Here is a 67,603-nt window from a genome sequence, read left to right on the forward strand (position 1 = left end):
AATACATCTTTGCACTGCGTTGTCTCTTCTTATCAGGATGCACAAATGGCCTGTTAGCAGCCAATCATGTATGCTGTAGTCATTTTAACCACAGTAAAGCTCGTTTACAAACACTCTTGTCGTGCAGTGCATGAGTTTTTGGCCAAATGAGGCATGGCTTGATGGATTGATGGCGTGACGTCAACACACAGTTACCTTGCCGTGAGGGAGGAGGGGGGGGAGAGAACTAATCTGTGTGTGTGTGTGTGTGTCAGGAGAGAGAGAAGGAGAGAGACGCGTTAATCTCCAGGGAAATGGGCACGTTTGGAATAAGCGGTACCAGTCAGCAAGCTCACTCTAATATTCCAATGGCTGTGGGAGAAGTGTTTCCAGAGAGAGAGAGGGAGGGAGAGAGAGAAAGAGAGAGAGAGAGGGGGAATATGAGGGCAGTACTCAGGATGAGCCTACGCTTTGAGGCTGTAAAACACTAGACCCTGAGGGCATTCTCTGAGGTAAGCTCCGTCTCTCTCTTATTTTAACAAGGTTTGACGCCACAGTGTTAAACTACGGCTCGTCCATTCTTTATGTTTGTAAAGTAGCGCGCGGTAAATGTTCGAGTCTCTTCGCGCTCCTCCATATAGGCTACTTGCGCTCTGGTCTGTCAGATATGAAGATAGCGCTTAAATCGGACCAGCTTCGCCGTTAACTCTCCTAAGGTAAATATAGGCGGTAGAAGAGTGCCTACCTGAAGGCCCCAGGGTTATCGCCGGCAAATTGTATTAGTCAGGACCTGAGAATGGATAAACGAGTTCAAAGCCGTCTTCAGGAGTCCTTTCGGCGTTTTGACAGTCACTTCATATAAGTCAGAGAAGTTTATACATTCTGCTAAAGATGTGTTGAATGAAAGAAATATATAATCTATAACCTGCTCACTTATTTCCTCTAGTAGCCTAGCCTATACTATTTCTTGGCTTCCTTGTTTCAGCTGGCTGCAGCTATTTTGAGGTCATACACTGACCAAATTAAAGCAACTTCACGCAGCAAATTACACATTGAGAAACTGCTTTTAGTTCAGAGACTTGTGTGTGTGTGTGTGTGAGAGAGAGAGAGAGAGAGAGAGAGAGAGAGAGAGAGAGAGAGACCTACTTTATGAGGGGAGTTAAATAGGTTTGTTAAATGTCACACCACAGCCGCTTTTACGGTCACCTCCTAATAAAGCAACTATTGTATAATAACAGTTTTTAAATACGATCTCACCTACATGGAACTTGCGTTACATCCTGAAGTTTTGTATAGGCGACGGAAAAAACAGTTCATTTGCCGGATTATTGCTCAAATTTTAGTGAACGTGTGACTTTTACAGCTACCGGCTCGTTTTTGGTGAAATCGGTTGCCATTGTTAAAGTAAACCAGATCGTTTCCTGTGGTTATAATGCACGAAAATGTAGGCTATGTCTGTTCTTTAAGTTTCTGATAATGTGTCAAATAGATCTATCTATCTATCGAGGTTTTTTGAGCTACTGTATGGGGATGGTGTGTAAACTGCTCAGTTTAATTTAAATATGTTAGGCTAAACATCCTCATTTAAATAATAATTTAAATGTAGGCTATAGCAAGTCTCACCCTCTGTCTCCAGTGACTTTACTTCATTTCATTTAAAGACTGATCTTCATTGCAGCTCTCCCTCTTCAGGAAAGCTGACTGCAAGAGAAAAGAAAAGTGAGCTGGTATCTGCCGTCCAGCTGAGATGCCGCGACACTGACGGCCCTGCCCCGTCTGTCGAACCGGACCAATGATGATAATGAACACGATGATGTCCACACGGCGCGTGTAGCGCTAAATTCACCACTACCGGACTCTTACGAGACACTCCACTTTGATCCGCGCTCATTCAAACTTCAGATGGACTACATTCACCCTGCACTCACCAGTAAAATGAATTGGATCACACTACTGCTGGCCGGCTTGACTTTTTGGGGCAAATTGTCCGTGCACAGCTGTTTAGATTATGATGACAGTTATGATTATTATGAAGAGGAGAAAACAGAGACGATAGACTACAAGGATCCCTGCAAAGCCGGTAAGACGCTTTTTTATGCAATTTGTCCTATAGCTTTTGATGTGTTCACACTTTTTGTGAGGTGATAAAAGGATAAAGCACACCTATTTGCGCTTGACGCGATGCTGCATGGTGATACACGTATGAGTTGCTGTGCATGTTATTCCCAAACTTTAGATGTTTTTTTTTCTTTACGCGGAGACGCGCGTCTCGCAGAGTCCTCTGGTACAGTAGCATCAGCGAAGCCTCTTTTTATTTATTTATTTTTTCTTTTCTTTTGACGTAGAAATATCTCTCACGAGCCCTCCTCCTCCGCTGATATTATCTAGCCCGCTTTATTTCGGTTTCTCCCGGGATGATCCCGCGGCTCGCGAGGCCACGTGCGCTTCTCTGTCATAAACCCGTGCTATCCGTGCGCACGTTTGTCCGTGCAGGTATGAGCGCGGGTGCACGATTTACAATATATTTGATTTAATTATTGTATCATTCTAGCGAATGTGAAACTGAGTTCACTCAGTCCATCTGAACCTGTATTTGTCATGCTGACAGCTGGCAGGCAAAGCTTATTGACTGACCTCCTGTTATTGCAATAAATATTTGTGTTTAGTAAGAAAAAAGAACGAGTAGCCTACATACAAGTAATCCGTGGCTTTTATATGCGTTTAATAATGTTATTATTTATATAGTGTAATGATTATAGATTTAGTGGGATTGACATCTATAGATATTTTAATGGAGGATTAAACTGTAAAGATTACAGACGCACAAGATTACAGGGACAGTGTGTAGGCTATGTATGTATATAGAGTCAGGGGTGGCATGTTTATGTATTTGTATCTTTATGTTGACACAATCAGATTATCAGAAGGCCATTAATATGATTTGTTTTTCACCCTGTTCTCTTTTGGATGTGTAAGTAAACTCAGCCTAAGACAGAGCAGATGTTTAAATGCACTGTCTGCAGTCACATTTTGTAAAATTGCTCTGTTCTTCTCCCTCTCCAATGCAAACACACAGATTCACTCACAAATCTCCCTCTCCACATTCTCTTTCTCGTTTTCCTTTGTGTATATATCATGTTTACTCAGGAACTATAAATCTGAACATTTTTTTCTCTGTTGCAATGTGTTGGCATTGTTTCCAGGCCTTCATGAGACAGATGCATGTACACGCAGAGGGCATACATACTGTGCTGCACTGTACACACAAGTAATATGGATTACTTAGAATGACTAAAAGCTTGGGATTGCAAGAGTGTTTGTATGTGTGCAGTGTGTATGTTTGTTTGGATTAATGTGTCTATGTTTGGGTGTATGCATGTAGGAGTATGACTGTTTGGCAGTTTAGGGAGGACCTCGGTTTTTCCAAACTGTGAAATATTCAGCCCAGAAATTTGACAGGCTCGTTGATAGCAGTACTACAGGGAAAGGGTGGACAACATCATCACACAACCTTTAAGCACATGCATAAATAAATAGACTTAGAAAAACACTTTTAATCTCTATTACACAGAGATTCTGTCAGATTTATGTCACATATTCAGGCTTTCTTAATTCATATTGTTAGTACTAGTAAACGACAGCCTGTACAATATGTATGAACATGTACCCAGCTGGCTCCCTTATAAATACCAGTGTACACTCAAGATGACTGAATGTCCTACTCAGGATAATATTTCATATATGTGACCCTGCGGATCACAAAACCAGTCACAAGCACGGGTATATTTGTGGCAATAGTATGGGTCAAAATTATTGATTTTTCTGTTATGACAAAAATCATTTGGGTATTAAGTAAAGATCATGTTCCATGAAGATATTTTGTAAATTTCCTACCGTAAATATATCAAATATTTATTTTTGAGAGTGACGCTGAACAATCGCGAGCATAAATGGACAACTTTAAAGGCGATTTTCTCAATGTTTAGATTTTTTTGCACCCTCAGATTCTAGATTTTCAAATCGGCCACATATTGTCCTGTCCTAACAAATAATACATCAATGGAAAGCTTAGGCTATTTATTCAGCTTTATTCAAAAATGTACCCATGTGACTGGTTTTGTGGTCCAGGGTCACATATGGTTAATGTGCTATCACAAGCTACCATTAATATTTTGTCTACTTTTGACAATGGCCCCAAGATAAAACAGTGCTCTAAAACATCATGATGTTAATATTAAAATGAAAGTTTTAACAGTTGTAATTCATAAACCGCAACTTTATATGTAGTTACTACAGTCATTATATGTATTAGTGGAAAAGTTTGAGTCACAGTGCTTGAAGATCTTTGCATCATACCAGGTGAAATGCTGACCGTCCAGAAACTGTCCAGGTCATTGAGCGTGTTCGATCCAGCTCTCGCCACTCTCTTAGCTGATGGAGCATTTTACCTACGCGTTCGCAGTGTAGCCTTGCATTAGCATATCTGCGCTGTGTTGGTGTGTTAGCAGAAATAGCCATGCTAATTAAATATAAGGTGTCAATGGGGGGAGCTTCTGTGCCTTTCAGAAGAATGGACCCAAATTTAGCTTAATTGTGTACAGGCTTACAGGCACACACACACACACACACACACACACACACACACACACACACACACACTTTTGCTTAAATATCTTTTTCTCGTTTGTGTAGACTAGGCCTAACCATACCAATAAAATTCATGTTTTGGCACTTGTAGATATAAATTAAGACATAATTCACTCCCTAAATGACTATTTGGAAGGGTTTTGTGTTAGGTCTGGACAATATATCCGTTTAGCATCGATATCGTCGTTGATATGTGATCCATACGGACCAGGCCCCACAGTTCAAAATGCATGAATGCATAAATGTTTAACCATCATAGAGCAAAAGTTTATTATTTTTTATCACTTTTTTTTATCACGTGTTTTAGGTACTGGACTGATTTTAAATCATTTGAGTGCAAGAAGACGCAAATTCGAAACCCGCTCGCTGTTTTCTGTGTGCACATACAGAGCCGAGCACAAAGCATGCACACACTGAATTCTGTTCTCTTTCGCATCTGTTTGTGCTTGAGTGGACGCATGCATGCAAAATTATGTCAAGAAGCACAGTTGTTTATGGCTCACGTGAACGTAAACAATTGAGAAATAAAACGGATGCGTATCATTATATTGGTTCCGTCCTTTATCTCTTAAAGTGACAGCCGCATAAAATTAATGATAAAAAAATGATTAATTTTAATCATACAACAAAATACAAAAAGAAAATGACTTTTAAATAGCTTTAACAATGATTAAATATATTTTACTTAGGGCTTCCCCTTAATAGACGACTAACCGTTAGTTGACTAGAAGAGGCTTAGTCGACCAGTCTGCGAGGGACAGATTGTTAACGGTGGTTCCTTGGGGTAATCACAGTATGTGCAGGAAAACACAGATCCCAAATATGGTTTATCATTGGAAACATGTAAGTAGTAGCAACTTTACATGACTTCTGGCTTTAATGTTAACCTATATAAATGTGCGCTATTATTAGGCGCATTTTCAAGTGTTTGTGCGGAGTGTTGAAGCTATTATCGTGCTTACTGCATGACATGTATAGGCACCAACTCGATCACTTTTCATTTAACTTAAAATACTCTTTACTATAAAATACCTTACTTCAAGAGTAGCCTAATACGTCATTTGAAACTGATACATTTTATTTGTGTGAACTCACAATAACTAAACGTTGTGCTTTTGTAAAATACAAAAAATCAGGATGCGCTTTCTGTAGCCTCGGTCTCTGTGAACTTGAGCGCGTCAAGAAATAAACCGAAACTCAGCGTGAACTTTCCTCACAGACATGAGAAATACATCTATCGAAAGCTTGACATTTCTATTTTTAAATGAACCGATCCAAATGGAAGATTATGTTATGAAACGTGCAAATAGGTTGACGAGTCAGCATCTTCAACTTCATCACTGCAGCCGAAAACACAGAAAACACACGTTTATCTATAAATTATTAAAACGTTCAGACAATTTCCTTGCTGTTTTTTCACGACACATTCATAGTCATTATACTTGTGCCGGTGCGCTGTGGCAAGCTTTATGCGTGAGCTTGAGCGCTGATTAGGCTTTGTATAGGCAATTAAAGGCTCGTTATTATGATTTGGCTTATTAATATATGTGAGATTAGTCGACTAATCGCTTAAATGAACGACTAATTGTCGACTACAAAAATATTGAGTTGAGGGCAGCCCTAATTTTACTTGAAAGACTAAGCAATGTTATTTTTACATTTGATTATTCAATTTCTGTACCTGAATACTGCTAGACTTACCTGAAAAACATAAATCACTGTTTATTTCATTTGTATCTTTGTTCTATTGTATTTAGCAATGCTTGTAATGTGTTTATAATTTTTTATGCAGATTCACTTTCTCACATTCTTTCACATTTTAGAATGATTAATTCTTTCCAAAATAGAGCTATTTAGGTCATCTGTTGAAATTGTTCCAATATAATGCAGCCCTATTTGGTAAGACAAGTTTTGTTGGTTCAGTATTGCAGTTGTTCATTGTACATATTTAGAAATTTCAACCAAAGGGTTGCAAAACCTGAAACACGTCAAAATGTTCTTCTGTATGTTCAAGGTGTATCACCTTCATGAGTTTCTGGTAATGGTTTGTTTTGGTTGACATAACAGAAGGCTATTAGCTCCATTAATGAGGTAAGTGCATTGTTTTGGACTTTGGTTTGTGTTTACAGAAACCAGGGGCTCAATTGGTTTCAATAGGTCACTAAAGGGCTAGTTACATTATACAGTCATTAGGTGATGTTATCTGTTTCTGTTATCTTAAGACATTGTAAACCTAACGACACTGTTGCCACAGAATAACCAATCTTTTCTGATTATGCAAATTTAGCCCACGCCTCCTTGTTTAGGCAAGAGAAACATAAACAAACCCGAGGGAGTATACTGGGAGTGTATGCGGACAGGCTTAGCTTAAGGGGCAAACATGCAAAAAAAAAAAAAAAAGCTGATGTGCGTTTTCATATCGAGCCAACAAAGCTTTATTGGCATTATTGTCAGCATTTAGGATATTGCCAAAGTGTTTACACAATACTAGTAGTGAAATATACAATAAAGTCAGGTAAATAAAGTAATATAGTAAGTAAAGAGTAATACAAGTGCAAAATAGAATACGATAGGGGTACATTTACATACACGATGGATGGTATACAAAAAGCTGTAGTAATGGATCGCCCATCAAAGTACGCAACACCCACTAAAACTCTATACTATAATATTACCCTTTTTTTCTCCTTTATATTGTTCACTTGTAATGTTTGCAGCTCCTCTCAGATACTTTCTGCACCTCATTCCTCACTATATCTTCATTGGCTACACATTCATTTTTTCCATTAGTTTCACAGAGGGCAGTGCTTGATTTTGTGGAGTTGTAGTTTATAGTCCTCAAGTTTAGTAGTGAACAACAGAATTATGCTGTCTAATGGCTGAGAACTACTTCCAGCAATGATGTCTTCACACACACGGAAAAAAACTTTTACTACACCTGTCCTGACAATGGCGAGTAGTTTGAGAAAATGTAATGAATATAGCAAATTGTGCTGTTTAGCTGGTTTTATCTGTCACAAAAACATGAATAATAATAATAAAAAATCATTCTGAATATAATAGTGTTGCTAACTTAATGCAAAGAGTTTTGGTGAAAAAAGGCATCTGGTTCTAGACTTTTTAACTGAGGTAAAAGTTTTTAAAAGATGCACATCATGGCAGATGTTTTCTTTAGGAGACAGTTGCTTGTCTTTGACTCTTTCCCTGCCAGCGTTTTACAAATAAAAGTTGCCAGCCACCGCCAGCGTTTTTGATCATTTTCACAAAAATGTCATGACCCCTAGATAATTTTTTGTATGAATATCTTAACATATAATATATCAAAAGAAAGAACAGATCCTCTGCTTTAAAAAAAACAACACGTTTTATTCTAGCTTCATGCATTCTTTTTTAAGTTAAGTATAAGTTTCATTAAAAAACAGCAACATTTTGAGCAAAAAGCTGAGAAAGTTTTTGTCAAGATGGGATTCAGAAAGATGATCTAAACATAGATAGAGTAAATTAAGTCCATCAACACTCCTAATGCTTGCACAGTCCTGTAACTCATCCTGGGTCGACATTTCATTCAGTAACATTAGGCAGTTCTGAGTTATATGCTCTTTAATGTTGATGATTGCGTTATTTTACATATGCATGATTACATATGAGATTGCTTGTTTCTGCGTCTTCTTCGCATCTGTTTTGATCAGAAGATTCAGTACTCTTTTAGAAGATGCGTCATAGTAGGGATGGGACGATTACCGGTTTCACTATAAACCATGATAAAATGTACTGACGGTTAGTATTATCGTTTAAAATTTAATTATCATTAAAACCGTATTTGATTATCGCGATTTTAATAACTCACTGTAAATCCTGTACAGCCAGCAACAGTCTGACGCAGGCGCAGTGCGCAATGTTGGTTTTATTTTTTTTATTTTTCGAGAAGGAATGGCGGAAGGCAGTGACCGTGCTTCGGGAGATTTTTCAGCCTTTTTACGAGGACCAAATCTGAGATGTGGTCATATTTTGGCTTTTACAAAAGTCCTGAGTTAAACTTAATCGAGGATGGTCACTACAATAAACACTTCAAATCTGCCGAGTCGTCTTGTGTGACCATCACCCGCAAGTTAACTTTGACCTCAATACCAAAACTACGTCTGGGAAATAATTGGGCACAAAATGTTGTTTTGAGTTGAAATATTTTATCTCACTCACTTGAAATAAACGTGAAGCTTCCGCGAAGAAAAGTTTGCAGCAAGTGGCTTTCAGCCAAAGACAAACGATCAAGTTCAAACAAGACTATTAAGAGTGACATTTAAGGGATACTAATGTATATCATTGTATACTTATTACACCGATTTTTTTTTTTTTTTTTTTTTTTTTTTTTTTTACCACATACGGGGACATATTGAATTGAGATTAATGTTTTAAATCTTACCTGTTTATAAATCACAGTGTACAAAACAATCGTCCAAAAACGGAGACGCAAGACGGCAAGTTGTATTTGAATGAAACGAGAGAGCGCATCCGTTGCGATACATGGATGTGCGCTGTGTGCGTTGCTATTGACAACGGTCATTATAAGGAAGGAAATGCCACAGAATATAATCTTCCTTAAAAAAATTGCATAGAGCTGCTTGTTTTATTTGTTGTTTGTTGATTTTCAAATATTAAACAGTTTTTAGTGTGACCATCAGTTCTTTTTGAACACTTTCATCTCATTTTAACAAAACCGTGATAATATTGATAATCACGATAATTTTGGTCACTATAATCGTGATATGAAATTTTCATACCGTCCCATCCCTACGTCATAGCAATATATACTATACATACAGCCAGTGCCGGCCTGTGGGGTTGTGGGGCCCTAGGCAAGATCATGAAAATTGGCCCCACTGGAGTAAAAAAACTCTCATAACAATTTCATGAAGGAAGAGAAAGCACATGATACGACAATTTCAATATTTAAAGTCCGCGTGAACCGGAAGTTGCAAACGACTTTTCTCCAGTGCTGTGACGTATTTCCCAGTGAAAAGGAATATTGAACAGAGGGCAGGGTTTTACTCTAGCGCTCCTCCTCTCCATCTCTCGCTCATTACAGACTAACGGTTTGAGGGGAGTGGTTAAGCGTTTGCCCAAACCAAGCCGTCAAACATACGTCATCAGGGAAGGTCCTCCAATGCAGAGGGGAGGAGCATTTTCAGATTTTGATTAAAGATTACGAAGCCAAAAAATTTTTTTGTGTGGATTGACTTGGATGGATGAATTGTTCACCACAAAACGATCAATTTAGGCAAACAAAGTAAATATGGTCAATTTTGAATTCATGTGGACTTTAAGTTTGTAAATGTGTATTAAGTGTAGCATTCAAAAATGAAAAAAATATTTACATGAAACTCAAATAAATGAAATAAAATGTATGAATTGTACATAAATTATAATATATATATATATATATATATATATATATATATATTAAAAGAATTAGGCTATAGATTGCTCAATATATAAGTTTATAAAAGTGTAACATTCAACGTACATATGAAAAAACACTAAGAAACTAAGAGATTTTTAGCATAGCCCTAGCCTAGTACATAAAAGACAGAAAGCACACATAAAAAATAAAGCATATTAATAAAGCATAAATTAAAGGTATTTTTGTAAATGCAGTAGTAATTATGCATAATGACTAGAAATGCAGTAGGCTACTACATTTTAACTTTTTACTGATGATCACAATAATAAAAATGTTTTGTATTATTTAGAAATGTTTAAATATTAATTTGGAAAGAGGGAGAAACCTGTTTTTAGCGGGAAGGGAGAATGGATGGGGTGGGTTAGGACTGCATGATAATAATGGAACTGATAATCACAATTATTTTGCTCAAAATTATAATAGTGATTATTAATGACCATTATTCTCAGTTGAGAAATTGCAGAAAAAGAGACAGTTAATATAAATTAATTGCATAAATAGCCTATCAAAAGGGGTAAAACGGCCATTTTGAGGTCTGAGATGGTCCACCTTAATTAAAAAAAACTACGATAACTTCATCAGAGGATTAAAATCTATACAAAATGTATGGGTAGATAATTCTTAACACGCTGAATGTGGCCCAATTTTTCCATGTCTGTCTGTCTGTCTGCGATCATGGGCATTGTTACATTTATTAGTAAAACTAATAATACAGCAATAAATAACGCACTATTTATAGAAGTCAGAAGAACACACCTTTACTTTGAGCTTGTCTTTATTCCTCAACCATTCTCCTCTTCCTTTTTTCAGCTCCAGAAAGATGGTGTTTGGATGCCATTTCTACCACAGTTTAACATATTATTATTTCAATTAACTAAAAATAGCATTGCTGTATGACTACGACTCTGACGAGACTTCGTGACGTTATGACAGACAAGAGGCAATCCAAATATGTGAAGTCGATATTACCATAGAGATTATAATATTTGGTATTTTATTTTTGACAGCACATTTTCTGTCATGCAAAATGCCTCATATAGGCCTAAGAAATTAAGCATTACTAAAGGGCAAGAGCACCACAAAAAAAAAAAAAATAATCTCTTGTTTCTAAAACGTGAGCATTTTGGAGAGAAGTGTGGTGGAATCCGTGAGTGTGAATACTGTGATAATTACGGTACTCGAGGTCTCCCACTATATCTCGGGCGGTATTATGCAAATTAGCATGTGACGAGCTACTGTGTATATTTCTTATGTTTTCGTATTTTATTCGTTCTATTGTTATGTATTTATTATCTTTTTCGGAAATTTGTCATGTTTGAACTATACAGAGCTATCCTTTTTATGTATGTTGTAGGTCTGGGTAATTTATTAGATACTCACCGTCTCTGTGAACTTTATCATGATTAGTCAGGTCCATGCAATGCGTCGGCCTTCTCTGACTGCGAAAGTCGAGGTACACGCACCCGAGTGAATTCTCAATATTATACTTAATTAACGATTAATAAAATATAGTATTTGTTAGATACAGGGGCCCCCTCTGGCAAGGCGGGGCCCTAGGCGACCGCCTATGTCGCCTAATGGACGGGCCGGCTCTGCATACAGCATATCTCAACTGCTTGATTGCTTGTATTGTTGCAAAATGTAAACTATAGCATCGCCCAGTTCTAATCTGCTAAATGTGACTTTAAAGGGCTAGTTCACCCAAAAATGGAAATTCTGTCATCATTTACTCACCCTCAAGTTGTTCCAAACTTGTATGAATTGATTTCTTCTGCTGAACACAAAAGAAGATATTTTGAAGAATGTCAGTAACCAAACAGTTGATGGACCCCATTCACTTACCATACCCATATTCTTCAAAATACCTTCTTTTGTGTTCAGCAGAAGAAAGAAATTCATACAAGTTTGGATGGAACAACCAGAAAAGTATTATAATCATGATTGTTTGTAAAGCTGATTTGAAATTTTTTGTATTATGAAAAGCGCTAGGCTATACAAATATATTTGACTTGATTTGACATGAGCGAGTACCACCATTTTTACAAATCAGCTTTTTACAGTGTAACCCCTTATAAAGCCACTTTGAGTAACACTTTCATTTACTAACCAAAGCCACATTTTTATCCACATTTGGTACTTGGTATTCATTTTGGACTCTGCATACAGACACTGTAGTACTGGAACAGCTGGTCAGATGAATGTGCGGGAGGGACTCGTGTCAGTCTGACAGGAGTCTGCTCTCTCATTTAATCTTTGAGTCTGTGTAACTGTGATTATTTTATATTACAGTACATGGTGCAGCTGGGTGAAATTCCACATCTACATACATGTCAGATTCATGGCCATCTGTTTACATATTGCTTATGACCTTGTATGTGTGTGTATGTACAGTGGAAATGACTTTGTGTGGTTGATCATCTTGCTGCTGTTGTTCTTGGGAAAACAGAATGTGAATATTTGGCCGTGTGCTTATCTCATGCCATTAGAGTGCACTAAACACATTTCCATCTCTTTGTATGCTGATTTCCCTCACTGTGTGTGTATGCGCGTGTGTGTGGCGAATGTGGGAGCCCACTTCATTCAGGCACTTATCTCTTCCTGGTAGCCTGCATCCTGCCACTTAGCTTGAGACGAATCTCTCTCTCTCTCTGTCTCTCTCTCTCTCTCTCTCTCTCTCTCTCATACACACACGCACCTTCATTCATGCCCCTTACAAAAGAGGGTTTTTTTCATAAAACTGTGCACACAGCAAAGCAGCGATAGTGAGTGACAAGGGGAAAAAAACGTTCACTTGCTGTTGTATTGTAAGTGTCTGCAATGCAAAAGTTTATGTATAGAGTTTGATTGCACTGACAAATTGACTGAGTATTACTTGAATGTAAAGCACATCACACATGACATCAGCCTGCCTTCACATGTCTCGACACACTCACATTAAAATTCAAAGCATTCAAGACCTCATCTGACTGCTCTTGACTCTTTGACTGCATTTACTTTTACTTTTCTATGAAATCAGCTTGTCATAATCAGAGTAGATGAGTTGTTGTATATGTGTAAATGGAGATGGTCAGTGGAGTCGAGTTTAATAAAAGAGGATTTTCCAGGAGCAGTCTGACCGGACAGCCAGCTTCCGAAAATTCCCAAATATCCCAGCGTCAGCACTCTGTTTCGCCATGGACTGTTTGTTTTGGAGCAGGGAATAATGAGTCAGCAATCCACACACTTCCTCCTAGAATGTGTTTAGCTAATTAAACAATAACGGCTTTACACATACTGACGTGTGAAAAGGTTCTTTGATGCTCCGACAGTGGCACTGACTGAAGTTTGTCTGTCTGACAGTGTTTTTTTTCTGAGAGTGTGAGGACAGTGATTGCTGTTGTTTAAGTGGTCTCTCCCAGACCAGTATTAACGGACTATTTTTTGGACAATCACAAGTAGTCATTGATAAATACAGATATAAATTGGCTCCAGAATATGCAAATATTCAATCAAATCGTTGCACTTATAAGCCTTGTTGTTATTCGCCATTTCGACCATAAAACTTACTGAACCGACTATGACATACAGTACAAATCTTATTTTTTTTGGCAAATTTCCAACATTATGGTAAAAAGGTATTGTTATGGTACGTTCTGTTCCTAAAACCAGCCAGTAAGACTCTGTGGTAGACCATGAACATCTAAACCTGCACATTTTGAATTATAGCTCAAAAGCAACAATCTCTACGTTTGCAGAAAGAAAAATAATTGTAGAAAACATTATGGTGGATGTTTTCAGAAAAGTGAATAATTGATTTAAATAGTGTTTGTGGTTCTGTATGACATTGTTTTTTGTTTTCTCCATTATACAAAGACATGATACTTGGCAACTTTATTTTAAGAAAAACACATACACAAATACATTATTTACCCCTGTTTGCATTTGCAGAAAGTGTCCATTACACAAGGTAGTCAAAAGGATATATATATATTTTTTTTTTCAATTTTAATTTTAAAGGCGTTTCATGCTATGTTGGCTGAATCTGAAAACTTAGGCAACTGACTTTTTGCCTTGCTACCCCATCAGGCAATGACTTTGCAGGCAGCCCTTGCACATGAAGGTTTCTCATGAAAACTGATTTCGGACAGACTTCAGAGGCAGTGTAATGGTTTAATGATGTTTTATTAACAAGGTTCGGGAGGAGCACGTTCAGATAATTTACACAAGTGGAGAGCACTCAGCAATCAATGGTAAGAGGTGTATACTCCGCAGTCTCACCTCATTCCATTGACAGTTTTGCAGCATCCCTCCACCACCCCTTCTCCACGCTTCTAGTCCTAAACACTTACATACGGGGGGAGTACTCTGGGTTCGGGCCGAACTCCGAGCTCGGAGCCCTCCCTCCGGACAGCACGCCAAACACGCATTAAACTTTACCCCTTCAAATTATATGTAAGTGTGAACTCGTGAAATGATCTATAGCAAAATAGAGAGAGCTGAGGTGAAAACTAAGCACATTTTTAATTACTACAATAGTAATATCTCGCTTGAAATTACATCAACGGTGGAAAATGTTGGTCAAAGACGTACATTTATACACAAACTGACCACCAACCACACATTTTTACTTTTAGTCAACATCTCTATTTTTTAGCTCAACTGGCACAGATTAGAAAGCACGGGATATCAAAGACAGTGAAGGATACATCTTTGTAAAATCGCTTTAGAGATTGACAGCTTCAGTGATTATAAAAGGAGGGCTCTTCTCCTGCTTACTGTTTATTACCCAATCACAATCTGAATACAAGTTTAGTTTTTCATGCTGCTAAGTACACTGCAAAGTTTGTGAATTGACAACAGTATTATAATGCATGATTGAATTGGAAACTGCAATGTTTGACGGTGATAGTTAACGGACGAGACAAAAAATGGGACAAAATGATAAAGTATTACTTAATTCAACAGGTTTTGCTCTGGTACCGAAATTGGTACAGAGAACCGTGAAATTTTACCGGAATTGGTACTGACTACTGACATTTTGGTACCGTGACAACCCTACTACATGCATAAGACTTTAAGATCTTTAAATTAATACTCTTTAAAGCGCCACTGCCATACACATGCAGGCATCTTTGGCAACTTTGCATCACACACTGTTTTTGCATAAATATATATTTGGACACAAATGTGTGGACGTTTTGTGCTTTTATTTCTTTTTTGCACCTTATAAACATGCAGTAACACATTGACGTAGTGAGTGATTAATGTAGTCTCAAAATCTGTGACCCTTCCCTCCAATCACAAGAGACACATTTGAGATGCATGTCACTGCCAGGTGTTAACTGCAATGTGCCTCAGCTGACCACTTGTGATCTCATCACAGATTCACAGAGACCGATTTTAATACCAGGTGTCAACGGGCCCTTGATGATTATACCTCAGCTGGTTGAGTTTAGTCTCAGGACCAGTGAAAATCTTTTAAAATTTTGCTTTTTCAGTTAGTCAGGTTTCATGTATATCCACTGAAATGTCATTGTTCTGACAAAAGCAAGAGGTCTGTTTTTAACATTGTGAGGATGCAAGGTGAAATCAAGCAGTTATTGGAATTGTGTTTTTGTTTGAGTGTGTCTGTCTGTCCCTGATTCTTCCTGTGATCAAGCTCGCAGGAATGCTTTTTGGGCTGTCACCCAAAATGCTTTGCGTCATGTCTCTCTGACATGTGGCGCAGATTACGCGTGTCACTGACAAACAGAAACACCCCACTCGTCCTTCAGCTCCCATGATACTCATTCATCAGTCTCAGCTGTATTTCTATGGGTTTAATGAGGAAGGGATTCTTGGTATTAAACTTACATCACAGTAATGAAGCATCAACATATGGTCAGACTTTCTGAGCCCATAGTGTGTGTTCATCAGAGCCTCCCTCTAGGATTCTCCACAACATCTGCTGTCACTGTGTACATAAAAACAGTCTGTCAAAACTGAAGTGACTACAAGAGAAGGTGATCAGTGGCCATTATTCATTCAAGTATACAGTTGTCAGCTCTGTTCTAAAGCCTAATGAGCTGTCTTGATATCATAGACAGTTGCCTTCTAAGGAGCCATTCACACACAGCGTGTTTTTTGCATTTAAAAACTTACATTTGATCCTAACAAAGCTTGAAGTTATAAGATATTATACATAAAAATACTGTGAAATAATTGTAGGAAATTCTTAATAGAGATTATTGTATATTTTACAAGAAATATCTGCAGTATAAGAGGTATATTTTACAAGAAAATAATTACAAACTTATTTTATTTTATATTAATAAATATATAAATAATTACAAACTAAAATTATTTTAGTCTTTCTACGTTTCTACATTTAATTAAATGTGTTACTTCTTGTTTCCTTGTAATTATTTGTGCAGTTTATTAGCAATTTCTGAGTGAAAACTGTTTCAAAGTAAATCCTACACTAGTTTTAGTGTAGCACATAAATATTTTTGAATAATCCATGTTTTTACCAATGTTTTATTTATTAAATGTAAGTATATTTATATTCTTGCTTTATCCACAATGTTGGATAATTATGCTGCATTGTGTGAAGAGCACCGCTGATGAGAAACTAAGTGGTTAACTGAATCTATCACTTTTGCAATGCAAAAAATATTTCTCAGTGTCTATGTTCTTGCTGAGACAAGTTCACTCAAAGTGGATGCACAGTTAGTTACAGATATAGGCTACTCTCCTTCAACTCTTAAATCATTCATAGGAAACAGTGAGAATAACTTGGATGTTTCCAGGATAACCTGGTGTATCTCATTTGGAACTGTAGTGTGACCTCCAGGATAATCTCCCATTTTTAATTCACAATTTTATCTGCGGATATCACTGCACCCAGATTAAAACACACCTCCCACCGCGCTACAATATCCTTGGAATTGAGATTAGCATTTCATATTCACCAAAATGTATCCCCCTCCCCCCACCCACCCCGGATGACACTTTGTTCCCATTTGAGCAGATGCAAAGCTGTTAGTCTATGAGTTTGATTCGGCTTTTAACATTTAACTTTCAATGAAAGAGACACTATACAATTAACAATCCCATGTGACTGTGATGATTACATGTTAGTCACAAACCATTTGATTCCCCCCCTAGAGTTTGATTGTTAAGTAGACAGCCTCTGCTCTGTGTCTATCGATCATCACGGCTGAAGTTATTGACTGGTGCTAAGTTAAGATGTGCTGTCAAAGACTCATTGATGTTAAACGAATACATGATTGCTGAGGCATTACTGGGCTTCACTCCCAGACTTGCCAAATCAATGTACAAATTCAACACAAAGCCTTTTCCTCTGCGGTCAAGTCGAAGGCACTTTGCCTTAACATGGAGACATATTTCACGCTGTCTTGTCTCACTGTCAAGGCTGTTATGAAAACTGCAGAGAGACCTCATGCTAGCTTTTAAATATAAAATTATTCAGCAGAAACTGAAATATGCTTAGCTGTCTAGGGGCTAGATTTGTATACTTGTGCTGATGGACAAACACCTGTGTGTGATGTGGAAAAAACCATTCAAGACCACACAGTGATTTACTGTAAAAAGTAGGGGTGTAAATCGGACAGTTCATCACGATACGATACGATATCGATTCTCTCCGCCAGCGATACGATATTTCCCGATACTTCAAAAAATTCCACGATACGATTCGATTCGATTCGATTCAGGGCTATATCGATCGATTAATCGATATTTAGATATTATGTTCACACAACCAGTTATGTTTTTATTAACTCACAAATGCAATCAAAAAATATAACATGAACGTTTAATTAAACTCTTTGAAAATTGCACACCCTCTCCCAATTGGGACATTTATAACAGAAGTGGTCATTTGCAAGTACTCCGTTCTTGTTCATTTTCATAAATCATGTTTTTTATTATTATTGTGCATTCCAAGTAATATCAATCAAACTGCAGCTGGGTTGTTTTGATTAATAATAATAATAATAATAATAATAAAATACAGGTAAATTACAAAATTAAAGTTAATTGAAAGTATGCTTTAATATGTTAAAAGTTTTTTTTTTTTTTTTTAGCAGAGCAGAGCAGATACATTCACATTTCATCTTTCTGAGTCAAACAAAACCAAGTAATTGCTATGATAAATAATACAACACTTGGTTTATCTTTGTAACGTTAATCTCCTCAGCTGACATAGACGCCTAACAAACTTTGTTGTTGTAACATACACGCAATACAGAGAGCTTTTCCCTCACCACTAAACGAGCTGCTTTAGTAAGGGTCCGTGAAAATGTTTCAGCTTTTATTTTCCTTTTACGCCCTGAAGAAGATATCTTGAGTTCATTGAAATTATCCATCCTCGATTACTTTTAGTCAGCTTTGACGAAACTCCTCTTAGCCAGCGCGTCTTTTTAAAGTGACATCTGACCTGAATACTGCGCGCTGAGTCGCTAAAACGGATTTATCGTGTTGTGTTCACCAACAAGGGTGCGAGTGCTTGTCTGTTTCTGCTGTAAAACATGAACTCGCGATGCCTTGACAGCGGACAATACCGGCTTTTGTGAAAAAAAACTTGTTTAGGGTTCAGTCAGTCTTGTCAGGCGTCTTTTTCAGATGAGGAGATTAACGTTACACACCGGCAGGCGGTTGGTGAGTAAATGAAAATGTGCGCTTTGGCGGAAGGATGTTACGTGAGAATGTGGAGAGTGTCAAAATAAAGGTGTATATCGATATCTTAAGTGTGGAATCGATGTATCGTTCGTATCGTATCGTTAGACGTTATATCGATGTATCGATCCATATCGATGTATCGTTACACCCCTAGTAAAAAGTCAACTTTGCAATTGCATCTTTAAATATAAAAAAGGAACGCTTTTCTTGGAATTTTCTATATAATTATAACAACTATATCATATCCTGCAAATTTTCTCTGTAAGATGTTCTCTTTTTTAATATATCTGAATTTATTTTAAGGTGCTGTTTTAGACTGTAGCAGAGTCCCACAGATAAGTGGAGTGGGGTTAGATCAGTGCTAATATTAGTTCTCTATGAAGGGTGTGATCCACAGGAGACTCCAGCTTTATATGAATGTGATACGGAACACAATCACCGATTCAGGCTGAACAATGTCCAGGGAATCGATGGGGGAGGGATGTATGCTTGTATACACACGTGCACATACACTCACAAACAATAGTGCAGTTCACCGTTACGTGTACATACGCATATGCTCACACACATGCATGCACAAAGGAAAAGTATATTCCAATATGGAACAATCAAGATAGCTTAAAGCATGGTCCTCATTGTTTATTGTTTTATATCAAGGTTGAGGAGTGAATGGCCTGCCAAAACTACTCGGACACACAAATGGCGTATTATCTCCTTTTTCATGGCCATGTCTATGACTTCCTTGGCGACAGGCTAATTTAAGGATGTATGATGTCATGAGTCATGACTGTAGTTGAACATTAGGGATCTTGGGACAAGCGTGAACAGGGTTGCTAAGATCCCAACAGGAAGTATGTATGTGTTCCCTGACACTCCCCTGTTAATTTTTAATAAGCATTTGAGGGTGCGAGAGAGAAGGGAAAATTGACAACCCAAGATGTTTCCTCTCATGTTAACTTGTCGATCAATTGCATATGCAGCAAACCTTAAATTAGCATCAGTCAATAGCTCAGGCCACACTGATCTGAGTCGTAATCGTGTCTGCCAGCACTTAGACCATCAATCTATGATGCTGCCAGAGTGTGTGTTTGTGTCCTCTAATAATATCCTTCTCTGTTTCTTTTTTCCAGCTGTATTTTGGGGAGATATTGCCTTGGATGAAGAGGACTTGAAAATGTTTCAGATCGATGGGACGATAGAGCTTTCGCAGCAGTCACATGGGAGACAGGGACACACATCTGGTAAGACACATCAGATATCACAGGGCTCCAGACTCCAACAAAAGTTTAAAATTGGCCAAATTGCAAAGAAGTTACTCTTAGTTATTTAGCAGTTTGAATCTGACTCGGTCTGTAAATCGTTCTGAGCCCTTACTGCGTTCACAACTGACTGAGACGTCCTCAGTTTTGTTTAAGATTCTGATGCACATGTTTTTTCAGCTGAGTTCAGTAGCAGATGTACAGTAGACAAGGTTAAAGCTGCAGTCAGCAGCTGCTAAGGGTTGTGGATGGTTTCTGGTGCAGAACAATAACAATGACTCGTTCTACAGTCAAGTTCAAGGTTTGCGCTTCTGTCTGACTCAGTCCTTGAAGCCTCTTGTGAGCTTTTTTCATCCTGATGTCAGACCTTCCTCCAGGCGTTAAATTCTCTGATCTAGCGCTGGCCTCTGTGCAGTTTCAACTGCAGGGTAGCACATAGAAACAGGCACACACACTCAGTCAGTAGCCTCTGTGGATTGTGGATTTAGGATAATGTCTTGATCAGTCTGAGATGCTGAGCTGTCATAAGGATGGAATAGATGTCCATGATTGTGTTGTGGGCTCTGGGTGATTTAAAGTCATTAAAGTCATATTGAAGTTGAAGAATGTGTGGGGATATTGAGGAGTTATTGGGGAGTTTATAGCTTCAAGTGATTAGACTTGATAAATGCTCCTGTCTCAACTCCACTGCACCATCAGCAAACAACTGTGTGTGTTTGCATAGCAAGGTCTTTGTCTTTTACTCCTTATGTAATGAGAAAAGTACAGAAGTGTGTGTGTGTTTCTTTGTAAGTTAGAATAATTGTTAACAAAATCCATCCTTGCTGTTATCTAAACTGGCCAGTCATGTGTGTGTGTGTGTGTGCACGTCTTTCCCAATGGCATGTTAAGGTAAACTGTCAGTGTGTCTAAAACATGATACAATCATTGGTATTCATTGGTATCCAAGTCATTAGTAATGACTACCCACAGACTAAGAGCACTTTACCTTGCTGGTAGCGGCATTGTCAGCAACATTACCTTTATCATTGTCTGAGTCTTTGGCAGCACAAAGACGGAAGTGAGACCAAAAAGACGATAAGGATTCAGCTTCGCGTTTCCGTTCTGAGTGGGGTTGTTACAGGATGTGCCACCGGGGCAAAAGGGCAAACTGCATCAGGACCACGATTAGCAGGAGAACTGATGCATGTTCAAACCAGTCAGGACAGGTCCTCCTTGGATATTTCCAAATTTATCAGGATGCTGTCATGTAGACAGCAGCACGCACTTGTATACCTGCCAGTACAATGTGTGTGAGATTGTGCGCACATTAATCCCAAAGCTCAGACTTTTCCTGTGTCTTGGATTTAGAGTTTTGTTTGTTCCTCACTTTCCTGTCCGCATCACAGAAGTTCCAGAGAGAGAGAGAGAGAGAGAGAGAGAGAGAGAGAGAGAGAGAGAGAGAGAGAGAGAGAGAGAGAGAGAGAGAGAGAGAGATAGGGAATAAATGCAAAAGGAAGTTAGCAGAGGAACAGAAATGTGTGAATGGACATGTTCAGTGAGAACCCTGGGAGTGAAAGAACAGAGTAGGTGAGATGTTGAATGAAGGAAAAGAGGGTGGCGAATGGAGGCTGAGGAGAGGTGAGGATAAATGGATAAAATAGGTGTGATAATGGCAGACAGACAGTGATGGAAGTTTCTCGGCTAACTGACTGTGTTCATGTAACATTATAATGGTACATTATAATGCAATTTTAAACTTATGGACTATTGGACATTTCCTACTTCCCACTTGTGATTACAAGTTTGTCGCATTCAGGTACTTTGTTGTTGGAAAGAACAGGAATCATGGGGGATACCAGATTTATTTTTGCCTATTTATTTGGAAAATCTTATTAAATCCAAAATGATAATCAGCATCCCATTCATTGACAACAATATAAACATTCACCGCGCTATCTAGATAGACAGATTGCTGACAATTCAGGAATTTTGGTCAATTACAGACTATTTTCGCTGTGTATAAAACATACAAAACACTTATTAAACATACAATACACTTATCACACATTTTTCATACATGTAAATATGCACTACTTTAACGACAAGACAAGGCGATGTAACTGTTGTGGGGGAAAAAACTAACAAAGAATACCAGTCACAGCAGCCGCCCTACTCAGCAACTTGAATATCAAAATTATCCCAGAGATCCCCAGTGGTAAAATTGACTTGAGAGGGTTGATTATCGTATTTTTGATAATTCCGATAGCATGTGAAGGCAGCATAAGCAGTAGCGTTTACTCAATGCTTAACAACAACACCCACACAATGTTCTCATAACATTATGAAATCCCTCTTACAGCATTCTTCAAATAACTCTCTTGTATGTTTCTTTCTCTCAGGTGGTCTAGGAGAGCATAATCCCAGTAAGAAGAGAGGTTCGTTATATCTGTTGCTTGACAGAATACGACGGTTAGGTTTTGGTAAGTTCACCCTTTAAACATAGACAAAATTGAAACACTGGAAATGTTTTTGTCCTGTTTGCCCCACAGCGCCATTAACAAGACCTTTAGAAATTAGCATTAAAATGTATTTACAAATGCATGTGATTCTTTTTTTCTTTTGTTTGGAGCTCAGAATTTTATAACTCTTATTTTATTGATAACTCAATCTTCCGGTGAAATGACAGGCTTCTTTCTTGTGACGTATGCCAGACTTCTCCAATCATTTTGTCTGCTTAAATCTCGTCCCTTTCTTAAATTCGTCCTCAAGCTCGCATTCAGATCTGCCTCCATCCAAACAACTACAGATAGTTGGAACTTAGTCCCCAGCCTACATTTTTGTCTTTTCTGTTAATCTGTTCCATTTGGACGTACGTCACAGTATGGATGAAAATATTAGTTGTTACTCCATTACCTAACAGCATATTTGTTTAAATTTGAACACACAGCCTTTGTATTGCCAATTTTAATTCTCATGAAATTATTTACCCGTAAGAAACACTGAATTCAATCATTCCACAATATTTCAGAGATGCTGTGTCATTTAATTAATACAGATTTTTATTGTTTAGTATTTGCATAGTCCATGCGTTTTGATGCAGTTTGAGAATTATAGAACCTATGTTTGTAATTTGAAACACTTTCGGACTTGCCTGACAGTCGAAACGAGCCAGATATTCAAGAGTATATGATGCCTATGATCCTTTTTCCCCCAACTCATTCAGCACTCCAATTAGTCCAACTGTACACTGATCTGAGGACTGTCTGCCAAGTGTTTCATAAAGGGGGCAAAATTTATGTTTATAATGTCTTTTGCTGAAAAGCATAAAGTATAATAAATAAAATGTACTGGAAATATAACAGTGATCTGATGTAAGTAGTTCTCGAGTCAAAAGCAGTACACTGATAGCAGTTCTCTCTCGAGTCAAGAGTCGGTTATTGGTTACAACTGTTCTCGAGTCACCAGTACATGGAACTGAGGAAACAGTTTGAACTTGGACATGTCCAGGATAAACCGATGAGCTCCTGATACAACGAGCATGCGTGAACTAATCAGTTGACTTTAATGAGGGGGTGAAATTAAAAGGTATTTTTATGGCTTCTCATGGTTTATGTAAAAAGGTCAGTTGATTAAGACTAGTTATCTTCATTTTATATGCTTTAGACATGTAAAAAATCCACGTTTCACATCATTATTGGGTGCACTAATAATAGAATTGCATATTATACGTGACGTCTTCGCGTTATTACATAAACGAACTGGTGAATTGATTTTTTTAACTGGTTCATTGAAACAAGCTTTCCGAAAGAAGCAGTTCACGGAAAATAATCGTATTTCTCATCACTTTCAACCTTTCATAAAGAATTTTGTCTTCATGAAAATTATATATTGGGTATGGGTATAATTTTTTCATTGTGACATATGTCAGGGTACGATATAGTACACAAACCTACTGTTAGGTGTTTTCTATCATTCAATCTACTCTCTCTATGGTGCAGAGTCGTGGCCAGTGAACAGCAGTAAAGATGTGTCGAGCTCCAAGGCTGGAGGGAGGAGTGTAAACGGCGGCAGAGGTGTGAAGTCTCGAGCGCCACGTGCTGCCACATCCCGAGCTGAGAAGATCTGGCCCGGAGGAGTCATCCCTTACGTCATAGGAGGCAACTTCACCGGTAAATGTGTTTGTTTAACATCAGCATATGAATGTGTGTGATTTACAAATGATTTCTGTGTGTGTTCCTCAGGAAGTCAGAGGGCCATGTTAAAACAAGCAATGAGACACTGGGAGAAACAAACGTGTGTCACCTTCATTGAGAAAACTGACGAGGAGAGCTACATCGTCTTCACCTACAGACCCTGCGGGTTCGTGTTTCTGTTTTCACTATAATCAGAATACATTTTAGAATAGTAGTGCACACATTTATACTGTGTCCTTGTGTTTTTGGCACCAATGTACTCATTAACATTGCTGAATGTTCAGTCAGTGGTCAGCTAGTGGAATTTCTCTCCAGCCTGCGTTTCCACTGACTTTAGAGCCAAATGATAATGTAACTGATAATGTTACTACATAACCCTTGCACAATCAAACATCCAGAGTAATTTTGGTCCAAAGTAATCTAATTCAGCACTTTTTGACATAACAAGCTAGAAGCTACGTTTGAATTATTGATCACAAGTCATAATCAATCAATTCGTACATTTGATACAAATTAAATCAATACATTTTATGCAGTGAGACTTATTGAATGTCTTAACATAATGTCTGTCAACTGAACGCACATGACCGCATTGGGTGATTCTAGTGTTTACAGCTTTGTTGATTATTTTCAAGTGAATAGATTTGTGTAAACTAGTTTTAAATGTCATCAGCTAGACTAATTTGTTGTTTTGAAAACCTTCACTTTAAAGTTGTGATGTAATGGAAGTAGTGACCGATCTTTTCTTCCGTGTTGTGTCGCACGTCTAAGACGGATTATCGAAAAAGAAAAAAAATGTAGGGCTGGGACTTGGTTCTATTCATCGGTTGTTGATTGGATGGAGAAAGATCTGAATATGAGCTTGCAGATGACTGTAAAAACGGGGAGAGGTAAAATTATAACAAAAGTTCGATAAGTGTTTGATATAATGTTTATGCACTAGGCAAATAATGCTGCGCATCCGTGTTGTTGCGACATTCGCACTGGTGCCATTTGCCTGACTGATAAGCGCTGCCATTTCTGTTGCGTATGAGAAACATTAAATGGCAAAAGCAGAAAAAGCGTAATGAAATAGAGCTGCTCGTTTGCACCGTGCGCCACTTGGAACATTTATCAGCTCGGCACAAAACACACCGCAGTGTTAGCATAGAGCGAATGCATTTACTCGCTGACCGCCTCAATCATGCAGCCACTAAACAACGCTGCAATATCCAGTGAGAAGAAACCACAAATTGAATGATTTATGATTTAAACTAATTAAAAGCCAGATGAAACTGACATTCATTCTCGCTGACATTCTCACCAACACTGATGTGAAAAACAAGAGAACCATTGAGATACAGTTACAGTTAGGAGAAACATTGAGATACAGTTGGAAGGCTTTTCAATCCGCAAGTCACTAACATTTACCATGATTTACTGTAGTAACTGAAACCATGATATTGTGGCAGAAATGTGGGATATTCGTATAGTTTTTTTTAAATATTATTAACATAGACATTAAAGCAGAACTTGGTAACTTTTTTAACTTAATAAAACTGTCTAGAAATCATTTGGATGGTTAAACAACCTGTTCTGGTGATATTGGTGACTTTCCCCGCTCCCCCCAGCGTTCCCAGGCGGAAAACCAACCTTGCAACTTGGGGACTACCGTCCCGGCAAGATAGAAATTGGAAGTCTCGTGAGAAGCGAGAACGAGAACGAGCGCGAAACACGAATTGCTTTACGGCAATTCGACATAACCACACACGCATGTATGATGTATTACCAGATTACCCACCTCGGTAGACATAGCTCCACACGATACAGTTGGCTTGCTCCGATCAAAACAAACGCACATGAGCAGCGGTAGAGAGGGGGAGGAGGCCGCCGCAAGTGAGTTTTTTACGACCGTGTTGTGAAATATACGCCCCACAGCTGTAGGGGGAGCTCGTGGGGAAAACATGCGACAACAAAAGGGAAAATCAGCGAAGAAGTGACTAGAGTTCGCTAGAGTTGCCGAGTTCTGCTTTAAATGTATCAAAGGAGTTATTGAACATAATAACAGGGTTTTTATTTGTTTGTTATTAAGCTATAGCATTTTTGTGTATTTGTATTATACTAAATGTCTTTAGGCTACTGTTTTTCATAACAAACACCATAGAAATAATATACCGGTAGTTACTTTTTACCATGGTAGTAAGGTGCAATGCGTAGATTTCGGTGTGGCTGATATGATCCAAATACTATGGAAGACCAAATTTGACCCTATAAAAATGTTAAAATTTGTACAGATGTTACCGTTTTTGTTAATGAACATAAATTTACTGCTGCATCCTAACTCATCTACTGCTAGTGTCACTCAACTCACGCTACTGTCAAATGTGCATTTCTAAGAGACAAACACATGTAATATTCATTTGTGAAATGGTCACCTGCTTGGCAAGTGTTTGTCATGTTCTGATGATAAAACCACAATTAATTGTCTGGTTTTTCTACAACTTTCAATTTGACTTTAAACTTGAAAAAAAGAAAGAATTGACTGATATGACATTTTTTTGGCCATATTGCCCAGCCCTAGTTTAAGTGGACTAAATGCCTGGAGAAATCCGGCATACGTCACCAGAGAGAAGTCTGAGGTTTTACTGGAAGGTCTAGATGTATTTTAATAAAAAAATTACAAGATTACATTTTTGTTCAAAAAATTAGTTGTTTACAATAATATCAATAGCATGCATTAGATAGGGTGTATTTTTTATTTCATACTGACTTTAAAGTTCCTGGTTTGAAACCAGAAGAGAGCTCTAAACCTTATTTTCTTCAATGAGTGAAACACTACAAGGTTGGCTACCATCTCTAGCACCGGTCCTTTGGTAGTATATGAAATCTAGTTTAGAGTTTTGATTCTTGACTTCTGCAGGCTGTTTATAGTTGACATGTATTGAAAGTAAAAAGGTTAAATGAAACTCAGTGTTCATTAAGGAACACTCAGATACTCAGCTCTCATTGTTATGAGTGTATCCTGTAATGTGTGTTTGAAACAAAGGTATGTGTGTGTTTGCGAGAACGAGGGAGTGAGAGTCGGCTGAGACGACTACAGTCGGCCTGGCTTTCCTTCCTCTCCCGTTACCACGGTGAGCAAACCATCCATTGTTCTTAGGAATGGAATCCCAACAGTGTGTTAACAAGGAAGAGAGAGAGAGAAGGGAAGTCAGAAATCACATAAGTCTAGATAAATATGTTGTTGGCGATTGTTCGTATCTGAAAACATTGCTTTTAATTGATTATTTGATCACATGGAACATTGTTTAATGACACAACACCTAATAAGAAGGTTTTTAACCACTTATAGAAGTGTTATCAGTCTATGAATGTCATATCAGTTATTATGAATAGAAACTGAGGATGCGAAATGTCTGTAAAATGATGTTGATGGAAGGTGAGGTGAAATAATGAGGCAGATCCAGACAGATTACAGAGAAATAGACAGAATGACCATTGACAGAAGGACAAGACTAGATTAGCGGAGGGGAGAGAGGTAGAGAGAGCATTACATAATATTATCCATCTCAGTGCAGTCATATCTCTTATAATCAGCAGACGTCATTCAACTATAAACCTGCTGACAGACCAACACAAGCACTGAGCGTTAACCTTCTACGAGTCTGTATATGCTTTTTAAGCATTTGGCATGTAGCTTGTGCCCATGTATTTATGTTGAGAAGGTGTTGACATGCTTACTGACTGACTCCTTTGCACAAATATGGATTAAATATAAAGACAAGATTTTACAAGGTTGGATATTTGTAGGTTGCATACCTGTGTGTAGATTGTAAGCAAATCACTAGTTAAAATTTAAAATTTAGTTCAGGTCAGTTTAATTTGTTTGTATAGCACTATCTTTTATATAATACAAATGGTTCCAAAGCAGCATTACAGAAAATTACAGACACATTTTTATTGTTGTTTTGGTTCAATATTCCATTCTGTGTGTTTTATTTTGAGTCTGTTTCCTTTTATTAGTTTGAACATAGTGTGTGTGTCTACTCCACACTTTCATTGGCTATGAAATGAGGGATTAAGGTGTTCTAATCCAAGTTATAAATAGTGAGCGACTGGAATCGAGATTACTGCTTTGTTTGTGTCTGAGACATTCTTAATGGTAGACTATTGAGATTCAATCTGGATTCATTCACAGGTTTTTTTTACCCTATTTCCACCTGGTATTTAGACTGTTTTAGGATTTCTTTGAGACCCTTCCCTCCCACTATAGTGCTGATCACTTTGTATACGTATCACAAATAACGCATCTTAAAAGTGGGGTAGGCAATTTCAGAGAGGCTAGCAATAGCAAGCTAGCTTTGAAAGTATTAGATCCCACCCATTGTTTTCAAATCGACACACCTCTTCCAACACGTGTATCATCTAGAATTCTGTGTTTCCTAGGTTTAAATAGGAATTTGCTTGGCCATTCATGTGCCTGGACCTCGTAATTACAATATTTCTGACTCCACTTGAAGGATACATCAAATTACAACATTGTAGCACCCTCAGTCTTCACTTTCATACAGCATAAATACATCTCTCTTGAGTCTTGCCAACATACTATTGTTATTCAGAAAAAAACAACTGAAAAAAAAAATAATAATAAAAAAGAACAGCATACAGAGCTGGTCAGCATATAGAAACACAGCTGACCACAACACACACACACACAAACGCAGTCAGCAGGGTTGTGAGGCCACTGGAAATATTGCTGTTAATAATAATCGGATTTGCAGGCTTGTACAAACACCAGCAAGTGAAACAATTCACCTTAATGTGCCAAATATTCTCGCCTGCTTAATGCTGCACACATAATACAGTGCAAGTTGAATAGCGCTGTGCAGACACAATCGTAAATATCGTAATTCTTTTTCTCAAAATATTGCATCAAAAAATAAACATCTTGGGGACAGTTTTGGTACTGTAGTGGACAAAATTCCTTACTTGATGTCCAACTTAAAATCTGGCTTCTGGAGCAAAACAACTGCTTTAGACTGTCTTATGGGACTTACTTTGGGACCTACCTATCTCTCTTTAGTTCCTCTTTGTCTCTCCTGCGATTCATGGCAGTAGCACTCAGTCAGAGGTGAACAATGGTTGCTTATTTGTCGTTAAGGAAACAACACAGCAAGAATCTGAAAGCTAACCTCAACTCACCCTAATCTCTGTTAATCAGCTCTCATCATTTCACACTATCCCCTGCTCACCCCACAGTAAACTACATAACCCCAAACAACTAAGCATTATCCCAGCTCACCTCCCATCACCCCCTCATTACAATCATTGTAGCACTATAATGTATGACACTCCTGTGACATAACCAGAATCTGAGTTATTCAAGCGTGGGATGAGCCAATAAGATGCTGACATTTAATAGAGATCTTCAGACTTTTAACTTTTTATATTTTGGTTCTCAAGGTGTTGCTCTTACGTCGGTCGCCGTGGCAATGGTCCCCAGGCAATATCAATTGGGAAGAACTGTGACAAGTTTGGCATTGTCGTTCACGAACTTGGACACGTAATTGGCTTTTGGCACGAGCACACACGACCTGACCGTGATGATCATGTGACCATCATCCGTGACAACATCCAGCCAGGTACTGCATGACCCCATGACTCAAGTCTTTGCATCCTACCAGGTAACTGCTAGATCAATATGGCTGCATATGACTGAAATGAGAAAATCAAAGATGTTTTTAATATGCTCTCATAATTTTGTGTCCATCCATTACCAAAATCTGCATGCTTCAAAACGTTCATAAAGACATTGTAAAAGTAATTTATGAATCCATGTCTTCTGAAGAGACAAGATCGCTTTATATGATTTAACTAAGCAAATTTAATTAAGGCTTTTATTCACACATAAACATTGATCAATGCAAATACATATAGCTCATCAAATATAGTAAACACGGAAGCTCAACTGTGGTTGCTTGACGCGTGAGAACAAACATATGTGGTTCTCACACGTCAAGCAAGCACAAACTATCCATTTAAATTAAGATTTGATGAATGAATTTGCATGTTGGACTTGCATTTAAATAACATTGTGTCAGTTACTGTATGTTAAGAATTTAAATACCATCTTTGGTATTTATTTTAGTCACTCTCGGTGGTCACAGGCATTTTTTCACGGCTATCACAAGAATGGAAATGGGGCTTGGCTTCAATTATTTGTTCATACAGACACTATTTGAGCTGCTGTTGTATGAACAGAACAATTCAAGAGTTCAACTGTTAGTAAATAGAGCCTAAACACACTGTTTGAGCCTGTGAGCCTAAAAATCTGTTTTAAAGGATTAGTTCACTAAAAAAAAAAGTCCTGATAATTTACTCACCCCCATGTCATCCAAAATGTCCATGTGTTTCTTTCTTCAGTCGAAAAGAAATTAAGGTTTTTGAAGAAAACATTCCAGGATTTTTCTGACAAAATGAGAGGGAGTTTTTTGCCCTTCCCTACCTTTTTGAACCGGAGTACACAGACAAATAACTTAGACAGATGGCGTGACGGGTGACCTTTCCAACGTGATGACGCCATGCGTGGCACATCTCAGAGATGGTACACGATGGTCATTTGTGGTTAAAAAGTATATAATAATTATTTTTTTTAATTTTTTTTAAATGACCAATTGTTTTGCTAGATAAGACCCTTATTTCTCGGCTGGGATCATGTTGAGCCTTTGAAGCTGCATTGAGAGTGACATTTGAACCTTCAAAACATTGGTTGCCATTTAAGTCCATTATATGAAAAAAAAATCCTGGAATGTTTTCCTCAAAAACCTAAATATCTTTTCGACTGAAGAAAGAAAGACATGGACATCTTGGATAACATGGGGGTGAGTAAATTATCAGGAAATTTTTGTTTGAAAGTGAAGTGAACTAATCCTTTAATGAGTCTTATCTGTGTGCACTCAGGTCAGGAGTATAACTTCATTAAGATGGAACCCGGGGATGTCAACTCTCTTGGTGAGCCATATGATTTTGACAGCATCATGCATTATGCCAGAAACACTTTCTCCAGGTGAGACTTCTGTCACACAAAAGAAATTTCACACTCAATAATTTAATACACAGCTTTCCAAGCATTCATCTTTTGTCTTTCTCTTCCGTAGAGGAATGTTTTTGGACACAATTCTTCCCTCTCGTGATGAGAACGGCGTCAGGCCTGCTATTGGTCAAAGAACTAGACTAAGCAAAGGAGATATTTCACAAGCTAAGAAGTTGTACAGATGCCCAGGTAGGCCTACAGTGTGTAAGTGTGTATGTGAGAGAGAAAGTGAAAATTTAAATGAAGGAAGATCAAGGGTGTTAACTGCAGAATGATGACCTCACTTTATGAGCAGAGAAGTGTATCCAGCTATATATTTGTGCGTGTTAGCTTGCATGTGATCATTTGTTTTGTCAGTTTTATGATGCACATATGTGTCTCATTGGGTAGCACAAATGCCTCACAGCAAGAAGGTCGCTTGTTTAAGTTCCAGCTGAACTAGGTGGCCTTTCTATGTGGAGTTTGCATGTTCTCTCCATGTTGGCATGGGTTTCCCCGGGTGCTCTGATTTCCCCCACAATCTAAAGACATGCAGCATATGTGAACTGGAGACATAAAATTGCAACTCTACATGGGACAGGTGGTTTGTTGAATGGATGGGTGAGCTTTTTGTTCAGAAAAGAGGAGAGGGCCACCCTGACATTTCAGGGATAAAGAGCATAAGATTCTCTCGCTCAACTGCCTGTGTGTGTGTGTGTATCTATGTGAGTGGCATATGAGTGTGTTACTTTACTGCTGTATTGTTTTGAGTTCATGCACTAGTGAGGGTGTGTGTAAATGCGTGATGCATGGCCTACTTACATACAAAGACAAAGCTCTCTCCCTTCCACCATGTTAACTGTCTGTGACAAAATTTGTGAACTGAATGCCCACTTTCATTTTACAATTTGCCTGAATGAGCAGTTTTCTTTTAAACACATAATGGGAAGTTAAGTAGAATGTCTGAACTGTTCTTTTCTGTTCAAGGTATGTGAAGGGAAAATTCTCCAAAAAGGACAAAAAGCATAATAAAAGTCCCCAAATAATTCATGCAAGTCTTTAATTATATTTTTGTGATGCTTTTTTGTCCTTTTTGGTTCTTGACTGTATAAATCACCATTGACTTTCTTTGAATGGAAAAGAGCAGCTTGGATATTCTGCCTAACATCTGCTTTTGAAGAAAGAAAATTAGGGCTGTCATATTCATTTAAAATAAATTACTGAAGCACATGAAATTGCATCATTAACGTAATTTACGTCATGCAGTTAGATGATCTTAGAAGTTGGGAGATTATCACACTGAGCATCTACAATGGCGGCAAGCACCTGTAACCCTGGTATGCAAAAATTTCTACTCTAACCCTTTAACCCGATTTTACTTCTCTGTTTGCGATCCGATCTTTTTAAGCCGCTACACTCATAAAACGTTTTCAGTCAAATTATCCAGTAAACCAACTCATTCAAACAATCAGTCCAAAACAGAGCTAATGTAAAGAAACAACAAAAACAACAACAAAATACCAGAGACTGCAACTGCAACAGACACCCACATTGACAAGCGCTTGCGTGAAGGGATTATGAGATAGCCGCAACTTTAGCTTAAAAGAATAAAAAGACATTTTATCGGTCAAAACTTATGAAGAAAAATAGCGCAGGATGAAAAAAACTGGACAAAGATGAAACTTTTTAGAAGTGTGGACCGCCTGCATTGGTGCACGTTATCCAGTGGAGAATACTTAGGTTATACGTTTTACTGTACGCATACGCGAGCGTACACATAAAAAAGAAGTATACTTAACCAAGGGCTTAAGCACGCATGAGTCCATTATATTGATGCACAAACAAACCATGTACAGGTATGTGCACTCTCAACGCACTGATCGCACATTGTATTTATGCACAGACACATTTCAGTACATTCACGTTGTTTCCACACACATTCAGTATAATGTTTTGATTTGTCATTTGAATGTTGCTGTGTTTAGTAATTCTGTCCGTGTACTGTAGTAGATATATGCAGTCAGGTCAAGGCAGTTGGTTTAATTTAGTTTTTTTCTTGGCATCTCCATGTGGTCTGTTCAGTATCGCAAATTGACTTGTCCAAAATGTAAACAAGCTCTTTGCTGTTGCACTGAACACATACTATACACTGTGAATTCTGAAAAGGTTTTTCTGTAATGTTTTTTTTTTTTTAATTATGGGCGCTTTAATTTATGAATTGTATGAATTTACCTCGAAAAAAGCTTGCAGAAAATAATTGTTTTTTGAGAATCACCCTTAAATCTGTTGGTTTACTTTGCTAGATGTAGCAAATGATGACAAAATGAACATGTTAAACAAGATAAATGGTGTATGCTTAATTGCGATTAAAGTTTTGAAAGTTTTGAAAACTATTGTTGTAAGTCCAACGTTCATATCTCTGCTGTTACAGGTTATCAGCCAAAGTTTAGTCTGAAATGGGGTGACTGTCTCCAACCTAGCCACAGATAACAGCTTATCTAATGTGTGACTGTGCACCGGATTGTTCTGTGACTTGTGACTACATCTTTATACTTCCTTGAAATTGACACCCAAAAACACCTACATATGCAGTCACTGTCCAATGAGCTGTGATGAAAAACAAGAGGCCTCTCAGACTAATGTTTGGCCAACCGCTACATCGCTAATTGGGAGGAACATTTGGCAAATATTAGCAGAACATTTGGCTTCTCTTGAACAGGGAATCTGCATCCTTATCCTGCACTGTTTGGCTCCTGAGATCTCATTAGAACCGTCAATAGGTCTTTGTTACTTCATTGTGTGTGTGTGTATCTGTTTCCTGCACTGCTATTTAGCGGTGGCGCTCGTCTGATTAATGAGTGAATTATTCGAGTCGGTTCTTTTAATTAGTTGGTCAAAAAGACTCGATAATAATTCACTGAATCTTTCAGAGCGACTACTGAATTATCGTCTAATTGAAGTTATGCATTCAAGTTTTTTATAATAAATGGAAATGTTCAAATACTGCAATATTATGCAAAACAGTTTTTCTGTACACTCATTAATCGTGTTATTGTGTTGATCTCTTTCCAGCATGTGGTGAAACACTACAGGACTCAGTGGGGAATTTATCATCTCCAGGATATCCTAATGGGTACCCATCATATACACACTGTGTATGGAGGATCTCCGTCACACCTGGGGAGAAGGTAAGACACTTCAGTGTGTTAAGTGTGTGACTTTACAAAGGTTCATTACACTGAACTGTTCCACAGTCATCTGTATCTGCGATTTTCAATCCTTTTTTCCCCTGTAATTTTCTTCACTATGAGGTTGTAGATAAAGAACTTTGATCCAGCGTGTGAAGTTTGACGTATTTGACAGCTGCATGTGTGCTGCTCATTTCAGATAGTGTTAAACTTCACCACTATGGACCTCTACAAGAGCAGCCTGTGCTGGTACGACTACATAGAGGTTCGTGATGGATACTGGAGGAAAGCGCCATTGCTGGGTACATACATACTAGTGGACTCACCAGGAATAATCTGGAATTTATTAAGCAATCATGAATCACCAATGCATGCTTATGATGGAACTATTACTTATATTTTATTGTGTGTGTGTGTGTATCTGTGCAGGTCGTTTCTGTGGTGATAAAATTCCAGAAGTTTTGGTCTCCACAGACAGTCGGATGTGGATTGAGTTCCGCAGTAGCAGCAACTGGGTTGGAAAGGGATTTGCAGCAGTCTATGAAGGTGTGTGTGTGTGTTAGGGCTGTCATAATATCAGATTTTCACTACAGGGTTATTTTGTCCAAAAGAATTTGTGATCAAAAATATTATAGCGATATCCATAGAAAAAAATGCTATTGTGTTTTCTTTTTTTGACTAATGAATCACACTCAAAATACAAGTGTAGACAGCTAGAGAGACATTTGTACAAAATTGTACAAAATAACTTTCTGTTGATTGGTTGCAGACTTAATTGTCTAACACTTGGTATTTTTATGGAATCCATAATGCATGGGTGCAATGTTATGGGTGCAATACTAGGATGGACAGTCAACCAAATGGTGCTGGATTTCGTGTGATATTATCATATGTGTAGTATTACTATTATATCAGTATATATTTTAATTTATTTATCAAGGTTATCGTCAACACCAGTATATTGCGACAGTATATTGTGTATGTGAACTATTATGAAGCAGTTTCTTGTTCATTGCAATTTAATGTCTTAACGGTGAAGTGTGCGGCATTAGAGACACAAAAACAGGATTGCAAAACGAATGACTGCCATCTTCCATTGGTCAAATCAACCTACAAATAGATTGCTTGTAGCTGACTGCATATTAAATATATAAATATAAAAATATTTGAATAATTCAAATGACATCAGCTTCAACTTTGTATCTTTTTAAAACTACTATTACAAAACAATAACATTGAAAATGTAAGAAATAGCGTTGCAAATTGTTTAAATAAATAATATTAAAATATTATTCTAATAAATAAGACAGTTTAGACCAATCTCTTTTTGTGTCCGGTAGCAATATGCGGAGGGGAGATCAGTAAGGACTCTGGACAGATTCAGTCTCCAAACTATCCAGATGACTACCGTCCGTCTAAGGAATGTGTGTGGAGGATCACAGTGTCCGAGGGCTACAGCGTGGGCTTGAGCTTTCAGGTCTTTGAGGTGAGGTTATTGTCTCCTCTTTTTTGGCTGTTTTCTGTTTAAGTATTTCCATTCAAGTACTATTTTCACTTTAGCATTCTTCTTTCATTCTCCTCTTTTTCCTTTGTCTTTTCATTCTGAGAAGGAGATGAAAAGAGGAGAGACATGTGGGCTGTTTAGTTTATGCTTATGATATACACACATGAATAGACATTGTCAAGGTGTTTTTCCTGTAAGACTGCAGATGTGTGAGGCCAAAAGACAGGCATGTTTGATTATTTACATTAAAATGTCAGAATGTTGTTACAAGTCCTAAGTATGTATGCGCACCATTGTGTGTGTCAGTAGGTCAAAGGTGTTGAATTGTTCAGAGGAAACGGAAACACACTCTCTGCCTTTGCATACACACATTCACACTTTCTTTTGCACGTATACAGTCTATGTATAAAAAGAGCAGGACGTATACAAGACCTGAGAGCCTGGCATATTATATACACAGAGACGCCTGAGATCCTGTTTTTATTGGATTGGTTTCCTAGGCACTGACACCTACTGTAAGGTGCCATATAAACTCTAATGCCATTATAGGTGGCATATTATGTCCCTTTTCACAAGATGTAATATAAATCTATGGTGTCCCCAGAATGTGTCTGTGAAATTTCAGCTCAAAATACCCCCCAGATCATTCATTATAGCTTGTCAAAGTTGAGTTGCTGCTCCCCACCCCCATTCAGAAGATGACCGATCCTTTACACGAGCTTCGGATACAAACAATAACAAAACACACAAATTTCACTCATCCAAAAACTCAGAAATAACCAGTAGCGGAGTGCAGCCTTACAGAGAGACTCAGGAAGAGGTTGCGACTTTTAGACGCACCTGGACGTTTCTGAATGGTTTGTGGATACATTTATGTAGTTGTTGTAGAGTTACATTGATTCATCTGTTTCTGGGGGATTTCTGTTGAAAATAAATCTCTTGTCTCATCTGAGGCTGGGACTCTAAGTAGTGTTCTGTGCTCGTCTGGGCAGCCAACGACAGAACAGTTTGCATGCTTTGCTCAAACTTTTGCCATTGCGTTAGAACTGGTTACACTGTTGTCGCTTGCGAAAACCAAATGGCGGCGCCGTGGGTGGAAACCTGCAGATTATGGGGCGGTAATATTTTGATAAGATCCCCATCATATGTCAGAAGGGGAGCAAAATCTGATCGGCTTATTTTTTAACATGCTTGCAGAGAAAGGCTTACCAAAACAAAGTTACTGGGTTGTCACTTTTCACGGTGTCTGGGTTGGTAGATGCACCGGGGACCCAATATAGCACTTAAAACCCCCAAAATGCAGATTTTCATGATATGTCACCTTTAACACATACTGTATTGTCCCTGTGTTTGTGCAGATCGAGCGACATGACAGCTGTGCATATGACTATCTTGAGGTTAGAGACGGTTTGTCTGAGAACAGCCCTCTGATTGGTCGATTCTGCGGCTACGATAAACCTGAAGATATCCGTTCCACCTCCAACACCCTCTGGATGAAATTTGTCTCTGATGGGACTGTAAATAAAGCAGGCTTTGCTGCAAACTTTTTCAAAGGTACACACACATGTACAAAATAGCTCTATCAGAAGCTGATTTGTTGGCCATTGTCTGTTCAACTGATGTCACTCTGTGTGTGTCATTAAAACAGAGGAAGACGAGTGTCTGAAGCCAGATAATGGCGGCTGTGAACAGAGATGTGTTAACACATTAGGAAGCTTCAAATGTGCCTGTGATCCTGGATACGAACTGGCCCCTGACAAGAAAAGCTGTGAAGGTAAGAAAGTGTGTGTTTGTGTGTCCACGCACTGCACCACAGGTGCTTCCGTCTGCTTGACTCAGACATGCTCAGCGGATGTTCATGCCAAACTAAACAGTTCAGGAAAACATCCGCAGTCAACAGGAAAACAACAAGAACAAACCGCAATTTGGCTACACTCACTCTGCTCAGAAACCACATGATTTCTGTCATTAAAAAAGTACAAAGTGTTGCGGCAACAACACTAAAATAACACAAAAAACCATCAAAGACCTGTGCTTTAGTTTATATTTAATTAAATGCTTATTAGTCTGTTTACTGCGAGAGAACTGGAGACAGAATATTTCACTTTTGTGTTTTTAAAACTTTGTTCTCACTCTTTTTCTCTTTCAGCTGCATGTGGTGGCTTGCTGACTAAGTTGAACGGCACAATCACCACCCCAGGTTGGCCTAAGGAATATCCTCCCAATAAGAACTGCGTGTGGCAAGTGGTTGCCCCCACTCAGTACCGCATATCCATGCAGTTTGAAGCCTTTGAACTTGAGGGAAATGAGGTGAGAGACTGTGTGTGTGCCAGTGTGTCAGAGTGCATATTGTTTTATGTAGATAGAAAGAAGGATGGATGTTTATCGGTGTATTATTTCTCTAATTTATATGTACAGGTGTGTAAGTATGACTATGTTGAGGTGCGGAGCGGCTTGTCATCTGACTCAAAGCTTCATGGGAAATACTGCGGAACAGAGGTTCCAGAGGTCATCACCTCCCAGTACAACAACATGCGAATCGAGTTCAAATCAGACAACACAGTCTCCAAGAAAGGCTTCAAAGCTCATTTCTTCTCCGGTAAGACCACCATGCCAGCGCTTTTCATTTGAAATTGAGATTTGGAAGTCTTTAGCTGTGTTTTGACACCTCTATCCAAGCTCGCTTGTATATATGAATTTCATAGTGTAAATTTCGAAAGCTTTTGAAAGGCCCTCTCTCTCATGTGACTGTATCGTGAGAAGTTCTCTGGGTTTGGTTTGAAAATTTCATTGTTGGAACAGACTGTACAAAAGTATTAATCCAAACACTGAAACCTGGACTTTAGCATAATTGTGTTTCTGACCTGTTTGGATGTTCGATTGCCACTTGTGAACGTGAAATGTAGACATTTTGGAGTAACATCTGGAAATGTCTGTAATCTTAGACATTTAATGTGCGCTGACAATGTAATTTGTAAAATGAAAACTTCAAATGTGTGTGAAACAGGGCATTCTTTTCCACAGACAGGCCTGCTCACTGCAAAGAGAGACTCTTTATATTTTTGTCCTGCCAGGACGTTGATAATGATGTGCCAGATATGATTGGCCAGCAGGTCATGTCAAGGCGTGTTTCAGGTACAGCCTTCTCTCCCCTGATTGGGAATGGATTTACCCTCATGTCTGAGGTGCCTTTAAGAATCCATTCGTGTTATTGGACACTGGGCTCTGTCTCTATGGCAACAAATGTCCCAGCCTTTTGGGTCAGCAGCATTTGTTGAACATGCATGTTCATGCAATACGCATGATAAGAAGAAGATGGTGCAACTTTTACAAATGGTTAAATATTATTTGCATCCATTGCATCCTACTATTAACATGATTCAGTTTGTCTGACTAGAGCTAACAAACTAATTATAAATAAAGCAGGTAATATATGCAGAAGATTCAAATGACAGTATTATAATCTCATAATGCTTATAATGCATTATAGACTGTACAGGAGAAAATGAGATGTGAGTTTGTGTACAAATATACTTTTAATATCTTCTGATAATAGATGAATAGTCCAGTCAGCTTCATGAAACAAGAATATCAGTTGTGTTCATTTCCTCCCCCATGCAGTGAATCCCTGTTTTTATTATTATTATTTCATAATCTCACACCCATGAGAACTAGAAGATATAAAAAGGACTCGAATTGGTTGGCAAAGTTACAAAGAGAAAGAGAGATTTTCTGATTCAAGAAGATGAACCAGATAAACAAACTAGATCCGTCTTTGTTGGGCATAGCAACATTAAAGTTTAAAAAGTGTAGTTTCTTATTGAAGAAACCCCCATTTTAAGGTGTGTCCCTCCTTTTTCAAATCAACCCACTTTTTTGACATTTTAATAATTTGTTTATTATTTACATTTTATTAGGATTCATTTTAGATTCTATGTATAGTTAAAGGTGCCGTAAGGGATTTTATTCGTTTTGCCCTCATGCCTACTTCCCAACCATACAACCTTTTCTGAAACCCAGTCAATCTAATAAACCCGAATGCATAAGAAATATACATTTTTCTGACTGGCTAATTTTCATGTTTAAAAAATGACACAGCTTATTACTTTAAGCTGAAGCATAAGCAGGGTCTGCCACTTTATGAGTCATCTGTTTGTATTTGGCTCTTCTTGGTGGATTTGTAGTGTATAAATGGAATGCACAAATGAATGTTTTGGGCAAACACATGGCACTGTATATGTAATGTGTGTGAGTGGGAGAGAGAATAATCTCAATTCTCAATGAGTTATAATAGCATCATTCTCATTGTCTGGAAGTCCCTGAGGTTGGATTTTTGCTGGCCCAGTGCCGCGAGGCTTAGGGAGGTCCCCAGAGCTCTCCCTCACGCTCCTGATCTGTGTGAGTGTGTACTGAGCCGAACGAGAGCGCCGAACTGGAAACAGTGAAAGAGGGGATTCATTTCTTGTATATGCACAGGAAAGAAAGCAAGATTCTGATACGCTTGACCTGTAAAATAATTTTTTAGAGTAGGGTTGATTTTTGTGAGACACACATACAGCACACTCTTATCTCTTCCGCTGTGGCATTTTATGATTAAGTATTAATTTCAGTGGAAAAATAAAGATCTTTTGTCCAGAAATGGAACTATACTCGCTTCGCACAATAAAACAACAGGAAAATGTTCAAGACAAAATACATGCTTGAAAACAGCATTAATTATGAAAAATGTGTGGTGACCCACAAAGACTTGGGTCTCTTTAGCTCTCTCTCCATCTGTTATGCATTGGGTTTGATGATTATGCTGGTGGTTTTGAGCAGTGGTTGAAGTGTGATAATTAGCTAAACCTGAGACTTCCATGGAAATAACAGCTTTTGACTCAAGGGACGCTGCGGCGTATAGATGCACAATGGGCGGAAAAAAACATAAGGAATCATTGACCCAAAAAAATAAAAATAATGCACCAATTACTCATCCTCATGTCGTTCCAAACCCTTATGACTTTCGTTAATCTTTGATACACAAATGAAGATATTTTAAATGAAATCTGAGAGATTCCTGTCGTTCCATTGACAGCTACGCAACTACCACTTTGTCGCTTTAAAATGTTCGTAAAGAGATCGCAAAAGGAATCCATCTTAACCATGTCTCTTCAGAAAATTTTGACTAAACCGCTCAATTCATATGAATTAATTTTACGATCTTTTAATGGATTTTTTTGAAGAGTCAAATTGGTCAGAAATCTCTCAGATTTCATTAAAAAGATCTTCATTTGTGTTCCGAAGATGAACGAAAGTCTTAAGGGTTTGGAATGACGTAAGGGTGAGCAATTGATGACAGAATTTTCATTTTTGGGTGAACTAACCCTTTAAGTGACACATTTAGTTTACACCTATCAGATGCACAGACTAAATATGCCATCAGTTTTTCTTAATCGCTTAGTACTTCCTCAACAACATACAGTATGATTCTCTCCTGTCTTCTCTGTTTTAAAGGGGGCATTTGTGCACAATTATATATCATTTTATTTGCAAGAGAGTTGTTTTTGTGCCCAGTTAACTAAAGGATTATGCAAATCATAAAATCTATCTATAATATATGCATTTATAATTAGCCCAATTTACATAGAATGAAGGTGTGTTTGTGCTAGAAAAAATACCAGTGGCGTAATTTAAATATGGTGCTGCCTTGTTTCAGTGCATTTAGAATGTGGTTAAATTGATTTTGGGTGGTTAGCGAATAAGATGCCGATTTCTGTATTGAAATATCACAGATAAAAGTGACATTACTGTGAATTTACCCATTATTTAGTTTTCTTCTCCCTATTTTTAAGATTTGCTTCCATCTCCTTTGGTTATTATTTAACTAGTATAGACATTTATTTATTATTCATCACAATGCAATTACTCTTTACAGAAAATCTAACTCCTGATGTCAGAATTTATTATGCTGAAGAGTTCAATTTCTCTCAACAATCGCAGGCCATCATCTCTCATGCAGATTTCAAAATGTCTCAATCAAAGGATATAAAAATAAGATGAGAAATCAAAATGATCTGGTTGGATCTCACTGTTCGTCTCTCTCTTCTTTTTCTGTTACAGATAAAGATGAATGTTCAAAGGATAACGGTGGATGCCAGCATGAGTGTATCAACACTATTGGCAGCTATGTGTGCCAGTGCCGCAACGGCTTTATTCTGCATGAGAACAAACACGACTGCAAGGAAGGTATGTACAGGCACTCGCAAAGAATAATAGTGGCTAGAAGAGGAGAAGTGAGGGTATTCATCTGGCAGTGTCACATCTAGCATGTGTAAGCATGTTGGTTTATACTACATTCTGCTGAAGACGAGCAAAAACCCACAAACAACAAAGAAAAAAAAAACGTCTTCTCAGCATTTAAGACGTAGATTAAATCATTTTCCTGCTGGTTTTCTGCCCGTTCATTTTTTTTTTTTTTTTGCCTCTATTCAGGCTTTTAAATATAAATTACAATTAAGATTCCACTTATAAACAATCCAATGTTTTTCATATTTTTCAATGGGGCCATATTATGAGGAGTCTGATTTCAATTTCAATCTGACCTTAAAGCTGCATTCCGTAACTTTTTTGGGTTAAAAATGATCCAAAATATTTTTTTGAGCAAGTACATAACCAGCCAGTGTTCAAAACTATGTGCTTGCCTTAACTCGATTCAAAACGGTAAGCTTGTAATAATGTTTTTAATTCCAGTGGTACTGGTGGATTTCCGCAGGAAATTCGAGCATGTCTTTGCATCATTCCGTCACATCTGTACACATAAAGAAGGTGTCTCGGCTAGTAGGCTATGCTGCTAGTGAGGATGTTGGAGGTGGAGATTTATAGCCTTTTCTCACAGCACTTGATATAATTAAACTTATCAATTTGATGGCGGATCCAGAAAGGTTCAAACGACAATCACCAGTGACAACTGAAGATTCACCCGTTGTAAAACTGGCTACAGAAAAAAAGAGACAGCAACCGAGCCCATGCGAAAACAAGGATAAATATCGGAAAGGCATTAAATGTAGTCACGCAATGCTGATGTTAAAATTAACAATTTGAGAACAAAGTATAATTTGCACGGTTTGACGTGATAGAGGCACAACCCACGTAAAGTTGATAATTCCGCGAATAACTGCAATTGCAGATTTCGAACAGAGATGAAAAACTACGGACTGTAGCTTTAACAGTTGTAGCACATTTCAACATGGATTCTTTGCAGGCTTTAGAGTAACTTTGTTATGAAGGATGGGGTAGTTATTGTATAAATAAAAGCTACACTGAAGCCGATACACTGGAGTACACAACAAAGCATGGATGATCATTTCACATGCGAAGAGGCCATGTCTTAAAGGCATAGAAGCAAAACTTGTGAGAGTGAGGTCAGATAAAATGATGACAGACAAAACTTTTAAAACCATTTAATAAATAAATAATCTAATAATAAAGCAGTGTAAATAAAATAACAAATGTGGTATTAATAGTTAGAGCTGCATTATAAATACAATAAATGAGGTGACTGAACTTAAAGCATTAAAGTACACGTTGAAACAGTTGTCCTCCAGATTTCCACACATGTTGAAGCATTTAGATGGCCTGTTATAGTCAAACAGTGTCTCCCACTAAACCTCGCCTTTCATACAAGCACTGTCAACCTCCAGTGCAGCTCTGCCCTGCAGGCCTTTTAACATTTTTGTGGGCTTTGGAAAGTTTAAAGCAGTGTGTGTGTTTCTCTTTGAAAAGAAAAACAGTTAGACCTGAGGAGAGGAGGATAGAGATATTACCCTTTAAGCTCCAGAGTCAGGGTCAAGAAGTTAAACCAGCGGCATCCTGGAATACACACGCACGCACGCACGCACACACACACACACACACACACACACACACTCTCAGTCTTTACTGTCTCTTCAAGGCTAGATCACTGACTCTGATTTTAAACATCTGGAGTTTCACAAAGCTTCAAAGTCTTAATCCTGCTTCTGTTTTCATTTTCCTTTGTGCATGTGCATGTATGTGCGTAAGATGTGTATCTCTTATAAGTAGCAACACTAGACCAGCTTTACTAGTTATCTTATACAAGTATTACTTGTGTATTACCATTTACACAAGAATATTATCATAACAAAGTCAAGAGGGCTGTCTGGTATATTGTGCCTTTAATTATGGTACTGTAAAATTAATTATTTTGTCATGTGCAGAGAGAGAGAGCAAAACGTAGATAGCCTATGGAATGATATAACACACTTATAAAGTTTGACCTAGAAACACACTCAAACTCCTTTCAAGTCACCTTATGTATACACATTCAAACAGATGCACAAACCAACAGTGTGTGTGTGTGTGTGTGTGCGTGCGCATGTGTGCATGTGTGAGTGTGAACACCAGAGGCAAAATACTGAAAATACCTTTGTTAACTAATGCACACTGACCTGATTATCAGAGGGAATAATAGAGGCTTATCCAGACTTAGTGCGCGTGTGTGTGTGTGTGTGTGTGTGTGTGTGTGTGTGTAGTGTGATAGTGGTAATTGGTAATACTGTAGATGATACAGTGGGGTCCAAAAGTCTAATTCCACATTAGATTAAAAAAATAAAAAAAATAATACAGTTATGATATAAAGTGAAGAAGAATCAAGTAGAGTTCAGAACATCTTCAAATAAGCATATTTGTGTGACTGGCCATGTGAACACCTTTGTACAAAAGGTCAAATTGTCAGCTTCTATTGAAGCACAAGATTTTGGAACATTCTCAAATCATGCTTGATAAGATGATCATCAGGTTTTACACAAATTTGTAAAGTTCATGCAGTTCAAGTGGTTCTGTCACTGAAGCAGAAGGGAGACATAAGGCAAGGCAAGTTCATTTATATAGTAATATTTCATACACAAAGTGCTTTACATCAAAAAAAAAAATTTGTAACGAAAAATGGTGATAAAAAAGGTTAAACAAAAACCAGAAAATAATGAATAAATCAATTAAAGGAGTCATAACCTAGTATTACATTGGATACCTACTGCTGTATTATAGTCTTTCAGGCCCTTCTAAAAAAGAAAAGTGGAAAAAAAATAAACACAGACCTACTTTTACCCTTATTTCTGAAGGCATTATTGTCTCGCGAGATCAATGCGATGTTTTGGCTGTCGTGGACGCTCTATATGGCTCTGCACGCCAGTTGAAAGGGTTGTTGGGACAGCGTCATTAAAAATGAATTTCATCCACTGGTCCCTGATAGTTTCGTCCGATTTTGGGAGATAAAACACATTTACATGTTTTTTATGGCAATCAACCACAGAGCAAGTCCGGTGTGCACTCGGTTTCTCCATCTTTCTCGACTGAACTGAATATGAGGGGGAGAGGGGAAGGGCAGGCTTCCTGCTGCGGTGTCCATATATGGTATATCCTACTACCTCATGACGTCAAGAGGGAGCTGAAATCAAAATCTCGTATTTGAGTGCGCGTGCACGCGCGCTGGTTTATTTACCCTGAGGTAAACAAACGCTTCACTTTTAAATATCGGCTTCCCGGCCAGTGTATAATCGTTAGTCGATCATAACATACATTGATTCTCGTGGAAAAGTGAAAATTGCAGGTTATGACTCCTTTAAAAGAACAGTATAAATTAAACTAAATATGAGCCAAAAAAGACAAAAGGCTCAAATATACTCATGCACATTCATCAATTCAACTTTTTATGTAAAATAAAAGAATTTTCACTAGTGGTCTCAAACTTTCGGCCCCCACTCTTATTTGAATACAGAGAAAGACACAGCAGGTCGGATTGTTCTCATTCTTTCATACAGTATTGGATAACACCCACTCCAACACACATATACACACTCAGCAGGGTTTTGGTGAAAATGTTTTTCTGACCTGGTTTCTCAGGGTCACAGCAGGTTAACTGACGGCGTGGATCTAGCTGTAATCACTTGACCTTGTGCACACACATAAGCACACTCACAGACACGGTTTGCCAAAAATTTCAAAGGAATATTTTGAATATTTTCTAGTGAGGATGGTCGAGGATAGGTTAAAGGAGGCTAGTCTCCTGTAAGAGATATTTACTCTTGCTCATTAGAAAGGGAAGTCTCAGGTGAACCTATGAGCCCAGGTAAACATACTAAAGGTTAAGCATTCTGTAATAGTTTTTCTGGGATGTGCACACCTCACAACCAGGGCAAAGTTCAAAGTTTGAGTTGCTACTCTTCATTTGGAGAAAAGTGATGTCAGACATCTCTCAGAAAGCAAGTGAAGTCACATAAATGAGAATTGTATTGCTTTTTGTTTACTGTTATGTGACATAACAGTGTTGTGACTTACAGTCGACCCTTGTTAACTACTACTAACATTATAAATGTAGCAGTTTTTTATATTTAAAAATATTATGTACATTTATAACTATACTTTGTGTTATATTTGCATTAAATAAAAAACTTGTTAACGCTGCTTTTTGGGTGTTTGGGAGTGACAGCAAATTTTACATCTTTCTTTCTTCTAAAATGATATTTTTTTTCCTCTTTTGGAAAGTCATAGAAATACTATCATGGATATTTTGTTTGCTGTTGGAGCAAATGAGAATGCAAAATACATTTGTTGTAGTTTTCATTCACCACTATAGTAGTTTACCCAACTATGACGACTTCCGCTTCTGAGAACCCCGGAAATGTGAAAAGTGTCAATCAGTGCTGCTAAAAGATTATGGGTTTTGACACTAAAATGATGTAGCAAAAAGCTTCAAAGATAGGTTTATTAAAATCCATTCCACAGAATTCCAAAACTGTTCCCTCAATATTCTGCCTGGGAGTACTCATGGGTCATTGTTATCTAAACTTTATTACTCACATGTTATAATTGTGTTGCATCACTGTTTCTAATGATCTTTACCCTCTTCACCCCATACCTGTTTATCAGCTGAGTGTGAGCACAAGATCCACAGCACGAGTGGAACCATCAGCAGTCCCAACTGGCCTGACAAGTACCCCAGCAGAAAGGAGTGCACGTGGGACATCAGCGCCACACCCGGCCACCGGGTCAAAATTGTGAGTTTTTATAATACATCTGTAATGCTATAATACTATACGTTTGCGTCTGTTAAACACACCTTTACATTATTAACAAACATCTCCTCAACCTTTACACTCAGAAAACAAGCACACAGATTTCATTGACCTGAGCAGAGACACAAACATACGTGTAATCCTATTGTGGTCCTCTCACGTTTAAAGACAATCTCACATCACACACATTCCCACTCACACATGCTCACATTAAAATGCACACACGTATAATCTCCTCTTAAACAAACACGTGGCCATGCAAATACCTCTCTGCCCCAATACATATACACACTCTCACAAACAAGCACAAGATAAAAGTAACCCAAGATATCTAATAATTTATAATAATAAGGCTTGAGCAGTTGTGTCCTCTTACTTATATTTCAATTCAGTTAGGATTTTAACATACTAGTGTGTGAAAGCAAATATGTTAGCAGACCGCTATGGCAGGGGTTTAAAGGATGACCTCAGTGTCTCCCACTGCTGTCTGGATCGGACTTCTAAGTCTTTCGTTTTAGACCTAAAGTGATTCTAAATGGCCCTGATCTCTCAGAGCACAAGTGAAGTCACAAAAAGGAGAATTTTATTGTTTGTTTGGATGAGGTACAAGTGTTTTTGGGGATTGATCGGTTTAGGGTCCATTAGAATTAATATATCATTTCGACATTAACGTTTGAAGTTCTCATAATACATTTGTAGAGTAACTTAATCACCACAGCTTTGCTTTCATTGCTGTCTCTGTGTGTATCGGCAACAGCTGGCTTTTTACGTAATGCTAATGTTGTGAGCACAAAAGGTACAATGACTTTAAAACATGTAATTCAATCTCATGCAGTGGTTCAGGGATTTGCGGATGGTTCAACATACATAACCCAGTTTTAAGTTTTATTAAGGCAGGCCACTCAGTGGCCATCTAGGCAACACCCTCAAGCAGCAATTTTCCATGTAGCCTGACAAGGAACCTCCACTTACAGAAAGCTCTGCAGATGTAGAATTGAAATACAAATCATTCATATATTGTATATTTGTTTATCAAATATTTTGCTGAAAGAAGTATCTTATGCTCACTAAGGCGGCATTTATTTGATTACAATTACAGTAAAACATTAATAGTGTGAAATATTTTAACAACTTAAAATAACAGTTTTTAAAACAAAATTTATTCATGTTTTGTCAAAGCTGAATTTCCAGCAGCCATTACTCCAGTCTTCAGTGTCACATGATCCTTCAGAAATCATTCTAATTATCACAAAAAACATTTATCAATGTAAAAAAAAGTTGTGCTGCTTAGTGAAGTATTCTTCAGGATTCTTTCATTAAAAGCATTTATTTGAAATATAAATATTTGTAACAATGTAAATGTCATCTTTACTGTCAATTTTGACCAATTTATTGCATCTTTGCTGAATTTAAGTATTAATTTTACAATACTTTTGTACAATGTTGTATCATTATCAGTAATGTTTTAGTTTCAGTAACAGTTACGGTCTGACTGCAATTAAAGTATTGTTTAACATTTATTCATTTTATTCAAATTCAGCATCTTTAGCTCAAATCACACTAAAAATATATTTTTTAGGATGGTCCTGCTAATGTGCATGAATAATTTAGAATAATAAAAAAAAAAGGTCAATTGTGTCTTTGAACTGAAAGTTGAGATTTCCATTCCTATAGCCACCACATAGAGTGGTGCAGGGATGACGTCAAAACCCTGAAGACTAATTCACTGCTGGTTCCCTCAAGATTTTCCTATTGGGTTTTCAATTTATGAGTAAAATTATGTCAAACAAAATTGACGTTTTGTTCTACAGCATAAACTGCACACACTCACACCCCAAACTGTCTTCTCTAGTTACTTATTTGTTAAATGAACATAACTGCTTAAAAATTCATGTTTTTGGTATGGGTGTGTGTAATTTACGTTGTAGAACAAAACGAAGTATCGTCAAGTTATGTTTACCCTAGGCTTTATTTTACTCATAAATTGAAAAACCCTTCAACAGCGGGTCCCATAGGAAAATCTCAAGGGAACAAGGGGGTGAGGTTTTGATGTCATCCCTGCACCCCTCTGTAAACAATTGGGTTGTCACAGCCAAAAATGTTTATGCCAAACGTGTTCAACTTTTAGGTTAAAGAAGAGAAACCTTTTATCACTGTTGTTCGGCTAGAATTGTGTCTGACTTAATTTTTTCTGTGTTGTCTCCTTCTGTTTCTAGTCTTTTAATGAGTTTGAGATTGAGCAGCACCAGGAATGCGCGTATGATCACCTGGAGGCCTTTGACGGTGACTCGGACAAGACGCCCATCCTGAGCCGTCTGTGCGGCAGTAAGATTCCAGAACCGCTTATCTCCACAGGCAACAAGATGTACCTGCGATTCATCTCTGACGCCTCAGTGCAGCGGAAAGGCTTTCAGGCCACTCACTCCACTGGTAACTACCATTGATTATTTGCATGTATAGCACTTGGATCAGATGTGATTCAAGTGTTCATAGAAGCAATTCTCGTTTCATGCTTACAGTTTAACAGAGCCCTCTAGTGTATCAATCCTGCATTACATGTTGATTAGAGTCCCTGAAGTGTTGCCTTTTATCATTTGACTTGCCGCTAAGCTCTTACTGTTGCTTATTACAGTCAACAGAAAAGAGAAAAGACACTTGTTAGCTATTACAGCCTACAGCATTATGACATTAGTATAATAACATTAGTGGAAGTGAACAGAACCATTTCTGATGGGGTGAAGAATTTTAAGTAAATCAATGATGATCATTATTAACCGTATATATGTGTGTTTGTGTGTAGAGTGTGGTGGGAGGCTGAAAGCAGAGGTGCGTCAGAAGAACCTGTATTCTCATGCTCAGTTTGGGGATAATAACTACCCCGGCCACACCGACTGCGAGTGGCTCATAACGGCAGAGTCGGGTTATGGCATCGAGCTCACTTTCACCACCTTTGAGGTAGAGGAGGAGGCCGATTGCGGGTATGACTACATCGAACTTTACGATGGCTACGACACCGGAGCGCACAAACTCGGACGCTTTTGTGGATCTGGGGTACGAGCTGTGTGTGCTATGAGCTTATTCTTATGTTATACAGCTTGTTGTATTTCTTCTACTGACCCCTCTCTCCTGTGTTTAGCCTCGTGAGGAGCTTTACTCTGCTGGCGATGCCGTGTTGATCCATTTCCACTCTGATGACACGATCAGTAAGAAAGGCTTCCACATCCACTACACTAGTACAAAGTTCCAGGAGGCGCTACACACACGCAAGTAACGTCTCCCCTAGAGGTGAGAGAGACTCCAGAGAGACTGAGCACAGGGATGAAATGCTACAACAAGGAGAAACGGACTCCAGAAAACTATTGAGATTGATTTATTTCAATCAAAGACCCTGTGGAGATGGGTTTCCTGCATTGGATTTGCCTCTTTATGTTCAGCCACTGTGGAAGTGCTGTCATATTGACCTTTGACACTGATCAGCTGCTCTTATGTGTGGGAAAGCTCTGCCCACTGGAGTGCTGTCCTGCGCTCTTTGACTGGACCCCTGGACAAACACACACACTCACACACAAAAACGTTTTGTTGGCTCTCTGTTGTTCAGATAAGACAGTGATAGTCATGTAAAATAACTGAAACGAAGAGACAATGACAATAAGACAATTAAGTAACTGCTATTGAACTTGAGTGTGTGTGTGCATGTCGCTCTGGACAGCATGGACAGTTTGGCTGCTGATGCCACATCACACTGTACCTCAGCTAAAATGTGTGTGTGTATGCGTGTGTGTGTGTGTGCGTGTGTGTGGATGTGGATGTATGTGTTTGAGAGAGAGTGAGGCCTTCAAATACCAGCCTGAACTCATTCAAATGTTTTTACAATTATGTGTTTGTAATTTTACAATTATTCTGTTAGCTTTATGGCAAAACCCATTTTCTTTCCATCAAAAGTGCAAAAGTAAATATGTAGCCCTATTCAACAATAAGCTTACTTAAATACAGTATATGTAGCCCGTTGCTTATGTCTGCTGTGACGGACATAGCAATTCAACACAAGCGTTTATGACTACAAAGACGTTTTAAGACAGTGGGTCTCATTCACTAAGCTTGCGCACACACGAGTTTGTGTATGAAATCTGCGAGCAAACGTTTTAACAAAAAACACCAATAACTTTATTTATACTACAATTTCTTCTACATTTATGGGGGGGAATATTAGGAACAACTTAAACCACACATACCCAAAAATCACATGCTCTGGGTGGCCTTATACTGTAATTGTGTTAAGATAAAAGTTTATACATAGATATCTCGTCTATTTTATCATACAGTGAAAAACTGCATTATAGTTTGGGCTGCAAGGTTTCCCTGTATAACAACACAGATTTGCATGTCTTAAAGGTGTTTATTGTGTTTGAACTGGCTTTGGTCGGAACGCCTTTATATGGAGTTTTGGCATGTTTTATGCAAACGACTAACCTTGGGCTGCCGCTCATTTAAAATATTCCAAATTCATTAACATTACAATGAGGTTGTGTACGCATGAGTGTGCACGTTGTGAATTAGGCATTCATTTTTCATGAGAAGTTCTCTTGTGCGTACAAATTCAAAATAATCCACACAATTTGTTAGTGAATGAGACCCAGTTGTGCTTCATTCGTGAGCAGGCCCACAAGGAATCTGCATGCAATTGTCATTTACAAAGATCCTTCACACCTTGTGTGTTCATTTACTGAATACCATATCTATTCTGAAGAATTTTATAGATCTTTTTCTTAAAATGTTAAAAAATAGTCTGCAGATTTCATTTGGGCCTTCTCATGAGTTGCAGAAACCATGTGAAGTTGTTTGAGTTTGAATTGTTTTTGTGTGTGTGAGAGAGAAACCTGATAGGATATATAATGCTATTATTTGCCTGTTGAAGAAACCGGTGGTTTTCTCACTCTTCCAGTAACGCCTCCTGAAGAAGTGAACAGTGAACATAATGTGAACAGGAAACGATGTCATAAAGCCTTGCATAATATGTCTGTTACAGCTGTGACAACTGACTACAACCACCTTCACCCTGTGCGCTTTATATGCACTTAACACAAGAGACTGTATGGAACTGTGTGCTCTCCAGTCGTGGAAATGAACCCATCAGCAGTACCAATGAAGCTGAAAAACTCACGTAATCTCAATTAAAACTAGACTCATCGCAAGGGAACGTTCTCAGTTGCTATACCCCCAATGATGAGTTTTCCCTGCTTGGAAAAAAAGAAAAATCGCTGTTGAAGGGAATTCTTAAGGTGCTATTCAGTGTCTCAAAAAACGACAGGTCCCATGAGGCAATGCTCCTGCCATTCAGTGAATGTGTTGGTGCAACGGAGAGGCAACGTTAAAATTATGTTGCTTATCAACACAGAACATAAACTCACAGCATTGACAGCACTAGTGTTGTGGAGGAACGATTATTGCCTTAGAACCAAAATGTACATTCTTGCACATGATGATGTTTCTGTAGATAATTGTGTTTTTTTCCCTCAAATTATTATTATTATATTTTATTTGATATTAAGTTTAAAGAACTTGAACCTTTATGTTAAAAAAAGAAATTGAAATGGACTGACCTGAAGCCGTCCCATTCTGTCCAGTTACACTAACACGTGCACACATATCTGCATATATGCTTATATATGATCATGTGCAAACACACACACACACACACACACACAAAATAATGTTACATTAATCTTAATGCTTTAAAGTCGGCAGTAAGACTGTGTGAACTGTGACATATGTATGTGTGCATCTATTGGTCACAGGTCATGTGACTGTTCTGACTCATGTGAGTATTTCTGTATGTGCCAAGCTCCTGTTGATTCCACTCTTGATGATCTATGACGTATGATAATGTGAAAAAATGTTTCATCATCAGCCTAATGATGGAGGACTCTTCACTCTCAACAGTGATTAAACTCATGTCAGGTCAATTAAATGTGCTGTCTCTTTTGTTCTTTATCTCTCCTCCTCTCTACTTGTACATTAGACACATTAGTGTGTTCTTTGCTCTGTTCTTATGTGGGTGCTTACGTGGAGAACATTTATTTTTTTATTTTTTTCAAAGGCTGATGGATAATATAGTATAATGTTTGTATCTAGACAGAAAAGTCAAAACTCTCTTATATTTGAGCTTCCTCACAGTAGTTCTGAACATTGTCTCAACTTACAATAAATAGAAGGAAAGAGTTGAGATACATGAAAATGAATTTAAAATCAAAATATGTAATACCTCAATTTACATGTATCAAAATAAAATGCCAAATACTGTGTGTAAATGTTTTTTTAAATACAAATACAGTATTTTGTATATATATATTTTTTAAATAGACAAAATACAAAATACCTTTCAGTGAAGTATCTCTTTTAGGCTGAAATCTATCTGGTCTTATTCGTCATTTTTTGTGTGTATTTGACTGTTAAGCCATGCACCTGAGTTAAGCCAAAAGTATACACATTATACATATAAGTATTCAACGTGTCCGATTGCAACCTGCAGTACTACACACCACGCCTCCTAAAAATTATGAATGAATGAAACAACCATTTAAGGAATGTCATCAGAGCCCCATCCCTCTGGAATGACGGCTCTTTTTCTACTTCACTTTACTCACTTTTTTCTTTACGCTTCACTATCGCCACCTAGTAATAAAGCATAGAGATCACCAGATGCCACAAGTCACCCTTCTTGTTTTTAAAATAGGCTACTTTAAGTATGAAACTCTACAGTATATTTTAATTTGATTGAATGTGTAGGGTTAGGGAAAGGTTTAGGGCTGGGGCTAGGTTTTTAGCTACAATTACCATAGGTCTGTACTTGATTGTATAGGTATATATATATTTTTTACTAATCACTGTTATTTCATACTTCATAAGACTCGAAAGCAATATAAAAGATTGAAAAGATTGCTTCAGTCATTGACAAAGCGTAATTTATAGTAGGCTTGTAGGTGTTTGCAGGGGTGTGGTTGTCAGTCTGAGTACTGAATTTGAGTTCTCTTTCATGGCATATTGCACTTTTAATAACTCTTTTTGAATATCAAGCACGACCCATCTGTATCTTTATTACTCTAACGTGTCATTAACCTCAAAGCCCACTAAAAGTTGCACGGATATATTTGCATTCAGCAATATAAAAACGATTATAGAAAAAGTTCAATCGATTCACTTTATATCATCACCTAACTGTTTAGCGCTAATGTTCAGTGTTAGTGCTCATGATATTTTTTACCCTTGCCAGTGTTCTCTTATTCCTTCATGTTAACTGAAGGAAAAACTGAATGTTGTTCTATTTTAATCTTAATTCAAAAGGGTAATTGACCATGACATCCTATTCCTTATTTCCTAGCAGGAATGCAGAAAATTCACTCACTCAATCTAAAGTCCTAAAGTTGCAGCTCACGTGCAGGAAAGTTGGGGTTGTGGGGAATGCCTGAACTAGTTGATACAGGAAATCAGCAGTCTAATAGAACATTTAAGTGTTCTTTGTTCAACCGGTTGTGAAGCATGTATAGCAAACACGCAAATAATTTGGCTAAAATAATCACAAAAGAATGTGAGCATGAGTTAGAATTGTAAGGAAGGATTCAGCCTTCTCTCTTTTTTCAAAAGAAAAAAATATGCAGAGAGAATCCATTACGAGATGCATGCCTCAGGCCCATCTCTGAGGATGATCCACATGTTTCACAGTGTTTCCCATCATAGTGCTCCGCTCTAGGCTAGCATTCTTTCAGGAGGGGTGAGCCTTTTTGTCCTTGTTAAGATAATGGGGCTTGCATGTCGATCTGGCTGAGGGACAGGAAGTGGGTCCTTTCCTTTACCTTGTCCTCTCACCAGGTCCTAATGTCCTCGTGCCCGCTTCTGGAGCGCTCTCTGGTGCTTCTTCAGATCTGGCTAAGGACGTTGGTTCTCTTTCTTCTGCTGACATGCAGTTTGAGAGTGCTGCCTCTGAGTGCTCCTCTCAAGACGACAGAGCGTATGAAGAGTTAATCGAGGCGGTGACTCGTAGCAAGATAACCCCAGACGCTCCAAGTTAGACGACAGATATCTGTCGGGTGGCCAAAGGGATGGACTTCAGCATCAATCTCTTCCCTTTTCCCCTGATCTCCATGATAAGTTATCTCATTCATGGATTAAACCATGCATACTCCTCCCATGTCTTTATATCCGCGGCATCGATTTGTTTGAATTCAAATAGATGACTGTATTTCTGGCCCTGAAGTACTTCCTCCAGCAGTTAAAGGAGGAGCATACATAAATTGCCAAGGCTGACTGTGTTCAAGGACAAGTTCTTGTCCCATCAGGGTGATTTAGATTCCAGGGCATATGAATGTGGGAGCAGACTTACTGTCCAGACAGGCTGTGACACACAGGGAATGGAAAGTCTGATCGAAACTTTTCATCCGATCGCTCTGCTCCTGGGAGTCCTGGCCAAGGTCCATCAACAAGGGTCGTGCCTCTTGTTAATAGTGCCTCGCTGGCTGACCAGAGTTTGGTTTTCAGATCTGATATCCTTCCTCGACGGCTCGCTGTGGGCGATTCCGAACAGGAGAGAGCTACATCTCAGGTGCAGGGGACTGAAGGGGACCAGCTGAGAGACGCTGGGCTTCCAGCTGATGTAGTGAAAACTATCCAAAGTGCTAGGGCTCCCTCCACTAGAAGAAGTTATGCCCTTAGATGGCATGTTTTTGAAAGATTGTGTACTACACGTCATGCAGACCCAGTTTATTGCCAAATTGTTTCAGTACTTGCAGGAAAAACTGTCCGTAGGCACATGTCCTGCTACTCTCAGAGTTTATGTGGCCACCATTTCGGCTTGCTATGGTATGACTGACGGGGATCCTGTGGGAAAAAAACCCTCTGGTCGCCTGCTTCATTCATGGAGCCAGGCGGCTAAGGCCGCCCGTCAGAGTGACAGTCCCTTCGGGACTTAGCTATTGTGCTTGAGGGTCTGGTTGGAGTCTGGTCTGGTCCATGCTCTTCAGACTTACATTCACTGCATCTGTCAGTGGTGTAAGTTAGTGCAACTTTTCATTTGCTATGGGGGCCGCAACCATAGGAGTCAGGGCCCATTCTACTTGGGGAGTTGCATCCTTTTATAGTTTGGATGTCCATGCTACTCCTGGCTCGCATGTCCTTGAGTCAACATCCCAAAGTCACGTCTGAGACACTTTCCAGTGTGGCAGCGTTGGTATTCTCATTCCCATTAGTGTTAATGAAACACAGCATCAAGTGTAGCTTGTGATAGGGAATGTCTCAGGTTACTCGACTGTAACCCTGTTCCCTGAAAAAGCGGGAACGAGATGCTGGGCGAAGGGGGTTTGGTACTGTCACAGAGTCAACCACACCTTCAGCACCAGATCTCTACACTCCACCCACTCGTTCCCAATCACCAGAGTTTTGATCAGCAGCACCTGCAGTCACTCATCACCTGTGCACTATAAAAGCAGTTACATATCAGTTCACTTTTGTCTGGTCTCATTGTTCCTACCAAGAACTACCAACCTAAATACCTACCTTTGAGATACTTACCTGTGTGATCCTTTCTTCAGTCTTCTCCAGCGATCCAGTAATCTGTCATCTTCACCTACAAACAGATAAGAGCCGTCATTCACCGTCAGCATCTCAGCATTGATCTTTCGATTCAGAACTCACCTGAGCATGTCATTAGTTTCCTGCAATAAAACTCTGTTTGGATTTTACCAGTGTTTGCATTCTTCTATTCCGTGACCCAATGTCTAATGTTTTTTTAAAGCTTTTTATGTGTCTTGAAAAATGCGGTTTGTTAACACGTGGCTTAATTAGACTATACAGATGTTGTCATCAAGTTCAATGCTGTATAAAGTATCAAATCATCATATTTAAGCAAAAAATGTCATGGCCCACTGTTATATGAATATCTGAACATATAAATATAGCAAAAGAAAGAACAGAGCATCTGCAAGCAATCTTCACTTGCTTCTGCTTCTTGTTCGCCTGTGTTTTGATCTGCAGATTGTGTACTCTTTCAGAAGATGCGTAATAGCGCTCCCTATCCTATAATAGTGAAAACAAGGTTTGCCAGAAAATTCCGTCAATGGCGGGGAAAGAGTTAATATTGAGTTATTCATTTTTATATTTAAAAATAAATTGCAAAACAACATGCCAATAAATGAGTATGATGCCTAATGCACACACACGTTGTGTTTTGATGTTTTATGGAGACTTTCCATAGACATGATTTTCATTCTGTATAAACAGTGTAATCTATGCCTTTACACTAACCAAACCCCTAAACCTACCCACCACAGAAAACTTTCTGCATTTTTACATTTTCAAAAAATATCACTTAGTATGATTTATAAGCTGTTTTCATCATGGGGACCAAAACAATTTCCCCACAAGGATAAGGATTTTGGATATTGCCATCTTTGTTTTGACATTTTGTCCCAATAATGTATAGGGTTTACCATGCCACAGATTGTGGAGATTATATATAAATATTCTAATTTATGTCATTAAAAATCAGAAATGTTTCTGTGAGGTTTAGGGAAAGAACATACCCAGTTTAAAACAACTTCAATGAAAGGTTCCCACCATGAAAGATCAACAAGTGCGTATGTTGAGGAGCTAAAGTGGATTACTCTGTGGAGCCTCACATGAACCATATGGCGAGAGTAATGTCATGTAGACAAACAAACACCTTTCCCTCTGCTTCAAATGGCCTGTAACAGACACACACACATACAAGCACAGATGTAGGCTACATAAGAATTACACAAATCCAATGGCGAACAATTAGTATTAGGCTTGGTAAATCATTGTTAAACTATTGTCATTTTATTTTAGAATTTTCAAAATAACATACATTTTATTATAATTTTATTGTATTAAATGCTTTATCAGTGACAGTATTGCCCTGCAAATTATAACAATCGATGAAGCCTGCATTCACAGTCAAAAAAATGTCTGCTGGTAGTAATATCAGCAAACTACCACTAGATGGCAGAACGCTCTTTACCATTAACACGTGGCTAAAATGGACTCTGGGATGGAGTTACTCAAACGTTGTCTAATTGTGTATTTGTGCTTTTAATAATCAGGTGAGTGTGATCTGGGTTTGAATTAGAATTTTGAGCATCACACAATGGACCTCAGGTCAAATCATCAAGAGGAAATTCATCAAGCTTTCTCTGCGTGTCTTTTTATAGCTGTTATTTTCAGCTGTATTGATTGGATTGTGTTTGTTCTGTTGTCCTAGGTTTGAGGATTCTTCCTTTCTTTCTCACCCTCATTCTTTCTAGGTATTTGCTCAGAGATAACATTGTGATTTTAATTGGATTTTTTTCTCTACACTAGCCTAATAGGTTTGAGCCAACAGACCATAGAAAAGAGTCAAATTTCTTCTTCATTTTTAGTATCCCCTGATTACAATAATGCAGGGTCATAACAACCACCGTAGACAATATTCAGAATAATGTTTTTCAATGACCAGTACCTTAAACTTTAGGTCTACATTATTCCACTTATTAGGGTTACTTTTACAACAAATTGACAATAAAATAGTCATGCCAATTGGAACTCTGTTAATGTCAATGTTAAACCAAAAATGAAAATTACCTCATGATTTACTCACCCTCAAATCATCCTCCTAGGTGTATATGACATTCTTCTTTCAAATGAATACAATCGGAGTTATATAAAAAAATGTTCTGGCTCTTCCAAGCTTTATAATGGCAGTGAATGACCGTTTTGGTTTTGAATGTAGCTTCAATTTTTATTTGTTTGAAAGAAGATTGTCATATACACAATGGCTTGAGGGTGAGTAAATCATCCGGGACATTCTACCAGAAACGTACATTTCCACTTTAAAAAATCTTGGGCGAAAAAAATATATTTTTCTTAAATCTGAACGTTGAGACATATGGAGGACATGTTAAACTATGAGAAACACATATCATCCCATCTCAGCATGTTTTTATGATTAAATAAAATAAATTTGTATACGCATTTCACCCCTAAAATGTCAGGCCCTGTCACAGACAAATTTGTATATGTTAGAATGGTTTCCTAATGAATTTCTTTGATACAGATAGCATGTTCTTATTGATCACATGTCCCTGATTGTATCTAACATGGTTTTATAATTCCTTTAAGAAATATAAGTAACTTTTCGGTCAACTGTAGTACACAAAACCACAGAATACCCGCAGGCACTCATATAGTTGTAAAATAACTACCTTTACATAGGAGATTTTTATAAAAACATAGTAGTGGATATATACCCCCACCTTCATCTACACAGTTAAAGAGATTAATTAATTAATATTTCCTCAAATAGTACACTTTTATCATAATTTCCTGTGTGACAGGACTGACCATGGCGTGACAGGACTGACGGTACTGTGACAGGACTGACTTTATGGATTTTGATGATGCAGAAAAAGTTATGTTTTGTGTTCTTTATTTAAGTTTTGATTGGCATTTCTTTTTTAAATTATTATTATAAATTTAATGTTAAAGTAATATTAGACTATGGTAAAATTCAGCCAAGGACATACATAATATTGCCAAAAGTATTGGGACAGCCCTCCAAATAATTGAATTTAGGTGTTTAAATCACTTCCATGGCCACAGTTGTATAAAACTCAAGCACCTTGGCCTTCATTTTACTATTGCATGCGTTAAATACATAACATATGCAATAAATGTAATAAAAAAGAACAATAACATTAATTTGTAAGGCCGTGTCACACAGGAATGTGACAGGGCCTGATGTGACAGGGCCTGACGGTTGGCCATTGTAAACTGCCATTACTCAACCTGCTAGCATGCTAGCATAAAAACTGTTAACATGCAAGCAAGGAATTTCAATAACCTTTTTAGACATGTTTTGGATTTAAAACATTTTCATTATTTTCTGGAATGTTTAACCGTGACAGGGCCTGACCCTTTAGCTCGTCTTCCTAAAAAAAACATACAAAAACAAGCTTAAAATCATACAATTCAATGAAAGAATTCAGCCTTAATCAATGTAAGCTTCACCTGGGTCAAATGATGTCACTTCCTCTGAGTGATACCCTTAAAGGCGTATTTCACACATTTTATGTAGAGTTTTATGTAAACGTGACAGGACTGACCAAAACATGGGGACAGTTGTAAAATAGAATTTATTTGTAGAATTTATATATAATTTTATGTTTTTGATCAGTTGATGTGAATGAGCTTAAACTTGTTATTGATGAGTTTTTTTTTCTAAATAACAGTTTGTAGCATAACAAAACTATGAAAGCTGTAGCTCCAATTTGGCTGAGGACAAGGACATGGACAGGATTTGTAATTTTCAAAAGTGTTTTTAATAAAGAAAAAAATATCTGAGAACCTAATGAATGACATATTCCTTTACAGAACAACTCACAGAAATCAACTATGAGCCAGTTTTAGAAATTTTTGGATGAAATACTTTTTTATTCACTGTAACAATTCAAGGACAGATAATGTACGTTTCTGGTAGAATGTCATGGGGTAATTTAAATTTTTGGGTGAACTATCCCTTTAACTTGCGAACAAAACTGCCACTGCAATCTCAGTTAGACCATGAACCAGTGTCTCTATAAGATCATATGATTCATAGCAGTTACTTTTATTGGCCTGCTTAACCAAGCCCTCCATAAAAGACACAAAACAAGCCCTACAAATTAAGTAGTACAGACCTATTGTACAGACACTTCATATTTAATGGTATGTGATGATTTGTAGATTTCATTGAATAGATAACTTTCAAGAAAACATTTGAAATTGGTTCGTAAAAGGTGTGTTTTGTGCAATTTTTGGTTGCATTTACACCATTTTGACCAGCAGGTGCTGCCAGTGTGTGTGTGTGTGCATTCCAGACAGACTGTGAATGGTGGGGATTTTCCAGTGACTCTTTGTACAGGTTATCTCATTGCAGGAGTAGGCCTAGGTGGAAGTACCATTGAATCATTGACTCAACCATTTGTTTAATAACACTGAGTCATTCAGGAACGAATCACCACTGCTGTATATTGCTGGAGACGTAGCAGTTGAATATGGTTTGGCTTTGTTTGGAACTATTTTTGTTGTGGGAGCAAAAATAGACAAAGTAATGGCTTAAAATGCAAGTGACTTAATATTAACAGTTTTTTTGAAGAGTTGTATAAATATCACACTTACAACTGTGTTCTTGGTCTGAATATCATAAGGACTGTGTATACACCCGCATTACAACAACACTCGTGATATTGCTTTTTAATAATTACATTTGTGTTTATAACCTTCAATGCAGTGGCATGAGGTTTAACATGATTAAATCTATTGTGATTAAAATGCTATTGATAATTGTTCTCATGCTATGTTGTATATGTATAATTGTAACAATAGTTCCTTTTTTCATTCTGTCTTTTTTGCTTTGCTTTTCTCCCCATCTCTCTATTTGTGTCAGTATGTGTCTGGTTGTTTCATTAGTTTGTATTGATGAATGGATCAGGAGATTTAAGTGGATGAGTTGCATTGATCTGTGACACACACACACACACACACACACACACACACACACACACACACACACACACACACACACACACACACACACACACACACACACACACACACACACACACACACACACACCCACCCCCTCCATAAACAACAGTTTCAGAGGAAAACAACCTCTCTGCTTTCCCATCTCTCCTCCCCCCTCCCATCCCTTTCTGAACACTTTCCTCTTTTAATCATGATGATGATTACACTCTTTTTGTCTGCCAGTAAAAGCCTTTTATCACCCACCTCTCAGATAACTGGAAAGTCCCATTATTCTCACACAATCACACATGCAGTAATTCCAGGAAACACACACTGATTCTCTGCACACACCTGTCATAGGTTTAGTTCTTCTTTTGCCAAGCCGCATACCTAATTCTTTTTTAACTGACCCTAAAAAAACATTGAAAACCAGTCGTTTTATTTCAGAGGTTAAACAAATTAGAACAAATTTCCTGTGCCTTTTGTCAAAAGTGATATTATTTCAGATGATTACAGATAATGATTGTGGCTGCACATTTGTTGGGCACAATTTTAAATGTAACAATTAACTTTCATTTCATGTCTTTGAATTTGAATTGAATTTACTACAACACAGGATGTTGGATTGGAATTTGAATCAGAATGACAGGAAAAGAAAATGTACTGAAATGCAATTTAAAAGAAATTCACACTACAGATGATTTGCATTAGAGAAATGGGGGAAAATAATTGTTAATAAATTATTAGTTTTGACTGAAACCTGAAAAATATTTAAACGTGTTTATAAAAAATATATATTTTGACATATAATATCAAAATTTGGTGTAAAATATATATGTTCGAAAATGGGTGTGTTCTTACATTGTTGCCAATAAGAAGTTAATATATTAAATATCATGGAATATATACAAATGAAATACAAATAATTAGTAAATTTGTAACATTGTAACAGTAATTATATAATTAATTAAGGCCAGATATATGGAATACTTTTTTAATTAACTGATGCATTTATAATAATAAATATATTAATATCATGAACCAGAGGATGTTTTGAAAATTATGTGTTCTTCCATAATTTTTATATAATCTAGTTTCTAGAGATACCTTATGTTGTGTTAAAAATGTTTATGGGTAATTAATTCTGGAAAATTAAATGCATGCCTTTTACTAAAACTACACTTATCCTTGAATTTGATTTGATTTTTATTCTACTTCTTTAAATATAATTTAAATTGAATTTTAAAGACATTCTCAATTCAATTATGAATGGTGCACAGCTGTGATGTGACTGGCAAATGTGTATAATGAAGCCCAATGAACATAAACCAATTGTATATGCAAATATTAGTTCCTTTCATCCAGTGGCTCACATGGTCTTTGTGGGATGTGTGTGGGAAGTGTTTGTAAAATAAAATGGTTATAGTCCATTTAATTTTTGAAATTCAGGAAGTAGGCCTATCAGTCTCTTTCAGACACAGAGTGTCTTGTCTCTTTAAAGACTCAGAATTGGACAAAATGGCATCTGCTTGAACTGTGCCATCAAGTATAGTTACAAACTATAACTCTCCCCGGTCTTCTGTTTGCTCTGGTTGCTACGCGATGCTGGAAATAGTTTATCACACAATGCAATTCCACCTCCATCAGTTTTCTACTGGGAACTGTAGACACACACATACACCCAAATAGATCAATATGACCCCTAGGGGGAGGTTAGAGATAGTATTTTGCATTTACAGTAAAATCTTTTAAACCCATTTAAAAAACATTCTGATAAAAACTGCACAGGGCACTAATAACAGAAACTATGAATCGATGAGCAGCAGCGAAGAGTTGTGTTTGCCATGTGACTTCTTCATTTTTAATGGGCTTCTTAAACGCTGATATGGGCAGAAAAAATCCGCTAGCTTGCTCCACACAAGATAAGGGAGTTGGAACAGTCATTGATCGAAGCTAATGATTTTCACATTAAATTGGAGGAAAGGACAGAGACAAAGAGTCAGAGAGAGCGAGGATGGTGGTGGGAGGGGGAAATGTTTCTTCCTCTTCTAATCCTGCAGTGGAAATGACACGGGAAGATGAAACCAGCAGCAGTGTGTTAGCTAACAACGCAGGCCTAGTAAAACCAAATACTTTACATCGGTATTGATGTGAATGTACAGTAAAAAGTGTGAATGTGCCGTTGTTAGCTTAAAGGGTTAGTTCACCCAAAAATGAAAATTCTGTCAGTAATTACTCACCCTCATGTTGTTCCAACCATGTAAGTCTTTCGTTTATCTTCGGATCACAAATTAAGATATTTTTGATGAAATCTGACAGCTGTCTCACTCCTCCATAGGCTTTCAGAGGGACCGAAACTCGCCGACCCAGAATAGTTATTAAAAACATTGTTAAAATAGTCCAAGTAACTACAGTGGCTATACATTAAGTTTATCATGCGACGACAATACTTTTTGTGCGGAAAAACAACAAAAATAACGACTTTATCCAACTATTAGTGTTCTTCAATGTGGGCCTCTGACGAGAGTTCATGGGAGCGCCAGGACGCATGCGCGAGAACTGAGATTACGGCGTTCTTCTTCTACTACTAACTTACTTGTTACTGGCTGCTCACTCCTTGGGAGTATTACCGCCATCTACTGTACAAGATGACGTCCCGACATCATCGAGACCTAAATCACAATAAGTGTCGAATTCAATAGCTTACATACAGCGCGCGTCTTCCTCTGCTTATAAACAGACCGTTTTGCGCTTCCGGCAATGTCGGGACGTCATCTTGTACAGTAGATTTGCGCCAAGGAGTGAGCAGCCAGTAACAAGTAGTAGTAGAAGAAGAACGCCGTAATCTCAGTTCTCGCGCATGCGTCTTGGCGCACCCGTGAACTCTCGTGGTTGTTGGTGTTATAACCATAACACCATGATGGTTACAACCATAACACCATCACTCATGATGGTTATTGTTGTTCTAAATGTGAACATTTACTCATCTCACTTGCACAAAAACAGATTCAGTATTCCTCAAAATAAATAAAAATTTTCTAAATAATAGAAATAAACTTTATGTATTTAATCTCACTTTATTAACCAATGTCTTTGCTGCTGACCTTTGATGATCCAATTCAACCAAAGTAAAAGTTGGTTTATCTAATGCAAAAAATTACTTTAGATAAACATCACATTTGTGTTTAATATTTTTGTTGTTTTTTATTTCTGAAGTAAGAGTTTTGAACTTTCTTCTTCTACATCCTCTTCTTCTGCTATTGAAAATAGCAGCACAGTTGAAATGTTTAGTTGAGATGTGCCCTCTACTGTACAGGAGTGAATTTGCATTTCCATTTGCAATTTCCACTTCCATTTCCACTTTTGGTGTGAAAGGAACTTTATATTTGCCAAAAATATAACTTTTTTTATTATTAAAAACAAACAAGCAAGCCCAGACCAGACCAGACCAGACCAGGTGAGAAAAAGTAACTCAAAAGTAACGTTACGCATTACCCACCCCCCAAAAAGAAACTAGTAGCACAATTAGTTCCCTTTCATTCAGTCACTTCGAGTTACGTCAGTGACTGACGAATGGGGGTTTCATTTAGAAGCCTATCACCTTCGAGTTCTTACAAAACGAGCCAGGGTCTGCGGAATTTGCATAGCGCAACTCCGCCCCGACCGTGTGGGTATAAAGGAAGCAGCGCGGCAATCTCTCATTATGTTTTTGCTTCGGAGCCGAGTGTTCTCTTCAATCCTCTCCACTCCACTCTATGAGTTCTAGATACGAGACGAGCGACTCTTCAGCAGTGTTGGTGTGACGGCGTGTTCCAGCGAGATCTCATTCCTGCTGCTAGTCTGTGCAGTGATCTGTCAACAAGTGTGTGTTTCTCCCTGGGCGCTTCAGCACTGCTGTTGAGTTTTATCCTCTCTAAAAGAGCTGCACGCGGCACGTCTTTTTAAAGATGTCTTGCCTGTGTATTTCTGGGTGCGGTAGACAGATTAATTCTGCTGATGGGCACGAACACGTCATGTTTCATTGCGGGAACATGACCATCGCAATGTTGCGATCGAGACTCAATGACCTCCATAGAGGGAAAGTCCCCTCTGCCACACCCCAATCTATCCTCTCCAAGAGAGGGAATACTTTGGCTGGTGGTCAGGGTGATCTGAGGCTGCTGGTGTGAAACAACCCGACGAATTCTCCTCGGGCCACACCCCCCTCTTCCACATTGCAACACAACTGTGTCCACACAGCGCCTCCACCTGGCGTGGTGACCCTAAGCACCCCTCCAAATCCTGTAGGTTTTGGGCTCATGGAAGATCTGCGTGCCGCCACCGACCTCGCTTTACTGGCGACGAAGGTGACTGCACGCTCCCTGGGTCAGGTGATGTCCACATGCATGGTCCTGGAAAGACTCCTCTGACTTAACCTGGTTGATATGCGCGAGGCTGAGCGAACCCGCTTCCTCAACTCCCCCATATCCCAGGCTGGTCTCTTTGGTGGCGCGCTCGAGGACTCTGCCCAACAGTTCTCGGTCGCCCAGAAGCAGACTGAGGCGATCAAACATGTTCTGGCCAGCTGCTGCCACCCAGCCACCGGCTAGGATGCCGAGGGCGCCCTCCTGCGACTTCCACCCCTCCTGTCCGACCACAGCAGCAGCCTTCACTCGGGCCGTGCCGTGGAGGTAGTCGCAGGAAGACGCCCCAGCCCGTACCAGCCCCGCAGCCTGCCGAACGCCAGGTGATGCGGCGCTCCCGTTACGGGCAGCTCAGAGATGGGTTGCAGTTCTTTCCAGAGAATGGTTGCAGGGCCACTCCTTCCCCCGGACCCTCCAGGGGTCCGGGGAGAACCTCTTCTTCGCCAGCAGCCATATCACCCTGTAGCCCAAGACTGGTTGCCCACTGAAGCTAAGCAGGGCTGAGCCTGGTTAGTACCTGGATGGGAGACCTCCTGGGAAAACCAGGTTGCTGCTGGAAGAGGTGTTAGTGAGGCCAGCAGGGGGCGCTCACCTGTGGTCTGTGTGGGTCCTAACGCCCCAGTATAGTGACGGGGACACTATACTGCCAAAAGAGCACCGTCCTTCGGATGAGACATTAAACCGAGGTCCTGACTCTCTGTGGTTATTAAAAATCCCAGGATGTCGAGAATCCCAGCGACGAGAATACTTTTTGTGCGCAAAAACAAACAAAAATAACGACTTTATTCCACTATTAATTTCCTTCTAGCTGGGCCTCGAGTTGGTTCACGTAGTGTTTTTGCGCAGCGCGTCTGTGTTGTACGTCACACGCATCACACACATGACCAGCGTCGGCCAATAGTGAGCCTACGTGGTGACGTGTAACACAGACACGCTGCGCAAAAACACTAAGTGAACCAACTCGAGGCCCAGATAGAAGGAAATAAATAGTGGAATAAAGTCGTTATTTTTGTTGTTTTTGCGCACAAAAAGTATTCTCGTCGCTTGATATACTTAAGATTGAGCCACTGTAGTCACTTGGACTATATTTATGATCTCTTTAATAACTTTTCTGGGCCAGCAAGTTTCGGTCACCTAGAAGTCTATGGAGGAGTGAGCCAGCTCTCAGATTTCATCAAAAATATCTTAATTTGTGTTCCGAAGATGAACGAAGGTCTTACGGGGTTGGAACAACATGAGGGTGAGTAATTACTGACAGAATTTTCATTTTTGGGTGAACTAACCCTTTAAGAAAACGTGCATGCGTTCTTTTGCCTTTTTTAAGAAAGCATTTTATTTATTCTTTTTGCGACATAGTTTTTCACCTATATTTAACAGCACTTCGTCAGAAGTACAAATACAACAGGCGTTTTTTTTAAATCCTATCCAATGGTTGAAAAGAAAGGAGTAAACACGGTCACAAGTAGGTTGTGATGGCTGTCAATCAAAATGTGGACCGGTGATTCGTTCCATGTGTTCCCTGTCAGAAAACAAATGGATAATACGGTCAATTAAATTTTTTATTTAACAGAATTTATCAACTTGTTGCCTGCTGTGGTTGTTTTAATTCACATCCTTTCTAAAAATATGAGTTTTTGGTTTAATATATTCTTAATA

The 67,603-nt window shown here is 38.3% G+C and overlaps 1 protein-coding gene across 2 annotated transcripts; it reads left to right on the forward strand.

The window, feature by feature from the left end:
• Positions 1–259: 259 nt before the first annotated feature.
• Positions 260–52,236, forward strand: tll1 (tolloid-like 1). 2 transcript variants are annotated; one of them, XM_084402936.1, is made up of 22 exons: positions 260–491; positions 1,658–2,059; positions 19,876–19,986; positions 22,386–22,466; positions 23,985–24,155; positions 24,228–24,345; positions 29,622–29,800; positions 31,119–31,224; positions 31,316–31,440; positions 34,303–34,418; positions 34,618–34,720; positions 34,848–34,964; positions 35,759–35,904; positions 37,281–37,476; positions 37,571–37,696; positions 38,072–38,232; positions 38,341–38,521; positions 42,022–42,147; positions 46,849–46,976; positions 49,211–49,424; positions 49,795–50,045; positions 50,131–52,236. In XM_084402936.1, exons 2-22 carry the CDS (start codon positions 1,882–1,884, stop codon positions 50,263–50,265), a joined length of 3,069 nt encoding a protein of 1,022 aa, XP_084259062.1. In that variant the 5' UTR covers positions 260–491; positions 1,658–1,881; the 3' UTR covers positions 50,266–52,236. The 2 variants fall into 2 exon arrangements, with proteins under 2 accessions (XP_084259062.1, XP_084259061.1); XM_084402935.1 differs by having other exon boundaries at positions 38,072–38,521.
• The last annotated feature ends 15,367 nt before the right edge of the window (positions 52,237–67,603 follow it).

This window comes from Rutilus rutilus (genome assembly GCF_951802725.1).
Source record: "Rutilus rutilus genome assembly, chromosome: 2".
In the NCBI taxonomy this organism is placed as follows: Eukaryota; Metazoa; Chordata; class Actinopteri; order Cypriniformes; family Leuciscidae; genus Rutilus; species Rutilus rutilus.

Coding starts and splice junctions, on each gene's coding strand:
- tll1 (XM_084402935.1), top strand. CDS start 1,882: ATGGACTACATTCACCCTGCACTCACCAGTAAAATGAATTGGATCACA. Junction 19,987..22,385: donor GAGACAGGGACACACATCTG/GTAAGACACATC, acceptor TCTTTCTCTCAG/GTGGTCTAGGAGAGCATAAT. Junction 49,425..49,794: donor TCAGGCCACTCACTCCACTG/GTAACTACCATT, acceptor GTTTGTGTGTAG/AGTGTGGTGGGAGGCTGAAA.